The 72,089-nt window shown below is 37.6% G+C and overlaps 1 pseudogene; it reads left to right on the top strand.

Annotated features, from left to right (window-relative positions):
- Nucleotides 1-20,447: 20,447 nt before the first annotated feature.
- On the top strand, nucleotides 20,448-59,982 carry LOC149265108 (protein LEAD-SENSITIVE 1 pseudogene; annotated as a pseudogene).
- Nucleotides 59,983-72,089: the final 12,107 nt, after the last annotated feature.

Genomic DNA, 72,089 nt, shown 5'->3' with positions numbered 1-72,089 from the left:
GAATAAGAGGGCAAAACAATTGCAATAGATGTTGAGGTTGTTGATGCTCAACTTGAATATAACCTTTTGGTTGGTTGAAGATGGACTTATGCCATGGCAGAAGTAGTCTCATAATTTTTTAGGATGATTATGTTTCTTCACAAAGGAAGAATTGTGAAAGTAGATCAATTATCCTACTATACCTCAGACCCTAATTCCACTAGTAGTATCCCATTTGTTGGAAAATCAACCACTCTATATGAGGAATTTGGTGTTAGCATGCTCAAAGATTCATCTTTGATGAGAATTTTCACGTTTCCTCCACCCAAATTTTCCTCATAATGATGCCCATATTAACATGATTACATCAAATACTTTCGAATTAGGAGATCCCTGGAAAGTACTTATTTAGAATCGACAATGATCTTATGTGGTGATGAAATGACTCGTGGCCCTTTTGAGTTAGCCTATGAGGCAATTCAGTCTTTTTCCAACTCATCAACATTTGATAATGATCGATTGAATACAATTATTGACGAATATTCTCATTTGTCATGCTTAGAACAAATCGCTATGCCTGATCCTTTTAACACCGATTTTTTAACTAATGAAGGGATTATGGAAGTCATGACTTTGGACGAAATTCCATGGGACGATACTCATCATCATTCAAATTTCTTGCCATCCTTTTACAAAATTAACAATATTTTTTCATCTGTGTTTTCATCTGAGACCCTTAGTGACTCTGAATGTCCAATATCTTCCCTTTCTTCCAATTATGAACAGAATTTGGGAAACATATCAACAATGACACCTATAGATATCTCAGTGAAACTCGAAATAACTGAAAATATTCATATAGGATATTCTTGTTTATTAGAAGAGATTTCAACTTACAAAACCCTATTTTAGGAATTTCGTGACATTTTTTGCCTCATCCTTCGAAGAGATGCTAGGAATTGACCCTAGCATTGTGTGTACATGAAATAAAAACTTATTTGGATGCTAAGCCAATTAGACAACGATTACATCCTATACATCTGTGAAAGGCTGCCGCCATGAAAATTGAAGTTAAAAAATTGCTGAAATCAGGTTTTATTTACCCCATTCCTTTAACTGATTGGGTATCAAATATTGTACTCGTTGATAAAAAGAAAGGAACTATTTGAGTATGCATTGATTACCGAGATATCAATAAAGCTTGTCCTGAGGATAATTATCCAACTCTGCATATCGACAAAATTGTCGATGACTGTGCCGGAAAAGAAATTTTTTCATTTATGGATGGATTTTGTGGCTACAATCAAATAAACATACTCCCTGCTGATCAATATAAAACTACATTTATATGCCCATGGGGAACTTGTTCTTGTCACAAGCTCCCATTTGGCCTAAAAAATGTTGGCGCAACTTTTCAGCGAGCAACATCTTATGCTTTCCATGATATCAAGAATATTGTTCAACCTTATTTAGATGACCTACCGACTCATTCTATGAAATGGCAGGATCACCCATTGGACTTAAAAGAAATTTTCATTAGGTGCAGGCATTACAATATTCGCTTGAATCTGCACAAATGTTCTTTTTGTGTACAATCATGGCGGCTCCTAGGTTTCATCGTTTCAAAGGAATGCATTCATGTCAATCCCCTGATGGTGGAGGCAAGTTTGAATTTCCCTGCTCCTTCTCGCCTTACTCAACTCCAAAGTTTGCAATGGAAGGAAAACATTTTGCGTAGATTCATCCACAATTATGCTGAACTAACCTAGGGTTTTACTTGACTGTTGAAAAAAGGTATTCCATTTTTCTGGGACGAGCTTGCTGATAAAGCTTTTGATGAATTAAAACATGCACTAACCAATGCGTCGTTACTGCATCCACCCAATTATCGTCGAGATTACTTTTTGTACTTAGCTGCATCTGATGCCACCATTGGTATGGTGTTAGTCCAAGAGGATGATTTTAGCAGTGAACATGTGATTTACTATTTGAGTAGGAGTTTCACTAAAAATGATATTAAATATGCACGCGTGGAGGAGCTAGCCTTGGAAGTTGTGCAAGATGTTCAACGATTCGGTCACTATATACTTCTTCAAAAAAACAACTTTCCTTTCGAATTGTAACCCTATGGTGTACATTCTCATGAAACAATTGCTAGGGGGAAAATACTAAAAGTGGATAGTTGTTTTACAAGAGTTTGATTTGGAATTTGGAAAATCCAAATCAAAGAAATCCTTGATTTTCTTTGAGCTATTGTGTGACTTGCCCCATAATGATATAGAAACTGTAGCAGAAGATTCTTTTGTTGACAAATCTCTCTTTATTATTAGTACGTTAGATTTGTGGTATGGAGACATCATTGTATATCTCCAAACAAAAAAATTTAGGCCTGAGTTATCCAAAACTGATCATCGGCGAATTCAATACCAATCCCAACAATACAATATTGTTGGCAACACTCTTTACCGTAATGGTTCCGATTCTGTATTCTGACATTGTTTAACTTTTCAAGAAGCCGAAAAAACTTTAAATGATTGCCACTCTAGAGCATGTGGTGGTCACATGTCTGGGTATGCTACTACCCAAAAGATATTACGTGTTGGTTATTTTTGGTCGTCAATGTTTAAAGACTGCATTACTACAGTCCACAAATGCCATAATTTCCAAATCTATGATCACAAAAAGCGAGCACCTCCAACTCCTCTTCACCCTATCATTGTTGTTGGTCCTTTTGCCAAATGGGGCATCGAATTCATCATGTGTAACCCTCATTCAGTCAGGGGGCATGGATACATTATCCTTGTAGTCAATTACTTTACTTGATGACGACAAAACTGTATCCATTTTCATTTTCAATCATGTAATTGCTCGGTTCGGTGTCCCACAAGCTATTGTTACAGACATTGGTAGTCATTTTCATAACTTTATGATGGTCGAACTATCCAGACAACTCGGCCTTCGCCATGATAGCTCTACTCCGTATTATCCACAAGATAATGGTCATGTCGAAGCTTTCAATAAAGTTTTAACCAATATGATTAAATGGATAGTTGGTACACATAAAGGAAACTGTCATTCTATGCTCCTTTCAGCACTGTGGGCTGACCATACCACTGTAAAAACATCGACTAGTTTTACTCCTTTCCAACTTGTTTATGGTTTGGAATTCATATTACCTATTGTATGTGAAATCTCATCCTCAAGCTAGATATCAAAATATTACCTTCTACCTCTGTAGACAGAGAACACTTTGCAAATTTAACTCATTTAGATGAAAATCATTGTAATGCCGTATTGGCTAGCGAAGCTCGCCAGAAACGTGTCAAATCCCAATATGATCAAAAAGTGAATCCTCGTATATATTCAGAAGGTGACGTAGTCTTGGTTTATGATCAAGCTCATGACAAGTGAAGTGCATGGAAATTTGAGCCCATGTGGCATGGGACTTACATCATAAAATTTGTATTAGCTAAAGTTTCCAATGAGATGGTTGATTACGATGGTGTTCCTTTGGGAAAGCCTAGAAATGGTATTTACGTAAAGAAATATTTTGCATAAAATTTTGGTGAATATTTGTACATTTTTTAACATTTTTTGAGGTATGTGTGATAGTTAATGTTTTCACATTTTCTACTACTTCTCATGCTTATCTTGATTTTACACTTGATTTGCAGATTTCGATGTCCTCTCATACTTACATTGGCTTTGCTAATGCCGCTAGTCGTAGTACTCAGAATTGATCTTCCGCAACGTTGGTTATCTATTCACCCAATGATGAGATAGTATCTATTCATGGAATATGTCTCGGTCAAACAATGAACAACATAGCGGAATATAGTGCAGTCATTGAGCTATTAGCTTATGCCATCACATTTGGTATTCGACGTTTGATCGTTAGGTTATATTCACAGCTCATGGTATTACATTTAAATGGTATCTATATAGTAAGGAGTCGAGCTATGTTAAGAGTATTTTTATGAGACCCGTCTCTTGTAAACGAAATTTGATTACATCAAATATCGACACATTCCGAGATATTTAAACACATTAACAGATGCATTGGTGAATCATGTGTTTAATAGAAATTTGCTACATATGTAAATCAAAAACAATATTCATTCATACATTGATCGAGATAAACATAGGTAAAATGTAGTAGGTTTTTAAAATAGAGTTTGGGTGTGTCTAAAATGTTGGGTGTGGAGCCTGATTATCTTCTTTATTCATAGGTATCACCACATTGAACCCCAGTTCCTAAATTGTAGCAATGCCACCCATAAATGTGTGCCTCTAGGGGGGTCCAGGGGGGCGACAACGATTATTTGGACCCCCCCCCCCCAATGGGGGATTGGGGGAAGCGCCCCCAAAGCTAAAAATAGATGTAAAATTGCCTTGTAAAATGTTGTAATTTCATAGCCAATCTAGGCCATTCATTAGGTGAAGATATGATGGTAGAAGTTATGTTTAATTTAGGGTTTTTTCCCTAGAAGGAAACCCCTCGCTATATATGAGGGAATTGTATTGTGTCTATGTAGATCTATATTCTTAGTGAGAAAGAGAGAGGAGATTGTGTGAGAGGGAAGAGGGAATTACAGCGGATCTGTTGTAGGTTGTATCTCTTCAGTTTGTTGGATAATATAAAAGAAAGGACTGGCTGTTTCTCTATGGATGTAGCCCAAATTGGGTGAACCACGTATATCTGTGTCTCTCTTGTTTTATTTGTTTTATGTGTTTATATTTCTGCAATATATTTTATGTGTTCCATTTCTCTATAATATATAATTTTATAACATACAAAATATGCCATCTGAGGACACAAGGACTGGTGGCCTTTTATTTTCCAAATATGTTGACACCAAAAAGTCAAAAAGGGTCCTAGAAACTAGAACAACTAGGCCTGGTGATGCTCATGATAAGACACAATAGCACGAACAACTCGACACAACAAACATCTAAGAGGCCTTGGAATCCCAACTACATGCCTTTCATAGGCGCATGGAATGTCATCAGTCCCAGTCTCTGGGATGTTGGAAGTCAACCTCTTAAGGTTATGCTCCAACTTTTTTAGGATGTCCTTTGCCACTTTGGTTCATTATCACAGCTACTATAGGCTTCTTTCCTCGTCTATCATATCGTCTCAGCCTGATTGGTCGGGTTGGACCCACATTTGCACAAGAATTTCAGATAATTAATCTATGAAGGAAAAAAACACATAAATTTTTTAAAATATGTCAAAATGAGAAATTATTACCTAGATCACCCCATTGAGTTTCGACTTGAAGTGGGATATCAGGATCACCTCTGTAATCCATCTCGGCATATGGAAAGTCCTTGATCAGAACAATCTGTTGGTCCAACCAGTAAAAAAGCTCTATCATATACCTCACTACAGGCCCATCAACTCCAGGTGTGCCATTAATACAACCCACCTCATCATGTGTTGATCCCTTGAACCCCCTCATCTGCCAAAATCTGTTGTGGCCGAAGAATAGGAACCCTCTGTAGGGAAAAAGAAACAAGAATGGCACCATAACCAAAATTCTTCAGTTTTCATTCTTGCACCAAGTCAATTGGCTCTTCATATTCACCACCATTGCCTCGCACTAGTTGTATACTGTGGATTCCCAACATTACACAGCTATCAGCATCTATGCTCATGTGGCTAGATGAAGGGCAACAATTCCACACAGTTTGCAAACAGTAAAAGAAATGATCCTCAAGGGTAAAAGTTTGATGGAATGAATGTCAATTTGTCAATCCTTGGGTGGTGCACACCTGCAAAAGCACCATAGGTATCCATCGATAGTGTCTCCCCATCGTCTCGATCCAAATAGTGAAATATCAACTTCCTGATGAGACAACCCAATCAGGAAATAGATATCATCAGCATCAATGGTAAGGCAATAATCATCGATCACAAAACATTGTTCTTAGACATTCCAGGTCCTTACCAACCATGTCATTAGATCTACCTGAGATTTCATCCTAGGGATAAGCCAGTATTTCAGGAGGCCACAAGCCTTGAGAGCTTGAAAGGTGGCCAGATCCGCCAAAGCTGCCAAATCATTGGCTTCATGCCCTCTTTCCCTCCACTCCATTTTTGAGAAATCAGATGACCCGAAATGAACATTTTGATGCAGTTAGAAACATTTTTAAAACTCATTTCACATTTTTTATGACTATAAACTTGTTTAAAAATTAGCCCCCGATGTCTGCACGCCCACCCTTTTATGGACAAGGCACAACTGCGCGAATTTTTCCCACAAAATTCCACTCAGGCCATGATTTTCGATATTGAAAATTTTATAAGCCTGCATGGGCCCGATTGAAAAAAAACCCGCACAGGGCTGAGGGCACATTTTTGAACAAAATTTTTCCCCAAAAAATAAAACAAAAGCTTCAAATGAAAAACTAAATATATAAAAAAAAAACTAAGTTATTGAGAGATCTTCTACCTGGAAGAAACAGTGTGTGATTTCGTACACTAATTGGCTCGAAATCAGTCCTGGAAGTTTGATGTTAAAAACTCCTCTCTTTGCTCTGAATTGATGAAAATGAAAATGGTAAAAATAAAATACTTTTCCCCACTATTATAAATTTTTGAAGCTTAAAAAATATTATTTTTTATGTTTTTAACCTTTTTGGGAGGGAAAATGTCCATTTTAAGCAGTTATGATGAGTTATTGAGTTTAAATGTGCAAGATCATTTACGGAGTCAAGATGAATCATTGTTGACATTTTAGCAGACTTTTATCACTTTTCATGCTCTTAAAAAATTACGAAAAGTGAAAATCATGGAGTCCTCTTTTTAAACCCTTTTCATACTCTTTCAAAACGAAAAAATTTCCGAGTACTTGCTTTTTCAAACTCATAAAGGTAAATGAACAACCATCCACTCAGTATAAGTTTACCCCTTTTACGGAATGGGCCAGGATTATTTACGAAAAAGGTATACATTGACCAGATATGGTCAATAGAGTTCTCTCTTGTATTATTTTATCCTTTTTCGGGGCTGAGAAACTAAACTCACGAAAAAGACTCTCTAAAAATGAAAAACATCGAGCTTTACTTTCTCCGAGCTCATTAAAATTTTATGGTAAAAGAACTAAATAAGTTTCCTTTTTGTGTATTTTTCAAAACTGTTAAAAGAAAGTGACGTCGAGTTACCCCTTTACTGGACTCGTAAAAATTAAACAGTATAGGACTCGTTAAACATGACGAGACCAAACCACTCCTTCTTAGGGTTTGTTAAAATACTTCGATGGACTCATCCAAAGGATGCGCTTACAATCCAAGCATATCTTATCCTCCTCAAGCTTGTAAAAAATAAAGAGGTACTTAGCAGTAATGGTGGGGAAAAATTGGGGAAGGTGTCCATTTTACATTTTCAGTTTTAAAAGGTAGCATGTCACTCTTGAACATGGAACTCCGTCACATTAATGTCTGGGTTGGGAAATCCATTTGCCTTACACTTAATCAAACCTCATTGAAAGTCTTCATTGTTTGGGTATTATCGTTAAGTAAAATGTTGCCAAGTAATTTTCGTGTCATTATGGGTTCAAGAGAAGTTCAATCTCAGTTCAAAACCCTTTGCAAATTAGATGCCTTCATTTGCGTCGGTCACCCTTTTGCAAACTATTTTTAAAAATGTGTTATCATGTTTTGTGTCATAGTCTTTCTTACAACAGATCGCTTCCTATCAACTTCAGCTCATTATCTAGGAAGTTGATTTGTAAACCTTCAATTCCTTGAAGTTTTCATGCCTTAATGGCGGGTTTCTCGCTTTTGACGAAAGGTTCTCATCATTGGCCTTCAATTGAATGATTCTCATCATTGGCCTTCAATTGAATGATTTTATGAGTGTTTGACTTTAGATCACTTATTCACACTTCATAGATTGTACTGGGAGTACCTTGAGAGCCATTGTTATTATTGGTGGTTTCTCTCGTGCTTGTTAACAATTCACATTATGAACCAGTAATGAAGTGGTTTCTACCATGTTTGACTTTGAGACATTCAGTCACGTGGTTATAATCATACTGTGGATCGAGATATGGAGATCAAGACCCTGGATCTAGTTTCATCAATCCAGGTTGACAGGAATTTTATGTTTGTGATTATGTAGACGAGTGTCTATGTCCATGATGTGTCTATTATCTATATGATCTTATTTTTTCCATTTTTGTTCATTGAGTTCTCTTTAATCTAGGTATGGGAATGCCTACCTCAAAGATGATTTTTTGATATATATTTGCGTTATTTTACTTGAATGTTCCTTGCAGGTTTCCGACCATTACCTCTAAGCCCATCCTTGGAATGATAAAGCGCTTCAATCTTTAAACTTGTTTTTAAAAACTTTGCACTTTAGGGGGAAATTTGTTACATGTCAATTTGTCGCCATGACACTTGATCATTTCATGGATATTTTTACCATCCATCAACATGTTTGAACCTGTTATGAAACCAACGCACAAAAATATAGAAAAGATAGATCAATGCCATAGAAATAAGCCTCTTCGAGGGGGCAACCTCCTTTACATTACACACATGAACAATTCTTGGATGATGCAAATGACAAGACCTCCTATATATAGGAGTCTAAGGGGTCATAATATAATCAGAGCCGAGATAACAATAATAATGTAAGGGCAAAATAATAGCAATAGTGGGCTTCTATGGGGCACAATAGTAACAATATGGGGACTACATGGGTACAAAAATATAATAAAGGGGTTGTACTAATAACAATAAGGGGTTACACTAGTAGTATAGGGGCCTAACATGCCCCTCTCCTTCAAAAAGTGTTGTCCTCATTGCTTGAGTAGTTCTTGATGCTTCTGTATAAAATTCTTGTCCTCCCATGTGGAATCTTCAGTGGGTAAGTTCTTCCACTTGATTAGATACTCTGACATTGATCGATTTCGTAGCTGTCGGGTTATTGTTTCTGTGACTGCTCTAGGTTCCAATATGATTTTTCCTTCCTCTTCAAGTTCTTGCAATATTGTTTGAATTGGGATCTTCTACAAATTTTGAATGAGTGGCCATACTTATTCGCCTTCTTCCATTCATCCCTTGCCTCGTATATCCAATCTGGTTGGATAATAGAAATAACACAAAAAAATGCTTCCACATCCTCATCCTTTCTTGAGAGTGCATCTGCAACAAAATTTTGCTTCCCTTTTCTATAGATGATGTCAAAGTCATAACCCAACATATTTGTGACCAATTTTTTTTGTTTTTCTAAAGATAATATTTGTTCTAAAAAGTATTTAAGACTATCATGTTCCATTTTTACATTGAAGTGTCTTCCCATTGGGTAAGGTCGCCATTTCTTAAGTGCATGTATTATTGCCAACATTTCCTTCTCATAAATAGCTTGCTTGAGATGTAGCCGTAAAAATACCCAATCACCTACATCAAAACATTTTTCACTGCGATGTTGATCTACCCATTGTTTCATTCGATTATGCACCAAAGTGGTGTTATCCTTTAAAAGTTGGAGAACTTGTTGTTGATGCTCGATGTGATCTTTCACTACTTGAACCTTTTTCTTCTTGATATGTCCTTCTATATTTAGAGTTTGAGGAGTGGTAATTTCTTCCAATGCTTTACAAGATATGGTCAGATTCATTTCTTGATGCTCGATGTGATCTTTCACTTCTTGAATGTTTTTCTTTTTGATATGTCCTTCTATCTTGATAGTTTGAGGAGTGGTAATTCCAGCCAATGAATTGTAAGATATGGTTGGATTCATTTCTTCTTTCTCGATGTGATCTTTGACTTCTTGAAACATTTTCTTCTTGATATGTCCTTCTATCTTGAGAGTTTGAGGAGTGGTAATTCTCGCTAATGCTTTACAAGATATGGTCAGATTCATTTCTTATTTATCTAGGGTTGGTTCCTGGAATATATCCTCTTCTTTTGATGTTTATTGATCATTTTATTCCTCCTCTTCATAATCTATGTAAAATAATTTCTTCTCAACACACTTATGACCTTTAGTGCATTTTCTATCACAATTGTAACAAATCCCTTTTGCTCTTTTTTCTTCCAATTGTTGTGGTGTTAACCTTATAGGTTGTGGAAGGCTAGGGGCAACAACACTTCCTTCTTTATAGTTGTGAGTGGTAGGCTTCCTGGTTTCCATAATTTTGCTTTCCATTTTTCTTGCTAACCTGAATGCCTTGTCCAATGAATCAGGTTCCCAAAGGCAAACCTCATGTTGAATATTACCCTTTAAAGTCCTTATGAACACATCAATCCTATGCTCCTATGGAATATCTTTTACCCATATGTTCAATTTGGAAGTCCTCAATGTGCTCCATCATTGAACCCTTTTGTTTGAGACTTATCAATTGGCTAAAAAAAGTGTTGCTTTTTGTATCCTCATAATGTGTTGTCATTTCTTTCGTAAAAATTGCCTAAGTGACAATTTGTTTATGAGAGGAAAGCCATCGATACCATACAAACTGATTTGGTTCCAAATATAAAGTTGCAATACATACATTTTGTGTGTTTTTCACATTATGGAGATCGAAAAATTGCTCCATATGTAGTATCCACGTTGCGGGATCCTTGCCATCAAACTTACTCATATCGATTCTTTCAATATGGTGGGTCTTCAATCCAACATTAGAGTCTATGAAATCTTGATTAACATTTCTTTTGTTCTCATCATGAGTTTCCTTTACTACCCTTTCACCATTAGTGACCATTTCTTGTAGCAACTTATTCAAATTTATCTTCAATTCTTCCATCTTATCGTCCATGCCATTCATCTTAGGTTCCATCTTAGTGTCCATGCCATTCATCTTAGCTTCCATGCCATTCATATTGGCTTCATTTACCTTTAGTGAGAGTGAAATTTGTTGTACTTGGTCTTGTAATTTTGATATATCATGTTGCATTTCTTCCTCTTCTTCATGAGTCATGCTAGAGCTTTCAGGTTGCTTACTAGGTGTTTCCATTTTCTTTCTTCAGGGCATTAATTAATTCTAATAATTCTTCACTATTCCCTTTGCATTCCTTCAAACTAATTTTTCAAACCAATCTTATGCAAAATTAAAAAAATTACACACCTTTTTTCACTTTGTAGGAGCTTGATATTGAATCTGATGTATCTCTGTAATTTCAAATCATCTAGTTCTGAAATTTATGATTTGTAGTAGCCCTCTACGTCCTCTTTCCAATGCCACCAGTCTGATCGAATTTAGATTCTCCAAGAAAGAGTTATGCACAATCTCCCAAGATGACCTGATTATATACCTTTTCAGAAGAGCGAACTTGTATGAAGTGCCATGTGTCACTGTTTTGGTCTTCAAGTCTAAAAAATATACACATTAAACTACAGTCTGTCCTCTTTCTATAACTTCTTACAAAATTTCAATCTGATGCTCAAAACAAAAGTTATGACGATTTTCCCCAAGTCACCTGTTTGGAATGTAATTCGAGAGTCTGCAAAACTGCCAACTTTGTCAGATCATATCTCCGCAAATATAGCGTGAAAAGCTCTGAAATTTGGACCCGAGGTTTAGAATGATTTCATCCCAAATGGGTTTTTTTTAGCGTCTGAAACATCATAGAAAAAAAGGTATAGCGCATATGCCACGATGACCTATTTGGAGCAGTGAAACCCTAGAATCCAAAGCTCTGATACCAAATGTTATGAAACCAGCCCACAAAAAGATAGAAAAGATAGATCAACACCTTAGAAATAAGCCTCTTCGAGGGGGCAACCTCCTTTACATTACACACATGAACAATTCTTGGATGATACAAATGATAAGACCTCCTTTCTATATATAGGAGTCTATGGGGTCATAATATAATCAGAGCCGACATAACAATAATAATGTAAGGGCACAATAATAACAATAGTGGGCTTCTATGGGGCACAATAGTAACAATATGGGGACTACATGGGTACAAAAATATAATAAGGGGGTTGTAATAATAACAATAAGGGGTTACACTAGTAGTATAGGGGCCTAACAGAACCAACTCCCTCATAAGTCAAAAAACCCAAAATATGTTGAAGTACATGAGAAATTTGAGTCAAATAGTTGTCACACCTTGTTAAGTTCCACTTGCACCATTTTCTCTCGAGTTTCCCACACATGCGCTAAAATTGAATCTAAGAACAATGCAGAGTTGTGCTCTATCTACCATTATAAGCCCGCGTAGGTGAATTCTAGAAAGTAAAAATAAAATGACATTCTAGAAATATAGTTGGCTGAATATTTACCAACTGAAATCTTCCATGCGATGACTATTCGAACTATAACCCTCAAAAGATGCATCTCCATCCCTTTTCTCATGGTAACCTAAACCCTCAATAAAGGAGTCTCATCCTCCTCTCATGGATCTGAAACTTCCTCCTCATAGCCTATAAAATGACTAGAGGGTAGAGGGATTGAGGAGGTCATAATTGAGAGAAGACAAACTTATGTTGTTGGTTTGAGATTGGAAATATTGTCATCTAAGGAGGAGATTGAAGGAATTTGGGAGGGACCTCATGGCATCAAGGAGAAGGTTGTAAGGCTCCTCTTATTTTATGATTAATACAAATGAACACTTTCTCCCATTGATTTTGTCTTATGTGAATGATGAATGGTTTACAATTGTTTATAATATTTATTAAGGAAAATTCAATCCCTAATTTCATTGATCATTAGCTAAGTTGTTTGGATGATTATATCGCATGTGCTTTTGATCCTTTTATGGTCTATGTTTGTAGGTCTTATCAAGCATTGAAGAACTACATCCAGTCACAACAAGGGATATTCATCAGGCATTTCATGAAATAGGTAAGAGGCTCATCCATTAACTAGACTACTTATAATTCGAACAAGTTCAACTTAGGTAAAGAGTCAGTTAAATTGTCATGATTGTTTCTAGCTTCCATTCAGGATCTAGGGAGATCGCTCTTGTCCGCAAGAGGTATTTTCTTGTGTAACATCCTGAAGATATGCAACCCTCAATGGAATCATCTTGTCCTACTCATGTGTCATTATCATGCATGAACCAAGAAGGGGAAGATGGATTCAAAAATTCTATATAAATAAGCCATGGGAGAGACAAAATATGAGACATTATTCTACTGACCAAATTGTTATCAGAGAAAACCACCATTCCATTGTTGAAGCCAAAGAAGGGAAGATCACTAGCATGTTCACCATATTTCTTCTAAGCAATCCATCATCCTAGTGTGAAAAGAGGAATCCACGTTTGGAGATTCTTCATACTTGTTTGAGAGAGAGCAGAAACTTGCAAAGAGATTGAGGAAAATAAACCCCCTTGTTGAGGATTTTTGAGCACCACATCTCAAAGAATTATCTTCAAGTGTTTAAGATTCATCTATTGTATTAAACCTCTATTACCAGCAGTCAATAAAGGGAGCTTTTTCCATTATTTTGTTGACTTGTTTTCTCCATTGAGCATTGTTTGTGTATTTACCTATTTGTTTAGTTGATGTTTATGTATGCATTGTTTCCACTATTTACAATGTTGTGTTTATTTAAGTCTGTCCACTAACAACACCAATTCTTCCTGTGATCCTTTATAGGGAATAATAAACTGCTAAGGAGGTTTCTTTTGGTACACCATAGCCACAAAAACACTTCCACACTCACCACTCCCTTTTATACCATATCATGAATGTAGTGGTACTTGATCTCAATATGCTTTGTCTTATCATGAAACAGTAGATTGTCTATCATATTCATACAAATTTTATTATCATAGAACAACATAGTCGGTTCCAACATGTGGTCGAACAATCTAGAGAGTATCTTCATAATCCATACTCTCTCACACAACATGCCAAACAAGTTGTAATATGATCTGCTTCTACAGTACTAAGTGTGACAGAGGTCTTCTTTCATCTCGTCTAGGATATCATATCTGAACCCAAACTGAAACATAAATGAGATGTACTCTTATGGTCATCTGCACTCCCTTCATAGTTATATTCCATATATCCATGTAGTTTTATATCACCATTCAAAATATATCTCAAACAATAGTCAACAATACCACAAAAATATCTCAATATATGTTTTGTTGCAATCCAATGTTCATGTCCCAGTTCCATCTGGAACTCGATCAAGTTGTTTACAACAAATCAAATATATAGCCTAGTATTTATCAAATACATCAATGATCTAATCAACTTTTGATATTTATGGATCCACCAGGTTAGACCCAAAATACGTCATCTTTCTCAAGTTCATCACCAAAGGAGTTTCCATAGAATTGCACTCCATCATGCCAAACTTCTAAAGGATATTGATAACATATTTTCCTTGTCCAAGAAGGATTTCACCAAGGTTATACCATACTTCTATCCCCAAATAATAATGCATCAAGCCAATATCCTTCATGTCAAATTTAGAGGCCAAGTCCCTTTTACACTAAGGAATAAGATGCTTTACACCGATCAGGAACAAATCATCAACATATAGTAGAACTATCACCGACTCACCTTTTACAACCTTGATATAAATATTTGGATCAATGACACTGTCAGAGAAACTAAGTCTCATTAGATATCCATCAATTCTATAATACAAAGTTCTCAAATCTTGTTTGAGTCCATACAATGCCTTCTTTAATCTGCACATGTGAGATTCTATCTCATGAACCTCAAAACCTTGGGGTTGCTCCAGATACATGTCTTCCTCAATCACACTAGTGAGGAAAGTGGTATTCACATCCATTTGATGTAGCTTCCGTCCCATAAATGAATCAAGAGAGATAAGAGATCTAAATCATGGTGTACCTGGTGCAAAGTCTTCATTATAGTCTTCTCCCTCTTTCTAGTAGAATCCTCTAGCCAGGAATCTTGCCTTGTATTTTTAAATGCTCCCATATGTTGCATGTTTGATATTGTAAATCCACTTTGAGGTGACCACATAATTTCCTTCAGGTCTTGGAAAAATTTCCCAAACATTGTTCTTCATGATAGATTGACATTCCTCCATCATTACATCCTTCCACACTTGTGAAGTAGTCGATTCCTTGAAGTTGGAAGGTTCAGAGTCAATCAACTTAGTCATTAAAGCTACATAAGCATAATACCTCTTAGGTTTCTTAGATTCCCTGAAGGTCTTATGGAGTTGCATGTCCTTCTGCATGATTCTTGCAAAGTGGATTTTTGCCAGGATGGTTTTTTTGTCTTTTCGGGAACAAACATGGGATCCAACGGTTCACATGGTCTTTCTAGGATATATTCATGATCTTTAGGATGAACTAAGGATGAGGGAGGACCTTTAACCTCTTCTTTAGGAGCCATATGTGTCTTCTCTTCATCTTTAGTGTCCAAGTGTTCTTCTCTAGTTTTCCAAAAATTTGCATCTTCATCAAAATTCACGTCTCTACTTACTTCCACCTATTGTTTCCCTTGACCATAAACCCCATAGTATTTTAATGATTAACTGTACCCAACAAATATTCCATTCTTATCAGAAGGCTCTAACTTATTTCTCTTATCTTTGGGTACATGTATGAAAAGTGGACAACTAAAGATTCTCATATGTATGAACATTGAACAACCAAAGGTTCTTATATAATCAACCTGTGATTTCTAACCTATGAATGCTTCTTAGAGGTTATTATCTTCCAGAAGCCTATGGGGACTTATATTCAGGATGTAGACGATTATCTTGGCAACTATGCCCCATAAGAACATTGGTACATCTGGATCATGTATCATTTCCTTCATGCACTTTTCAATAGATTTTTTATTTCTTTTGACTACTCCATTTTGTTGAAGGTTATAGGGAAATATCAAATCCCTCTTAATTCCAACTTCTTTACATAAGGAAATCAGTTCCTTGTAGGTGTATTCTCCTCGATTGTATGATCTCGGGATATTGATTCTCTGCCTTGATTATTTCTCCACTTCATCTTTGAATTCTTAGAACATACCGAAAACTTCTTCTTTTGACTTCATCAGATAGATCCATGTATTGTAGGAGAAGTCATCATAAAGGATATATAGTATAGAGTGCCTCCTAGAGATTTCATCAGCATGGGACCACACACATTAGAGTGGACTAGATCCAAAATTTATTTGGACCTATTTTCACTACTTGGAAAGGGTTTCTTAAATTTCTTTCTAAGTGCACATCCCTTACACACACCTTTATGATCTATCTACAAACTCGATGCACTTGAAATAATCTGCTTCAAAGATGGCAAGACTCTATAATGAAGATATGTGCATCTTCTATGTTATTTCTCACTATGGTTAATATCATTATGTATTAAAGATTTGGAAGATTTCCCCAAGAGTCTATACAACCTTCCTTCACGAACCCCAACAACCCTAGCAGAGCTTATACTAGAGCCATTGTCCCACATAAGGACTTTCCCATCAATGAAGGCCACACTATATCCTCTATATTCTAAACATGAAATTGGAACCAAATTATTTTTCAAACATAGACCATAGAGTATGTTGCTCAAGTGATCATTTTCACCTATTTCTAGCTCAACGAATGTTGTCCCAATTCCTTTGACTACATAGTTGTTGTTGTCTCTACGTTCTACCTTTTGTGCTAATATTCTTTCCATCATACTTGTAAGATTATTAGGCTCCCCTGTCATATATCTTAAGCTCCACTATCAATTTGCCATGGTAGCATGTTGATTTCCTCTCTTCTTCCTATCATTGAACCTTTGATGACGTTGGGCTTTGAAGTGACCAAATTTGTTGCAACAAAAGCACTGAATTTGAGATATATATTTCTTCCTTTAAGGATCGAGTCTGCCATCAAAACCCTTTTTCTTCTTCTAACAACTAGACTTATTTCTTCCTCCAACTTTCGTTGAACGAGTTGCATAGGATTGAGAATCTTATTCTTCTTTTGGCTTTCTTTCTCTACATAAAAGTATTAATTCTTCTTGAGTACAAGCTGCCAATAATTCTTCCAATCTTGGAGCTTCCTTTTGGCTACTTATACCTACTACAAATGAATCCCATGAATGTGGTAGCCCATCAAGTGCTAAAGTCACAAGCTCTTTATTAGAGACAATTTCACCAATAGCTTGTAGTTGATCTCTTAGTTGAAAAATCCTCACAAAGTATGAAGCCAATGTATCATTCTTTGTCATTCTTATATCATGAAGCTCATTTCTCAAGCTCGTGACTTGGCTAATAATTTTGACAATATATAAATTATTTAGGGTATCATAAATCTTCTTTTAAGTGTCAAGCTTTCAAATCTATGGAATAAGATGATCCTTGATGGAGTCCATAGTAATCCTCATGGTGTTGATATCATCTTTCTTGTACTTCTGCTTCGCAAATTCATCTATAGGTTCAGTCACTCTGCCTTGCATAATTTTCAAAATATCTTCTTTTGCAAGAATTAAGTCAATTCTTGTCTTCCAAACCTTAAAGTTAGTTCCCGCCTTTAACTTTTTCTTTGATTTCATAATAGAGGCCAAGGATGCAACTTGAATATAGATCTAGGTTTTCTTCAAAGTGATCGCAATGGTTTTTCAAGGAGTGATCTATGTGCTCTTTCTTTTACAAAAGCTCTAATACCATGTTGATTTTTCAATACAATTAATTTAGTTATGAACTATGGTAATCACTTGTGAATATATATTATAGTTCTTTTATCTTCATCCAACAATCACACTTCAAAAAATCAATTAAGAACCATGAAAATAAAGTAGATATCACAATGTGTGTGAGAGAGATATATGTGAGTGATACATATGTATATAAAATGAAAAAGTTTAAGTGTATTTTATACCCAAGATACCCAAGAGACATGTCTCTTAAATTAAATCATGTCTCTTTGTAAATTAAAATCTAGTAAGTTTGTACATTTATATTTTTACTTAGATTTGTTAAAGTGTTGAAAATCATGTAAATAATGGTGGGAAATAACTCTTGGTAAGTATATTTATTTACATCTTGATCCTATTCCATACTTTATGCAAACACATGTTTAAATTATGGTGGGTGGTAAATGATAAATATGTTATCTACATGAGTGTGGGCTATTTTCAAGGACCCTAATTTTAGGTAGTTTTGTTGATTTCCTTTCTTTTATTTTTCCTTCTTCTAATTTAAAATTTAATTTTCTTTCGTGTTTTACATAATATTATAAACACGTCAAGGCTTATGAGGATAGACCATAGCTAACGTACACACAATATGCTTGGGTTACATGAATGGTTACAATTGCTTCCCATCCTTAGAAGGTGATTTCTTGTATTTCATTTAGGGTCTTCCAGTGACATTTCAAAAACATTAATGTGTTTTTGTAATCATATATTGCTTCTCCAAATTGACATTATTCCTTTGCAACACCAAACATATGAAAATTTAACAAACTGCAAAACAATTATTTCGGCATGTTTGAATATTCGTTGGATCATCATGTACCATCACAACTAATAGTGATGCATATTTCCTTAGCCAACTTTGGAAAGTGTTGTGGCAACATTTGGACTGCGAACTTTAGTACTCTACTACATTTCATCCCAAACATGGAAAAACTAATGTAATTAATCATTGATTGGTACAATGGGAGTCACACAACATATACCAAAAATGAGCAAAAGAATAAGGCCATTCACATAATGCAACATTGTTACAATAAAGTACTTCACACCATTATATTTCAGTCCTCTTTTGATGTTTGTTATGAGTACCAACCAATAGCCCACTTTGAATTTCCACTTTTCTTTTCTTTACCCACCTCTTGACAATAACTCAACACCCAACAATAAACCACTTCTAATCCACTTGCAATTCTAAAAAACACTCTAACAAAATAAAGATCTCAAATATCATCATCATAATGCATCTCCATTACAAATTAGTGATCATGTATCATTGTACATTCTAAAGTAAATTCACAAACTCCATCCACTTTGTTATAATCCTTATTCAATTTTGCAAAGCTACAAATAAATACTTTCAAACATAAGTTTCCTTCGAAGCTTTAAGCTACAAATAAATAATACTTTCAAACTTGAGTTTCCTTCGAAGCATTGTATTCATCAAGTAGACCATATATTTTATCTAAAACTTTATGAACCCTCCTAATATGAAGAAGCGTTCCCTATCTCCCACGAGGGCCATTGGGGAGAAGAGTTCCTGTCTCCTGTCTCCCATAGAGAGTAAAATGTGCCTTTTCTTTTAGCAACTCCACATGCCCATGCATGATAACTAACTTTGGTTTTTACTAAAATCTATAAGGCCATTTAGATGGCCAACATGTGCAAGTGAATTAGTGTCATGATCAGATATCATATCCATGTGAAATCGTGTTTTGTTAAGATTTCACATCACATGCAATCGATTTTTGCTAGGTGAATTAGCTTATAAGGAGTAAACACAAATTACGTGTTAAGATTTCATATCACATTCAATGGCCGAGTAAACACAAATTACTTGTTAAGCTTTCACATCACACGCTTTTGCTAGGTGAATTAGCTTATAAGGAGTAAACACAAATTACTTGTTAAGATTTCATATCACATTCAATGGCCGAGTAAACACAAATTACTTGTTAAGGTTTCACATCACATTCAATTCGCTGGGTGAATTAGTGTATAAGGAGTAAACAAAAATTACTCTAAAAGTAACAAAAATGTAAGTGTTAGAAGTAATGCTTCTAGGGTAGTTGTTATTAGGAATTATGAGGAATCAATTTTGTTTCTAATGTGTGAGTTATAATAATAATCTGTTTGTGTCGAAATTAGTAATTTGTGTCTTATATAGTGTATAAGGAGTAAACAAAAATTACTCTAAAAGTAACAAAAATGTAAGTGTTAGAAGTAATGCTTCTAGGGTAGTTGTTATTAGGAATTATGAGGAATCAATTTTGTTTCTAATGTGTGAGTTATAATAATAATCTGTTTGTGTCGAAATTAGTAATTTGTGTCTTATATATTTATACTTGTCATCATGAATAAAATTACGAAATAAAATTTATATGGTGTGTCATCCCTCCCTGCTCTCTCTTCTATTTTTTCTAATAGTAAGTGGAAGATAGCAACCTGCACGTTAACCATTCAAACTCGACTTCATTAACAATCACCAAGTTTATTTGTCTTCGCTAAAGATTTTGATGTGGTGAGCTCCTCTCGAGGAGACGAAGTTTCCAAACACCGTCAACCATCGCGTCGAAATTCCACGGAACGTACGAGTAATGATGTTGGTGCGGAGCAGAGCATATTATTTTCTCGAGGAGGCCGGGCAGAAGTTTGACTAATGAAAGTGCTCGGCAAATTCCCAACACAAGTGTCCATTCGATCATCATGTATCCGCGGTTCGGAAATTTCTCTGTTTACCAAGACGCGTACTCCAAGAAAGGCAAGCAGGTCATTCGTCCCATCTGCGCATGGCGTCGCTTGTCCAATCATAGTACGTATATGAATCATGCTTTAACCTACAGTTTCCTACATTTTATTGCAAATCGGAAAACGCAGCGCATTCTATTTCGACAGCGGGACTCCGAGGCAGGACTCCGAGGCAGGCTCCTCTGCATTGCGCCATCCATTGTGATTCAGTTCAGTTAATCAGAATGGGCTTTCTCTTCAACAAGGTGGACAGAAGCGATCTCAGAGCTGGGGACCATGTTTACTCATGGAGGGCAGGTTACACATATGCTCACCACGGTACAATTCCTCGCTTCAATATAACCTTTACATTCAATATAGTTACTGAGAAGGTATCAGATTTTTCTGCGTTGTAATGCATTTGTTCTGACTTGCTTCTGTGACATTTGTATGGATATGTATGGTGTGATACCCAAATTGTTTTCAGAATTCTCCTAGTTTTAAATTTTTAATGGCAATGAGGTTTTCTATCATTTTCTTTAAGTTGGGTTTTATGAAGATCTCATGGGTATAGTTGTGACCCGTTTGGATTTTTCGGTACGGGGAACCTAGGTTTTGGAAGAGGCAGCTGTTAAGTTATTTTTTTCCTTGAAATGTTTGGGTTATGGTTTGCTTCCCAGAATGATTCGAATTAGATCCGCACAATATGAAAGAGATCCGCTTGTTGGTGTGAAGGGTTATTATATGTAGTTTTGTAAATTTCAAGAATAATTTATCTGGACTGTAAATTTCAAAAAAAAAAGGAATAGAATAGGTATGGGTTATGTTGCCTTTTTATCCAAAAAATAGAATATAGTAGGTATGGGTTATGTTGCCTTTTTATCTGGATTGTAAATTTCAAGAATAGGTATGGGTTATGTTGCTTTTTTATCTGGATTGTAAATTTCAAGAATAATTCAGAATAGAGAATAGAATGGATAGAGGTTATTTTTTTTTTTTTCATTTTTATCTGCATTGTAAATTTCAAGAATAAAAGATTGAAAAATTCAAGAATAAGATAGATAGAAGTTAATTTTTTTCTAAATTCACTTTATCTGTTGGATTTCAAAATATGTCTTTTGGAAGCTAGTTAGGTTGGTATATGTCATTAATCATTGTATTTTAAATATAAATATAAGAAAGGTTATTATCAAAAATAAAAGTTATTTATTTAAAAAGATTTTTTTTTTCTTTTCTTGGAGAATATAAAGAGAAAAGAAACTGTTTTTGTTTAGCTGATATTTTTTTCTCAGATAAAGAAATAAGTTAATGGCCCAAGATCCAAAAGCATCTAACAGGAGTGAATGTTTGAATTTTTACATACTACCAGGGGTAATACTAGGTAGCCTAGTTTTCCTTGAATAAAACTGATAAATCAACTTGCATTTGCCCATAAAGGGTAATACCAGGTAGCATAGTTTTCCTTGAATAAAAGTGATAAATCAACCTGCATTTGCCAATAAAGAGTAATACTAGGTAGCCTAGTTTTCCTTGAATAAAAGTGATAAATCAGTCTGCATTTGCAGATGAGTAATACTAGGTAGCCTAGCTTTCCTTGAATAAAAGTGATAAATCAACCTGCATTTGCCAATAACAACTAATAATGACTTTGACAACTGAATTATAATAATTTTTTCTAAATATCAAAAAAATTAAGAGCCTTGACATTCCAGCTATCTCTTAGTTAAGCCAATCTTCTCTATATTGTTTTGTTTTTATATATTGTTCCTGTAACAGGGAAGAGGGATTCTTTGGCTGAAAATGAAGAGGAATGCTACATGCTACCGCATATGGCCTATAGATAGAAGCATAACAAAACAGCCTGGCTGAATCCAATTCCTTTGGATTTTTAGGATAAATAATGTTTCCATGTACATTGATTCTCCTCTGCCTATTGTGTATTTTTCTGTGAACTTGCATTTGCGAACTACTAAAATTAACTGTTTGCATTTTGGTGATTATGCTTAATATTTAATTGCCACTATGAAGATTTCTATGAACGCTAGTTGTAAAGATAGCTATCTTTATAGTGTGAAAAATTTCCTTCATATTTCATTGTTTTAATGGTAAATGCATATTGCAACACATTACAAGTGTTTTTCTTCATTAATGCGCTCTTTCCTCCATTGTTGGATGACTTCGAAAATGAAAAATCAGTGGCTCCTATTTCAGAGTTATTGTAAATAAATTGGAAATTGCTAAATCAGTTCAGTTATCCTAAAACACGTGGATATATTTTTATCTCCTGCAGGCTTAAGCTTAATTGCTTTTGCTGTTTGATGTTTTCCATCCTCTTGGTTGTTTGATGTTCGCAATTTCGTCCCTCATTAAGCAAATCACACTCCTTATAAGCAGTATGACCTCCTCGTGCATCGTACTGTTGCTGTTATAAGCAGTATGACCTCCTCATGCATCGTACTGTTGCTCTAGGTCAAAATTAGACACTACAGGTGTGTGTTTTTGAGATCAATCAAACCTTTGAATATAAGCCCCCGTGATCTTTGGTTGCATTTTATGTTTTCTCCAACTATTTTGGTAAGGTAATGGAATGTCGGGTGCTTTAATAAAAGTTGTGTATATTAGTTATCTTAAGATTTATTAATGTCTCAAAATGATTAGAAAGGTATGTTAATAGGATTATAAGAATAAATCCAATGTAAGTAAAGAGTGGAAGTATGCATCCAATGTAAGTAAAAAGTGGAAGTTTGGTGCAACTTTTATGGAATAGTATGTGGCATTTTTATTGATTTAGCAATATAATTTCATATAATTATTATAATTGTGCTAAGTTGATGTATTAATAGTTATTATTCAAATAATAGCTAATGTATAATTCTGGATATTAATATCTTACTTGACGTTAGAGTAAGAATATTATTTAATAACCCTTTAAGAGTTAACGAGTTCTATTTTTATAATGAAATGTTTTATATTTTTAAAACAAAACTTTTAAGTTAAAGGAATGTGTAATATATTTTTGCATTACGTGCAAAGATAAGGTTTGGCATCTTAAGGGTGTTTTTAATGACTATATAGAATAACATAAATAAGTGTTTTTTCTATTATTTTTATAAAAAACCATCAAATTTCTACAATGGAACTTCTAACTTATTTATATATTGTATTAGGTGTAGATGTAAAGTCGGTTAGATAAAGGGTGGATTTAATGATTATTCAATATAATTAAATAGGATCAAATGTAGCATATAACATACATCCTTAATTAAGAAAGTTTTTTAAAATATTGTTCAACCCTTGGCATTGTTTGGATGACTAGTGGCTAGAAGTGTGTTGGGATTGATGTTAACCAGATTAGCATTGAGGTAGGTGGCAACAAACATTGGTATTGATGTGCACTAGCCTAGTCAACTAGATTAGCATTGAGGTTGGTGAAAGAAACCGTTGGCATTGATGTCCACTAGTCTAGCTATGATGTCAACTAGGGCTAGCAATAATGTGCATGGTGTGCCAAGCTCAGGGGGGGAATCCCATGGCTATTGTAATCTTTTGTAAAGAGTCATCATAATAGCAAAACCATTGAAGAAGTCATGATGTGATGACTATAATTGTTGGGAGGCCCATGCTTTGAAAGCATTTGTTAATCAAAATATCAGCTCAGATGGTCCTAGATGTGGCACAATTGAATTGTGCTTATAAAGATCCTTCCAACAGTATACTGAAGTCTACAAATGACTTCCTAGATGAAAAGCTATCGACAGTCAAAGTTAGGACCTCCAAAGTCAAAGTTGCAGTGCCAAAAGTAGCTAAAGGACCCTTTAGTGGCATGCTGGTTTGGCATCTTTGCCAAATACAGTGGAGCAATTTAGCACAATGGCTAACAGAGGACCTCCTAGACGTCATCTAACAACATTGTAGTGGGGAGTGTTTTGTTTTGCCAATGGTGGAGCCCACTCTTCAACTAAGCCCAACAAATATGTCTTGAAAGTTTTTAAAGGGTCGCGAAGGTGAGTGTCGGGATGGAAGTGTCAGGCAGATGTGCACCTGAAAACAACGGGGAACATTATGATTGGCCAACGGTGGAGCCTTCCCTACATGTAGGCCCGACGAGAGCGCCCCAGAATGTTTATGCAAGGCAAAGAACGAAGAATTGGAATGACGCAAGACGAATTTGAATACCGTGCAAGTTTAGAGGAAGATTAAGCACCATAGACATCGGAAGAGGTCACGATGGGTCAGCAAGTGAAAGAGTTAAGGGCAAAAGGAGTGTCAAGATGGAAATAGGCCCAAACTGCCGAACTGGAGATCAATGATAGGGGTTCATCCTGACACCCCCCCTCAATACCACAAACATCTAACAACAGGTGTCGAGATGAGTGGCAACCACAGGTATTGACCAACGGTGGTTTTCCAAGCATTGGGCAACATGGTAAGTGGAGAAGAGACTAGACTCTTAAGAAATTTCTATAAAGGTTTTGATCACAAAACCAGGGTTTGGGGACCCTTTCTCTCTCCTCTCTGATAGCGGGACAGGTGGCAACAAATTACTGGTCAAAGGTGACATCAACATGAAGTCATTCTGTTGGTCAGAGCCTGAAAGCTTTTGTAGTAGCATACATAGGGAGTGTCACGCTGACTAGGTGTTAAGATGACATGGGCGTTGTCAAAGATAGCTAAGCTTGGGAGCCATGATATTGCACCATGGTGTTGTGGGAGGACCCCATCAGGACAACTCAACCTTGCAAGTTTTTTAATCAACGGTGCATGCATCGGTTGGACCCCACAAGACAAATAAGCCTACCTAGGGGAGTCCAAAAGTTTACAAGGGAGGCACAAACGATAGTGTCAGGTTTAAGAGCTATGGGCTAAGCTCCATCGCGAGGATACATGTAGCGGAAGACCAAGGGCACGAATAAGTTTATAAAAGGAATTAATCCCTTGTGAGCTTGGGAAGAAGTTTAGCACCTAGAGGCCTAGCTAGAGGTCATAACACCTAGTCCTGTGATGGAAAAGAAGGCTAGGCACCAACAAAGGAGCTTAAAGCATTTTGGCAGAATTGAAAAAGTGTGTAATATAATTTAAAAAGGGGCCACAAAGGTTATGTTTTGCAGCGGTGGAATTAAAATGGTTTTGGTCATTTAATAAAGTGTTTGGGAGCTTGGATGGATGGGTTGACAACTTTAGGAGAAGTCCTCCATTTCTAACAGGGTTTCCAAATATTGCATTGCACCATATTCATGCATTCGTGAAGTTTGGACGAATCAGAAGCTCACTTGGGAAGTTCCCCCATATTTGTTTGTTACACCAAATTGGCCATTTTCCATGTATGGATATCGAAGATTCAATGGGTCGACAACTAAACCTTTGGAAATTGGTGGCAGTGGTGCTTGTCAAGAAACATCAAGTCAAGGCAACAAGGACCATGATTGTGTAGAATAATCAACTGAGCCTATCTTGAATGGAAACAATCCACCTCTAAGCTTCCTTACACACCATGGAGAATTAAATTGAAAAGATTGTTGGGTGCAAAAGAATTGATTGACGACATAGAAGAACATTATGTGCCCATTATGTGAGTTAATGAAGGTAAAATGACTGAGTAATATGAAAATATAGCAAGACAACAATTCATGATTCAGTTATGAGTTTGAATAGGTAATCATGTCTTATGAAGTATGGGAAGTCATGTTGAAGTACGCTCGGATAGTGTGGATGGCAGAGTGATGGTTGACAAAGATAACATTGTTTCTTGTTTTGTAGTTGAACAAAACCAAGTATTGTAGTAGTGTGATTGGGGAAGGAAGCATTTTTGAGTGAGCTATGTGGAGAGCTTCGTGGGTGACTGCTACTAAGAAGAGGACAAGTGTTCCTAGGATACAAAGAAAGGTCGAGAGTTCCTATGCTAAAGAGAGACGCTGAGAGTGCTTAGGCTATAGAGATAGGTTGAGAGTGCCTATGCTGAAGAGAGAGGTTGAAAGTTTTTGAAGAAGAGGTCCAATTGTAGATAACATAGTGTTGAGTATGCTACAAAACTGTTGGAGGCCAAAGAGGAAAATGTATGCTATTATTGAATGAGCAAAATGATTAGATTGAGCATAGAGCAAAGTTTTGTGTGGGTTGTGTAAGGTGAAGGCTATAGGGGAGAACAAAGAGCTGGAAATGAGCAGAGTGGATGTCATTTATAGTGTATTTATTTCCATACCGAGTGCAGTTTGAAGCCTACTTACAAGGATTTGGTGCTTCCATCTCAGTGAGTATCTGAAGAAAGATTGGGGGTTGGGGCCTCCTGCAAGTTGGTGCTTGCATAAATCCAATGATTTGCAAGTTGATGATTATAATAAATTCATGAAGTTGGTGCTTCTGGTAAGTTGATCAGGTTTCTACAAAAGAAGCAAGTTGGTGCTTCCTGCTAGTGGGAGCTATCAAATAATCAAAGGGAGTTGGTGCCTCCTGTGAGTGGCGGCTCACAAAAAAATTGATGTAATAGAGTAGGAGCTTATTTTTACATCAAATAACAAACAAGATTTGGTGGTTTTTCCCCCATAATGGTTTGCACATTAAAGCTTTGTGTCTCTTGTGTATGTTTCTCATGGTGTGTGTGTGTTCATGTGTTGATTTATGTTGCCACATATGATATGTTTTTGTTTCCTTACATTATGGTTTCCAAATTTGAATAGAATTATAAATTAGCATAAAATTTTAAATTAGCATTAATACTAGTTCACACCCCCTCTCAATTTTAACATTGTTTCAAACAATTTGTATCATATCCTGGTTCCTTCAGGAAAAACTTAACTAGTTGAAGGTAGATCAAAAGGAAACAATGACTAATCAAGTTTGGCTATCACCAGAGCAAGTTCGATTTCGAAATGGATCAGATTATGAGATCTAAAGGATTAGAATGGAAGCCTATTTAATGGTCATCAATGAAGATGTTTGGTTGTCTAAAGAATATGGAGAGAAGAATAAGTTTAGTGCAAAATCCAAGGAGATTATCATGAAAGGGTTATCAAAGTCAGATGTTCATAAAGTGAGACAAAAAAGGAAAAATGGGACAAGTCATATTGTCTATATGGAGGAGATAGCAATGTGGCTCAAGAGAAGGTCGAAGAACCTTGTTGCTCAAGTAGTCAACCAAAACATGCAAACGATGGTGCTGGAAATGATAAATAGAAGAGGACAAGGAAGACGACGAACAAACCATCCCATAAAAGAGATGCTAAGGATATTAGAGTTCTTGCTCTTAATGCACAACCTACTAGTCATCACTCTAAAGTTGATGATGATGATGAATTAGAAGAAAGGTAATGTTGCTCAAAAGGTATTCTATTGCTCTATGATAAACTAAAATGATAGGCCATTTATCTTCTATATGTTCATGTCAAGGTTTTGAATATAGAAATGCATCTAGAAGTGATGTAGATAGACCTACCTTAGTAGCAATAGCAAATGAGGGATCCTCAAAAGAAGAAGAGAGTATATCCCATGAAGAGGATAGGAGTAGCCATGGTAGTGATGAATATGGAATATTTCTCAGACCTGTGGAAGATTCCATGTACATAGAGAGGAATTTAGATCTTTGTGGTGGATCTGCTAGCACCTCTAATAACAAAGAAAAATATCTGAATGAAAGGATGTACTTCAGGAAGAATCTCATCTCTTGTCTAAAAGAGATCAATGAGATATCCAAATCCAACCCCAGGAAAAAGGAGCAACTGCAAGAATATGAGCTGGAGAATGAGAAGTTGAGAAAAAAAAATGTTGACCTAAATGCTCAACAAGGAGAGGTTAATATATTGAATGAAATGTTAGTGAATTCGTTGCTTGAAAAGGAAGCCTTATATGAGAGACTACGAGATGAAGTAGTCTCATTGAGACATGTCCTAAAAAGGAAAAATAAAGAGTTGTCTCAATATTAGAAGCTTGAAAGGAGAAGGAAGGCCTTGGATAAGATGTTTGCTAAGTAGAGATCCCCTCTCATCAAGGCTAGTTTGGGCCACAAGGAAGAATCAAGCTCCAATAGAACAAAGGAAGCTGAAGGTCCCAACAATAATAAAGGAAAATAATTTTTGGAAACCAACAACAACAAGAGAAGTAAAGACAACAACATAATGTTAAGCAACAACATTGAGGAGAATAGAGGAAGGGAGCTACACAACAAAAAGGAAGAATGTAAGGTAGCTATCGAGACAAACATGGAAGACACATGAAGAACCAACTGAGGTCCTTTCCCCCTCAAGGAATAAGCACTGAAAGTAAAGGTATATTAAGTCCTCAAAATCCCTTTTATGGCTATTGTTTTTCTTGCAACAATTTTGGGCATAGAGCCAAATATTGTAGAAGGTTTGCAAGAAAACAAAATGTGTTGGGGAGAAGTGACCCAAGAAGGCATAGGATGACTAGAAATAAGCATGGTGGCAACAATAGTGGGTTTGAAAAGAATGTTGTCAAACACAAAAATCATTTTCCCCCATTCCTAGGCCATGTAGAATGCTACAATTGTGAGAATATTGGGCACAAGATAGTGAGTTGCAAATATGAGAAGAAGAAGGATACTTCTCAGAATATACATGAAAATGGAGCAGCTCAGTCCTTGAGAAGCAAAATTGAGGATGGATCAAATGATCACTAGTACATCTTCAATGCTATGTGTAAAAAGATCAAGTTGAAAAAGGAGAAATAAATCAAAAGAAAAACAGGAAGAAAGATCCTCTTACCCTCATAATAGACCCCTCTATAAGGAAGAAAGGTAGCAAGAAGATATGGAAAAAGAAAGAGGAAAGAAGGGAGGAGTGCCCTTCCAATCAACACAACCTAGATGAAAACCAATGCAAGTTGAAAAAGGAACTCAAAGATAATGCTCTTGTTAGGACTTTACCATTGAAGCATTGGAAGGAGGAGAAAAATCTACTCAAGGGGAGTAGATCCTCTATTTCTCTTGATTAAAAGAAGAGAATGGTCTCAAGTGAGGCCAAATAATTCAAATGTAGGCATAGTAAATCTTATACAGAGTGATGCATCTGAGAATTGGAGGTATGACCAAGTCCCCTTGTTGATTATAGTAATGAATTTGTTTATCTCAAACATAACAAAATTGCAAGAGAAGGGGAATGTAGTTTGTTTGGTTTTATGGGGAGTTCACAACACTTTAAGTTTTGAGAAGAAGATGAGTTACAACAAGAGAGTGGAATGAAAATAGGCCCATAGTTAATTCAAGTCCACAGAATTAGTCCCCATGCAGAAGCAAGGAAGTATATGCAAGGGATCAAAGAGCACTGACTTAGGGGAAGCTAATTTAGTAAGTAGGAGAAGGAAAACATTTTCAACCTCAGGAAGAAATATTGCATAGGAAATTAAAGGTTTTCATCTTGGGTGAAATACCCTTACTTAAGCAACAATCCATATGTGTAGCAATATGTTCTCAAGGGGAGCAAATGACTATTAAGATGCTCAGGAGAAGTGAGCACAATCTCTGAAGCAACAAAAACAAAAACAATGAAAAACAAGCTCAATGCATCACTGATGGCTGGTATTTTCATTAAACAACAATACCATGAGAAATTTCAATTGGTATAAGTTTCTTTTAATTGAAAAAAAAGATATATTTGTAGAAAGAGTACTCAACCAATAGCCATAAGGTAATGAGAATTGGATGGGTATTTAAAGAAGAGCCAATATATGTTCAGGGGGAGCATATCACATATGTCTAGTTTATAAAGCAGGATTAGCTACAAGAAAGGCATAATGGATTTTCTTTTCTAGCGTTTAGCTTTGCAATTGCCTATACCCATGATGAGTGTAGCTGATATTGGACGGAAGAATTGACAAGCCTCATAAGAGATATCATCCCTGGAGAAGAGAAGTTTGCAAAGAAGAATTCACATTAGCAACTTGACCTTCAGTCAATGATTGTAAGGGGGTGAAGAAGCAACTTGTAGCTCTCTGCCATTGATGTCAAAGGGGGAGAGTAAGTTGTAATGGGCCATGCAGAGGAGAGAAAGCCAGTAAGTTGTGATGGCCCATGTCGAGGAGAGAAAGCGATTAGTGGCTCATGCAAGGAGAAGTGTGGAAGAAACATGAGGATTTGCCATCAATGTGGAGAAGTGTTAAGGTGTTTCCATAAATGCCACGGGAAGATTATTGGATATTTGGCATTTTCTAGATTTCTAGTCACTGCAAAGGGTGTTGGTATTGATGTCAACCAAATTAGCATTGAGGTAGGTGACAATAGGCATTGGCATTAATGTCCACTAGTCTAGTCAACCTAATTAACATTGAGCTTGGTTGCAACAGACATTGACATTGATGTCCACTAGCCTAGCTGTGATGGAAACTGGGACTAGCATTTAATTGCATGATGTGTCGAGCTTAGGGGACGTCCCATGGTTGTTGTAGTCTCTTGAAGAGAATCATCACAATAGTATACTTATTGAAGAAGCCCTTATATGATGACTATGATGGTTGGGAGGTCCATGCTTGGATGGAATTTCTAAATCAAGACATCATCTCAGATGTCCTCGGTTGTGGCACAATTGGATTATGCTCAGAAAGAGCTTTATAATGGTATATTGAAGTCTGCAAATGGCATCCTAGAGTGAAATTTACCGACAGTTAAAGTCATGATCTCCAAAGTCAAAGTTACAGTGACAAAAGTAGCTAAAGGACCATTTAACGACATGTTAGTTTAGAGGATTTTCCAAATATGATGGAGCTCTTTAGCATAGCAACTAACCAAGCACTGGGCGAACATGATCTAACAGTGCTACAGTGAGGAGTGTTTTGTTTGGCTGATAGTGTAGCCTGATCTACATCTAAGCCCGACAGACAGGTCCCATAATTTTTTAAATGGTCACAAAGGTGAGCATCGGGATGGAAGTGTTAAGTGGACATGGACCTAGTAGTAGCGGGGAACGTTTTGATTGGACAACAGTGGAGCCCTCCCTACACGTAGGCTTGATAAGAGTGCCCGAGAAGTTTTACGTAGGGCAAAGGACAAAGAACCAAGACAACACAAGAAGATTTTAAATACCATGCAAGTTCGAAGGGAAATCAGGCACCACGCACATCAGAGGAGGTCCCAATGGGTCAACAAGCAGAAGAGTTAATGGGAAGATGAGTGTCGAGATTGCAGTATGCTCATGCCATCGATATGGAGATCAATGGTGGAGGTTCATCCTGACACCACCCTCTCAACACCACAAACATTTAGCAAGGGGTTTTGAGATGGGTGGCAATTGACGGTATTGACCAACGATGCTTTTCCAAGCACCGAGAAACGTGGCAAGCAGAGAAGAGGTCAAACCCTTAATAAATTTTTATAAATGTTTTTCTCACAAAACCAAGGTCTAGGGACCCTTTCTTTTTCGTCTCTTATAGCGAGATAGGCGGCAGTGCATTATTGGTTAGAGGTGACGACAACATGACACCATCCCGTTGGTTAGAGCCCAGAAGGTTTTGTAGCAACACATAGAGGGTTTGTCGGGCTTACTAGGTGTCAGGATGATCTAGGCAGTGTCAGAGATAACTCAGCTTGGGAGCAATGTTATTGGACCATGGTGTTGCAAGAGGACCCCACCGAGACAGCTTATCCCTAGAGGTTTTTTATTGGCTGGTGAATTCGTCGTTTGGACCCCATAAGACAGTTAAGCCTTCCTAGAGGAGCCCGAATGTTTACAAGGGAGGGAAAAACGATAGTGCTAGTTTCAGGGCTACGGGTTAAGTGTCAGTGTCAAGCTACATGTAATGGAAGGCCAAGGGCGAAGATAATCTTATAAAAGGAATTAAGACCTCATAGGCTAGGGAAGAAGTTTAGCACCTAGAGGCTTAGCTGGAGGTCACAACACCTATTCCTATGATGGAAAAATAGGCTAGGCATCAACAAATAAGGAGCTAAAATAATTTTGGCAGAATTGAAAAATTGTGTAATTTAATTTAAAAAGGGGAAGTAGAGGTAATATGTTTTGCAGTGATGGAATTAAAAAGGATTTGGGCCTTTAATAAAGTTCTTGGACACTTGGATGGATGGGTTGAAAGCTTTGGGAGAAGTCCTCGATTTTTGGCAGGGGTGCCAAATGTGGCATTGTGCCATATTCACGCATCCGTGGAGTTTGAACAAGATGGTATCTCAATTGGTAGGTTCCTCCATATTTGGTTTTTACACCAAACTGGTCATTCACTATGTATGGATATTTAAGCTTAAACGGGTCAGAATCTAGATCTTTGGAAACTAGTGGTAGTGGAAATTGTTAAGAAACACTAAGTCAAGGTAGAAAGGACCATGATTGTGTAGAATAATCAATGGTTCTTGTCTTGAAAGGAAAAAAGCCACCTATGAGCTTCTTTGCATGCCATGGAGAATTAAATTGAAAATATTGTTGGGTGCATAAGAATTGATTGTCGGCATGGAAGAACATTTTTTGCCCATTTTGTGAGTTAATGAAGATGTATTGGTTGTGTAAGAGGACAATACAACACGATAAAAGTCCATGCTTCAGTTATAAGTTTTAATAGGCAATCCTATATTATGAAGTACAAGAAGCCATGCTGGAGTCCTCTTATGGGTAGTGTGGATGGCAAAGTGTTGGTTGAGAAAGATAACATTATTCTTGTGTTACAGTGGAATAAAACCAAGGATTACAGTAATGAGATTGGGGGAAGGAAACATTATTGAGTGAGCTATGTGAAGAGCTCTATGGGTGAGCGCTGCTGAGAAGAGGTCAAGTGTGCCTGCGTTATAGAGAGAGGTCAAGAGTGCCTATGCTGAAGAGAGAGGCCGAGAGTGGCTAGGTTATAGAGAGAGGTTGAGAGTACCTATGTTGAAGAGAGAGGCTAAGAGTGCATGAGGACGAGGTCCAACAACAGAGAACAAAGTGTTGAGCATGCTACAAAATTGTTTACAATTAAAGAGCTAAATGTATGTTGTGGTTGAATAAACAGAATGAGCAGCGTGAGAAGAGATGGAAGTGTTTTGTAGGTTGTGTAATGTGAAGGCTACAGGGGAGAACAAACAATTGAATATAGGCAGTGGATACCATTTACAATGTATTTATTTCCATATTGAGTGTGGGTTGGAGCCTACATACTGGGAGTTGGTGCTTCCATATCAGTGGGTATCTGATAAAAGCTTAGGGGTTGGGTCCTTTTGCAAGTTGGTGCTTGCGAAAAATCCATGAAGTTGATGCTTCAGTTGGTGATTCTGGTAAGTTTGTCAGGTGTCTACAAAAAAAAGGGAGTTAGTGCTTCCTGCTAGTGGGTGTTAGTAAACAATCAAAGGGAGTTTGTGTTTCCTATGAGTGGTGGCTCAAAAACAATTTAATGTACTAGAGTAAGAGCTTTTTTTTACATCAAATAACAAACTAGAATTGGTGGTTTTTCTCCCATAAGGGTTTCCACTTTAAACCTTTGTGTCTCATGTTTATATTTCTCATGGTGTTTGTGTTTATGTGTTGATTTATGTTGATTCACATGATATGTTGTTGATTTCTCATGATGGTTGGCATGTTTGAATAGAAGTATAAATTAGAACAAAAATTTAAGTTAGCCTTAATACTAATTCACCCGACCCCTCCCCTCTCCCCCCGCAACCCCCCCACAACTCAATATTAACATTGTTTCAAACATATATTGATAATCAACATAAATGAGATAAAAAAATAAAATATGTTGGCTTCCCCTACCTTTTAATTGAAAGCAATGTTGACTTTTATTTGAAGTAAATTATTTGAAATATGTTTAGAAGTATATTGTAATTCAATCATTCATAACTTTAAACATGCCATATAGGGTGTATGTACTACAAAAGGTGATAATTTAACGAGTGGTTGGTCTTATTTTATAGAAGCTTGGATCCTTTATCCTTTCAATGTTCAAAGTGGTTGTATTATTCCATTTCATGTAACAATAATGCCTAATACAATGTCACCTAGTTTTTTCAATGATGCCTTTGTGTAAGACCTGGATTTTTCAGCATGTATAAGCATCACTAAAACGTTAATAAGGAATTAAAATGAAAAAATGATCTAGAGTGGTACTAGGATTAGTGAGATATCAATAAGTCTTAGTGGTGAACGACTTTTTCATGCACATTAAACTATATAAAGTGGAAAGTAGTTAATCACAACTTGTAGGAGCTAAAGGAAGATAACAAGCACATCTAAGAAAAGCATTAGGCATAGCAACTAAAAAAGAGATCAAGGATATCTAGTATGAAAGATTCCTTGAAAACTTGGTTGACTTGAGTAAAGAGACTAGCAAGAAGTCCCTTAGAGACCCTATCATTACATAGTCACATTAGCACTAGTGAAGTCTTTTTCTAATTGAATTTTTTTTAATCTTCTTGGAAACAGTAACTATGTTACTTTTAGTTGTATTTAAGGTCAATCAATCCTTTTGTGAATTTAATCTCTTCTAATCTTTGGTTGTAGTACCATTGCATTGATCTTTGGTTGTAGCACTCTTGCAGAGCCTTTTTGAAGTTTTCTATGGGTACTAACCATAGCCGCCTTTTATTTTCCAATTTTCTTGCCTGTTCCTAACTCTCAACAATAGCACAACACCCAACGGTATGCCACTTCCTTTTTTCACCTAATTACCCAAACTTGCTGCAATTTTAAAGTTTTTTAATGGGTGCTAACCATAGACACCTTTTAGTTTCCAATTTTCTTCCCTTCTCCAAACTCTCAATAATAGCACAACACCCAGAAATATGCCACTTCCTTTTTTCACCTAAATACCCAAACTCATTGCAATTTTAAGTAGCACTCTCAAAAAATAAAAAGCATGTGAAGGGACTCAAATATCACCATCTCAATGTATCTCCATCCTAAATAATTGATGAAGTATTGTTGTACCTTTAGAAGTAGTGTTTTTAGGGGAAATCCTCACTAGTTCCTCACTAGTTCCATTCACTTCAATATAATCTCTACATATTTTTGCAAAAGTTATGAAAAAGTGTTGATAAGCTCGAGTTTCCTTCACAACTTTGTATTAATTTAGTAGTTAATGTATCCTAGCAAAAGATTTATGAACCTTCTTAATGTGAAGTAAGAGTTCCCTATCTTCTAGCTGGCGGGAAATGTGCCTAATTTTCATTCTTTGCTTCTACATGATATATTGTTGGCCATCAACAATGTCATGGCATCATTACCACTTACCTAGTTGGCTTGGAGGATGAACTTCCAGCTTAGGAAAAGTGGTTTGTGAAAGATGAATTCCTTATTTGTGTTTCCATTTGGATTCACAAGGATAATGAGCATTCAAACATAGACAAATTGATATAAAATTTAAAAGAGATTTTTTTTTTTATAAGGATAATGAACATTTGCATAAAGAATAAATGACAAAATAATTAAAAAAATAAATTAAAATATATTAATTAGATTTCTGTAAATTTATTTATAAAAATAAATATTAATTAATGTTTATATATATATATATATATATATATATATATATATTTATTTATTTATTGGTGAATTCATTTTTATGGGTTATATTTTTGGGCTAAATAAAACACTGAACTTTCAAAATTTTATTCTTTTATCAAATTAAAGCCTTCAAAATTCATTTCAAAATTCATATAAACTTATATATATGAACTTCATCCTTTCAATTTTGTATTTACATTCCTTAATACAATTTCTCTTACACTACTTCCTGCCATTTATTTTTCATGCTAAAATTCAACGTTTTGTATCAAAGATATTAAGTTTTTTGTATGAACAATTTTTATACATGGCAAAACATACATCATTTCACACAATATGAGCATTTTTGGGATGTGGATCCATGGTGTGAAAAGGGGATTAAGAAATTCAAGAAGAGTTTTCCACATTTGTCATTTTATTTACTGTCCACAAAAAGTTGCTTTCTTTGAGACATGGCCATCCATTATAACTCATGAAGTCACTTTTTAAGTTGCTTTCTTTGAGACATGGCCATCCATTATAACTCATGAAGTCACTTTTTCTTGGTTGTATGCTTTTGGGGTTTCAAATAACAATTCATGAGCGGGCCCGTTAATGTCTATCTCATATTTCATATCCACCTGAACTCATTTCTTGTTCAATTTCATATCCACATGCAATAGTTTTTTGTCAGGTAAATTAGCCTAAAACGAGGAAAATTAATTAGTCTACTAGCAACCAACATGCCACAAAAAATTAAGTGGAGGATAGTGGCCTGCACCTATTCAAACTGGACTTCACAACAAACAGCTTTAAACATTTTACAGTAAAAATGTAAGCGGGAGGATAACATTCATCCCCTTAACTATTCAAACTATATTTCATCATTAAGGAAAATCATCTGTTAAATTCGCTTCCTAAACAATTATCATTATGGTTGATTTCCGTTGAAGAAAGATTTTGATACTCTCATCGAATTTTCCATTCATATACGATTGCACTTTGATTTTTAATTAGCGATTATGCGTACAGGGATTCTGATTTTGGAAGAGACAACAAGGTTGCATTTCTTTCCTGTTAAGGTTTTTTTTCTTTAGAATGTTTGGGTTATGGTTTGCTTCTCGTAATCTTTATGTTTGCTTTCTACATCAATCTTACTTCCACTGGAAATCTATTTGCCATTTCTGTTTAGGTATCCGACTGACTTTATCATCTTGTGAGCTTTCAACTTTGATGCAGATTCGCTATATTTAAAAAAGTTATAGATAACAGTAAATTGCATGTTAAAATATTTGCAGTTTCTAAAAAAAACTCTGAATTTGATATTAAAGTATGGTACAGAATGATAAGTTTTTTTTTGAAAATTGATAAATTTCATATTAATTAAACTATCACATGAAGTAATAAATTCTATTTCTAAAAATGGTAACAAAGCTAGTTTAGCAACTAATCTTAACTATTTATTTTTGACTTCTTTCCATATACGGTGAGAAATTTGGAATGGTACATTTATATGTTGGAACGACTTCCTAAATATATTTGTTGGAAAGGTATAGGAGACAAAACACAATTTCACACACAAAACACAGGAACTGCAGCTTTTCTATTGATCACACAAAACTTAATTCTTACAATGAACCTGGTGAAGGGTATTTAAACTTTTTCGACTAACGACTTACCTAAAATATCTTAACATGCACACACACATAACTCATTGAACTCACACTTTAAATATGGACTACACTTAACTCTTTATCCATCACTCAACTTGACTCAACACTGAGTTCACTGACTCTCTAATTTTAGTCAACTCATGTAGGGGTAATTACAATTTCTAACACTCCCCCTTAATTATGATATGAATCAACATTACTTAACTATGCCATATATTTGTTGGAAAGGTATAGGAGACAAAACACAAATTCACACACAAAACGCATGAGTTGCAGCTCTTGTATTGATCACACAAAACTTAATTCTTACAATGAACCTGGTGAAGGGTATTTAAACTTTTTCGACTAGCGACTCGCCTAAAATATCTTAACATGCACACACACTTAATTCAGTGAACTCACACTTTAAATATGGATTTCACTTAACCCATTATCCATCACTCAACTTGACTCAACACTGAGTTAACTGACTCTCTAATTTTAGTCAACTCCTCAACTCCTCATGCGGGAGTAACTAAAATTTCTAACACTCCCCCTTAATTATGACTATATGACTCAACATTACTTAACTATCCCTGATAGGCTTACAATAGAAATTGATTCAATTATCAGTGTAATATGTCTGCTGGTCTATGTCTCAGCTAAGCTTATAATGGGTCAAGAGTTTCACAATTTTGCATTTTCCTTTTATCTTCTTTTGAATTTTAAATCCTCGAAATTGCTTCATTCTCTGTTGCGGGTGTTCATTGTAGGCTCTGTATTTATTTCCCTGTTGTTGCTGTAAGTTTTCTTTCACTTTTCTTGAATTTTTGCCGAAACACAATCTCATCTTGTCTACTACACCTTCCTCTTCAAATATTCATTCAACCATGGACTGCTGCCACAACATTGCATCTTCAAACTGTCTTCTTTGAAATATGGACTACACTTAACTCTTTATCCATCGCTCAACTTGACTCAACACTGAGTTAACTGACTCTCTAATTTTAGTCAACTCCTCATGCGGGAGTAATTACAATTTCTAACGCTCCCCTTTAATTATGACTATATGACTCAACATTACTTAACTATGCCTGATAGGCTTACAATAGAAACTGGTTCAGTTATCACTGTAATATGTCTGTTGGTCTATGTCTTAGCTAAGCTTATAATGGGTCAAGACTTTCACAATTTTGCATTTTCCTTTTATCTTCTTCTGAATTTTAAATCCTCGAAATTGCTTCATTCTCAGTTGTGGGTGTTCGTTGTAGGCTCCATATTTCTTTACTTGTTGTTGCTGTAAGTTTTCTTTCACTTTTCTTGAATTTTTTCCGAAACACAATCTCATCTTGTCTACTACACCTTCCTCTTCAAATATTCATTCAACCATGGACTGCTGCCACAACATTGCATCTTCAAACTATCTTCTTTGCTATGCTTTTTGCACTTCATATTCATGACTCTCTTTTTGCCATATTTCTTGATATCATAATATTATCTCTTCTTGACTTGATTGTTGAAAAATGATTTCAATGCATTCATATTTATCTTTCATATCATTCTTTTCACTTTCATCATCAGGTACTGTTGCCTTCTTCATGTAATTTACACACTCAAGATCAATATTCACCATTTCATTCAATTCTTTTATTCCATCTATTGTTTTAAGACTCGCATCAATTTGTTCTATTGGTTTCTGAATCCATTCTTCAATGAGCTTCAAATTTGCATCAAATTTATTAACAACTTTTTTTTCAACCTTTTCGTCCATGCTATTATGAATACCTGTATATTCAAAAACAATGTTAAAAACATCTTTATCAAGCTCTTCGGTGAGAGCTTCCTTCTCCCCCTTCTTTTCAACTACGTGGAGGTTGTCTTCCATTGTTATGTTGTAATTGGATATTCTCATCAAAAAATCTTCAATCACTTTATCCTTTTCTTGATTGTTAGTTGTTGCTAGATCACACACTGCTTCATGAGTGATCCAGGTGGATATTGGTGGCCACCTGCCAGGTCCACCTGGACCCCCACCATTGTCTTTCTCAGCATTTTCAGTTTCCTTAATTGTAGCACAGTTTACTATTTTTAGCAGTTTTTCGGGTCCTGAACTTCCGGAGCCGTTTTGAGGCCCTAAACGACGTTTTTTTTGGAATTCTGGGGCGACCAAGCCCTATGTTACCTCCCAAAGTGGTAGTACTCGGATAGATCTTTCTAACGAGCTATCGTACGCGTCAAACGGAGATCGTATGCCAAAGTTACGACCCCGGGAAATTGATGTACCAATTTACCCAAACGGGGCCCACAATTTGGCGTTTCATCTTCTAGGGTTAGGTTTCGGTATGTGAAGGGTTTTCCATTGTTTCTCAACAATAAATAGGCCTTCGAGCCTCATTGTAATACAGTTCAGAACAGTTCAGAGGCATGTAGCCATCACATCTCTTCTCAGAGATAAGCTACCATCGCCCTAGCTAGTTTATTCCCATTCCTGTTTGTAAGCATATGTCAGTATTTTCCATTAATGAAATGAAGTATTATTTCCGCTGCATCTTTGTGTATATGGTTATCTCTGTAATTCGTTGCGTTCCTATTTAAATCTGGATCAGTGGTATCAGAGCGGTCTGCTTTTTCTCTGTTTTTCTTTGCATGTCCCCAACAAGGTCGGGATATAAGGAGTTAGGGCTTGAACTGGTTGAACCTTTGCAAGACCAGCCTCACAAATCTCGACGGCCTCCCATGGCGGACGAGAAGAAAGACGAGGGGGCAGGAGATCCCATCAAAATCTTGCTCGAAGAAGCGCTCGAGCGACAACGAAACGCGATGATGGACAGCTTTGCGCAGATCCTTCAGCGGCTACCCAGAAGCGGCGCATCAGCTTCCAGCAGCTCCTCTGGAAACGCCACACCCTTTAAGGTACAAGTTAATTTTGAAATCCCCATATTCGAGGGTTAGATAGACGCCGATGCCGTAGATAAATGGTTAAATCTGCTAGAGGGTTATTTTTCTGTTCATGAATTTTCGAGTCGGGAAAAGATTGTTTTTGCTATTCTCAAAGCAGCCCCCCACGTCAAGGACTGGTGGGAAACCTACTGCGAGCAGAAGGATGAAAGTACTCGCTCACTATTTTCAGCCGCACCCACCTGGGATTCGTTCCGGGATGCCATCAAGGAGCAGTACTACCCTGTCGGAAGCTATGAGGATGAATACATAAAGTGGACCACGCTGCGGCAGGGAAGGGACCAAGATGTGCCGGAGTTCACTAATCTTTTCCATACCCTTCGCACAAAGTTGGGTATCAAGGATTCGGAGCAACATTTGATACTCAAATACCGTGGCTTCCTGCACAAGTACATCCAGGAAGAAATACAGTTCCTAAACATCCCCTCGCTCGGCGCAGCATACCGGTATGCCGTCAAAGTCGAGCAGAAGTTTAAACAAAAGAAGCGAGACTTTGGATCTGCGAATCCAAAGTAGGGGAAAGGTGCCCCTAAACCACAGAACAAAGGACAAAGCCAAGGCGGGACAGCCAAAGGCAACCAGCTGAAGCTGCAAGCAAAGAGCAACGCCGCGAAGCCGAGAAAGGACACTGGAAAATGGTGCGAGTTCCATAAGAGCTCCACTCACAACACAAGTGAGTGTCGGGCCAAACAGTCACTGGTGGCTGAGCTAAAGGTTTCAGAATCAGATGCATGTTTCGACTCTGAGTCAGAACCCGATAAGGGGTATGAAAAAGGGAAGCAGATCATTGATGCAGATCCCAGCGCCACTGTTGCTACCGCAAAGATCCAGAAAAATGAACCCGAAGATCCAGAGGAGGAGGAGCGTCTCTTCCACTCCCAGATGTGGGTCAAGGGCTCCCCGATACAGTTCATTGTTGATAGCGGGAGTCAAAAGAACCTCATTTCGGCAGAGGTCGTGAAGCGGTTGGGCTTACCGACCACAGCACATCCACAACCATACACCATTGGGTGGCTTTACCAAGGGCGAGATCTTCGCGTGAGCCAGCAGTGTCGCCTTCCATACAACATCAAGCCCTTCACGGATGAGGTATTGTGTGACATTGCTCCCCTTGAAGTTTGTGATGTATTACTAGGACAACCATACTTGTGGAAGCGACATGCTGTGTATGAATCAAGGCCCCGTGCTGTTATTATTACATTGGGAAATAAGTTGTTCAGGATACCAGAGGTACCACCACCTGCCGCCATCTCTTTGATTACTGCAAAACAATGCAGTAAGATCATTTCCAAAACCAGGAAATTTGTTTTCCTGATGATACGCCCTCAAGGGAAGAAGAAGACAGTGGCCGCGGCCTCCAAACGAGGTCCCTCTGCACGGCAACTACAAATGGACAAGATTGTGGAGGAGTACAAAGACATCTTCACCTCCCCGGCAGGGGTTCCTCTGCACTGTCAAGTCAAGCACTCCATTGATCTGACCCCAGGTGCGCCGCTACCCAATGGACCAATTTATCGGCGCTCCGTTCTGGAGAACAATGAAATCAAGAGGCAGATTCAGGAGCTCCTACAGAAAGGTCACATCCGTCCGAGTTCTTCGCCCTGTGGGAGCCCGATAGTGTTGGTACAGAAGAAGGATGGGACGTGGAGACTCTGTATTGACTATCGGGCGCTGAACAAGATCACTGTCCGTAATAGGTACCCGATCCCGCGGATTGATGACCTCCTAGACCAACTAAAGGGGGCGAAATATTTCAGCAAGATCGATTTGAAGTCAGGATATCACCAGGTACCAATTGAACCCTCAGATGTGTGGAAGACTGCCTTCAAATCCAAGGAGGGCCTCTTCGAATGGTTGGTCATGCCTTTCGGATTGACGAATGCTCCTGCAACCTTTATGAGGCTAATGGATGACATCTTGCGGCCATTCACCAACTCCTTTGTAGTAGTATACTTGGATGACATTCTGATCTTCAGCCAGAGTTGGGAAGAGCACCTCCACCACATCCGACAGGTTCTCCAAACACTGCGGCAACACAAGCTATGTGCCAATTTGGAGAAATGCACTTTTGGCATGACCGAGGTCCAGTATCTGGGATACATCATTGATGAACAGGGGGTGCATGTCGATCCAGCCAAGGTCCAAGTCATTCGGGATTGGCCCTCTCCAACCACTCTAACAGAGCTCCGCAGCTTTCTAGGTCTTGCCAACTTCTACCGCAGGTTTGTGTTGGGATTTTCTCATATTTCTTGGCCCTTGAGTCAAGTCACCAAGGGCGGGGCGAAAGCAAAATTCTTTTGGTCTGAATCTCAACAGAAGGCATTCAGGGAGTTGAAGGATCGCCTCTGCACGGCACCAGTGCTCGCGTTACCAGATTTACAACAACCATTTGAGGTCGAGACAGATGCCTCTGACTATGCTATTGGGGCAGTCCTTACTCAACATGGACATCCAGTGGCATATCACAGTGAAACACTTTCAGACACAGTCCGGAAGTACCCCACTTATGATAAAGAGATGTATTCCATTGTACAGGCCTGCCGACAATGGAAGCATTACATTTTGGGGAAGGAAACGGTCATCCACACAGACCACCGACCTCTGCAATTCATACAGACCCAAGGGAAATTGCAGAATGATCGCCATCAGAAGTGGTCTACATACCTGCAACAGTTTCACTTGAATATCAAGTATAAAAAGGGTAGCACCAATAATGTTGCAGATTGCCTCAGTCGACCACCGATCATGGCGCTAACCACCGTGCTCAACTCTTGCGGGCACGAGACTTCTGATTGGCCACTTCTCTACAAAAGCGACCCAGAATTCGGCCACACATACCAGACACTCTTGGAGGGTCGGCAGGTTGCAGATTTTCACCTCCAGGATGCCCTATTATGCCACCTCGGTCACCTTTGTGTTCCTTCAAGCGAGCGTGCCAAGATGATTTGGGAAGCACACTACAGTCGGGCTGCTGGGCATTTCGGGGTCGAGAAAACAGTGGCAGTACTGCAAAACTATTTCTATTGGCCGAATCTTCGACAGGATGTTGGGAAGTACATCCGATCATGTACTGCCTGTGCCATTGCCAAACCGACCATTAAGAAGCAAGGCCTCTATACCCCGTTGCCTACCCCTAGTCGACCTTGGGAATCCATCTCCATGGATTACATGTCAGGCCTTCCTTCCACTAAGCATGGAAATGACTGTGTTTTTGTGGTCGTCGACAGGTTCTCAAAGATGGCCATTATGATGGCCTGCAAGAAGAATATCACAGCAGAAGCCACTGCTAAACTCTTCTTTGAACGAGTGTGGGTGCACTTTGGGATCCCACAGTCTATCATCTCAGATCGGGACAGTCGGTTTCTCAGCACATTTTGGTCCAGTCTCTGGTCAATGCTGGACACCAAACTCACGAAGTCCACAGCCTTCCATCCTCAAACTGATGGCCAGACAGAGGTTGTCAACAGGATGATTGTGCACATTCTGCGCATGTATAACTCAAAGCATCCACGCACATGGGACGAGAGCCTCCCCTGTGTTCAGCACAGCTACAACCGAGCTCTTCACAGCTCCACTGGCCATAGCCCTTTTCAGGTGGGTTTAGGATTCCAGCCACTATGCCCCATTGATGTGGCCATGCCACTTGCAGCTACTCACATGAATTCAGCTCATGTCCAGTCCGAAACAGATAAGGCCACCAGCTTCATTGAGCGCATCCAACATATTCGCCAGCAGGTCCATGAAATTCTTGAGAAATCAAATGCCAAGTACAAGCAGCGACATGATCAACACCGGGTGCCACACAAGTTTCAGGTGGGCGACAAAGTCTGGTTGCATTTGCAAAAGGAACGCCTTACTGGAGCCTATCAGAAATTGAGACCACTTCGATATGGTCCTTACACCATTACTAAGGCTATGGGAGACAATGCATTTGAGCTCAGCATTCCCCCATTCCTTGGCCTGCACCCAGTGTTCAATGTGGACCGCCTTCGGCCATACTTTCCACCATTGCTAGACACATCCGACATTGCAGAACAGCTCAAACCCACAGAATTAAATCTCGATTGCATGGAACAAGCTGCAACTGATCGGATCATGGACGCACAGATCAATAACACTCGCCAACAACATATCCAACTGTATGGAGTTGTCAAAGCAGGCCAACTCCTTCAGCAGGGCAAGTGGCTCACCAGGGAACAAGTTCAGCAGAGGTTTCCTCATCTCATGGAGGAGCTCAACGCAATGGGGACCATTGCTTCCTAAGGGGGGAGGAATGATCCAGGTGGATATTGGTGGCCACCTGCCAGGTCCACCTGGACCCCCACCATTGTCTTTCTCAGCATTTTCAGTTTCCTTAATTGTAGCACAGTTTACTATTTTTAGCAGTTTTTCGGGTCCTGAACTTCCGGAGCCGTTTTGAGGCCCTAAACGACGTTTTTTTGGAATTCTAGGGCGATCAAGCCTTATGTTTCCTCCCAAATTGGTAGTACTCGGATAGATCTTTCTAACGAGCTATCGTACGCGTCAAACGGAGATCGTATGCCAAAGTTACGACCCCGGGAAATTGATGTACCAATTTACCCAAACGGGGCCCACAATTTGGCGTTTCATCTTCTAGGGTTAGGTTTCGGTATGTGAAGGGTTTTCCATTGTTTCTCAACAATAAATAGGCCTTCGAGCCTCATTGTAATACAGTTCAGAACAGTTCAGAGGCATGTAGCCATCACATCTCTTCTCAGAGATAAGCTACCATCGCCCTAGCTAGTTTATTGCCATTCCTGTTTGTAAGCATATGTCAGTATTTTCCATTAATGAAATGAAGTATTATTTCCGCTGCATCTTTGTGTATATGGTTATCTCTGTAATTCGTTGCGTTCCTGTTTAAATCTGGATCAATGAGCAGTTCCAACTTCTTCATATATTGTTGCTACAATTGCAGCTTCAACCTTCAATCCTTCATAAAACATAGCGCTTGCTATATTTCCATAATAAATCACTATTTCAAAAAATAAACCACACATATCATCAACATAATGTTCATCCACACTATGGTGGGATATCCAAGCATGCATGTGCTCATTGTCAATTTCATTGATAATCTGAACTTCACCAAATCCATCAACTATGGTTGTTTGCACCAATTCATATCTCACTTTTCATTCATCATCCACATGTGTTTCAGCACAGTGGGATTCACCATCATCTGCATCATCCACATTAGAATGGATTCCTTCAGCATTTATATGCTCTTTCTCTTCTTCACATATAGAGGCTTCTGCTTCTCTCTCTGCAATCTTTGTTGCATTTTCTTCATCTATATGCCTGCATGCATAATGGGTTTCAATTTTATGGCCTTGACAACTATCATCCACTTTTGAGTGGAATTCTCCAAGCTCTATTTTCCTCTCAGAGTCTTGCTCATCTATTATCAGATCTGTGGCTCACTTCTTTGCTTGTGACATAACTTCTTGTTGCATGTCACTCCCCCTTGCACCAAATTCTTCTTCATCTTTTCCTAGACTTCTCAGTTCCTCGGCTGAGGCCTGAACCTTTCTAAGTACGACAATAATATCTGCCTCTTCTTTTCGATTCCTTTTCTTAGTCTTCTTCAGTTGCACTTTACAACCCATGACTGTTGTCATTCCGTTTCTTATAGTTGTTGATTGCATGAGGTTGTCTTCCATATCGCCCCCGAAAAAGAATATAATTTTCAATATGCGTCCCCGTAAGGAACAATCTTCAACCAAAAACTTGTCATGCTTGACAAAAACCCAAATAATTTTGTAGATTCGTAGAGTTTTGCAAAGCCCTAAACTCTCTTCTCAATAAAACCCTTTTTTGTTTAAAAAAATAACACTTTAGAAATTTTCTTTTCAATACCAACTTTCCATTTTTCTTTAATGAGGAAAAACAACTTTATAATAGTATCGAAAAATATATTTTTGAAAACATATTTATAAACTTTTGCAAACCATACACTTTATTTAATATATAAAAACAACCGTTTTTTTTAATAGAGCCCTTTTATAACTCTTTACCAACCTTTATAAGCTCCCAATCACTTTTCAATATATCAAAAACAAACTCTTTATTTTTAACAAAACAAATATAACCTCGTATAACCTAACCAAATCTGTAAGGAAATAAAGTATGTAATATTAATATAAGGGGGGCTATCTCTATCTCTCTCATAATCGCTAAATTCAAGCATCCCAACCAATTAGCCAACCAACATCCCAACAAGAAAGAAAGGGCTAATTTTTTCCTCCCTAAAGTTTTTTCCATCTCTCTAACCTACCGAAGGAGATAAAGGGGCTAGAACTAGATAACATAGGTAATATCTCCATCCATCCATCCGTCCTTCTGATCCTTCCTTTTGTCCTTGTTTTCCCATGTAATATTAATATAAGGGGGGCTATCTCTATCTCTATCATAATCCCTAAATTCAAGCATCCCAACCAGTCAGCCAACCAACATCCTAGCAAGAAAGAAAGGGCTAATTTTTTCCTCCCTTAAGTTTTTTCCATCTCTCTAACCTACCGAAGGAGATAAAGGGGCTATAACTAGATAACATACGTAATATCTCCATTCGTCCATCCATCCTTCTGATCCTTCTTTCTATCCTTGTTTTCCCATCTCTAAGCAGTGTATTCGTTGGTTGGTTCATTCTAAGGCAGCGCCTGGTTTTCCAAAGGCTGTATACATTTCAAAGTTCTAGACATAAAGACATAAATAGAGAGCTACTCCCTCCTTCCTCCTATGCCCTTTCTATACGTAATATCCTAATCAATGAAAAGGGGATATATGATTGTTCAATAGCTTAGAGGGTAACCCGATAAAGTGTATTTGGCCTGTATCCCATAAATTCCTAGCTAAAAAAGCATGTTCGTGAGATAAGTCCCCATCCATCCATGAGGCAATAAGAGGCTTCAAAATGTTTCTATGAGACTGAAAAGATTTGGCATAAAAGGTATCCGGGAAAAAAGGTTAAGAGGACTAAAAATGTTATTCAAATGAGGCTTATAAATAAGAGGCTTAAAAGTGCCCAACCAGCAGTTGTGTTGGATCACCTAAAAGTGCAAGTACCCCCACTTTATTAATATGAAATGCATTTTAAGGCTCATTGTGTGACCCCCTAGATAGAAGGCGCATTCATAGAGATTATTATTTGGAATTCCCATCCAAGTTTGAGTCCAAACTAGCATAAATAGGGTTCCTAGCCCTAGGTCGGATTTACATTACAAAAGGGTCCATTCCTTCTCTCGGTCTGGAGTAACCATGGAATGGTTGGATAAGGAGTTAGGGGAATGGGTACACCTCATGCTGGGGACTACCACCTAATTCGTCCCCTCTTTTCACTCCTTCTGGCCAGTAGGATCAACAAAAGATTCAATTCCCAATCTAGTCCAATATGTTCGATCAATCTTGTGAGTTGGTAACATATCTTAATTGAGAATCTCATCCGTTAAAAACATGGCTAAACCTCAATCTTCTGGTGGGGAACACGGTAAACCTAATAAAACCCATTCAGTGTTGGATCAGGACCTTGTATTTTCTCTTGGCCAACCATTTATGTGGTATTTCTCTATCTTTTGGCCATTGAAGGGGGGGCCCTTTCTCTTGTCTGTTTTCAACTTGGCTCAACCTCCCTAATATGAATGTCTCTATCTATTCCCTCCTTCGTGAGGTATGGTCTATTTTCGGGTGGACTTGGCTAATGGGTGAGTTTGAGGAATGGGTGCAACCACCCCACTTGATTTTAGAGTGATAGGCCACCCCACTTGTTTTAGGGATGGGCACTCACCTCAAGTATGCCCCCACCTAAAATATAGGTCCACCCTTTCACTAGCAAATTGACCATTTACACATTGCATTCTCTATCATCCCAAGGCATATGCTACCACGTTTTCATTCTCACCGCTTGTTTAGATCTACTTGAATTATTGGGTGGTGGGGAAGTGGGTGTCATTTCTGAACTAGTATCGGTGCTAAAGCGTAATCACATATATATAGAACAACAAATATAATACATTAATGCCTCCCTTTACCGAGCGTTATTTCTTCCCCTCACGAAATTGAGTATTTTAGATTGGCATTATATATTAGATTATCCACTAATCTCTTTCGTGATTAATTTGGCACCTAAATTGAATTGGTGCATCTCATTTCTTTTGGTAACTAAATATTTAATAAAGAGAGGACACAACGAAAATGAGAGATCTCTTGGTATACGAACGAGATTATACAATATTTTGGTACGATCGATGATTCGAGCAGAGATTCCTTATGATGCTAAATCGTAATTACATATATCAATAATGACTAGGATAAATGGTTAGCAAAGAGTCACTGTTTAGCACTCCCCTCTTAGGAAAAGTAAGGAAATCTAGAGTGATTCCAACAACCCTTCATTATGCTCTTTGAGGAGCCCCAAACTTATATTATGCTATTCCTGGTTAGGAAGTAGATATCACAAGTGTTGGTAGCGAACTCTCGACCACTATATCTATAAGGATAGGAACAAAAGACAGTTTTGGGTGGAAGTTTATCCCAACCAACACTTCGCTATGCTCTTGAGCAAGATACAAATATATCGAAAATAGATACCATTCGATCGCTAACCAGCGAAATAAATATGGAACCATACCTGTAAGGACCTACTGTCCGGGTCATCTTCACCGTGTGAACCACGTACGAGGAGCATGTGCGAAATGGGGTTGAACAAGCCTTGGACGAGTTCATATAGGTGTTAGGCAAGTGTTGAGGGGCGGTCTCATGAGTTGGGTGGGCCGACCCTTCTCCTGGGTGAGACATCATAACATGAACGAGTCGGCTGGGCATTTGGCGTGGGTCGACCGGGTGACACAACCCGCCACCCGCTCAGATACATAGGCAAACGGTTTGTGGAGGCAAACGGTTTGTGGAGGCAAACCATCATTCACAACATGATTTATCTACAAGATGGGTTGGAGTGCGAAGTTGGACGCAGTTTGAGAAGTGCGAAGGCACAGGGATATGTTCCCACACTTCGGGCAAAGCGTTCAGGCAGTGACTTGTTTGGCGAAACTCGGGTGAGGTCATTGTGCAAAATACTCGGGGAGGTCATTCGAGCGAACCGGGTGAGGTCGTTCGGGCGGACTTGAGTGAAGTTGTCGGGTGACCCGGGTGAAGTCGTTCGGGTGGACCAAGTGAGGTCGTTTGGGCAGACTCAGGTGAAGTCGTCGGGCAACCCGGGTGAAGTCGTTCGGGTGGACTCAGGAGAAGTCATCGGGCGACCTGGGTGAAGTCGTGTGGCGACTCGGGTGAAGTTGTTCTGGCGAATGAGTTCGGGTGAAGGCATTCAGGCGAACCTGTGTGAGTCATGAGAAGGCAACTCAGGTGAGTCGTGCGAAGGAAACTCTGGTGAGTCATGCGAAGGTACGGGTGGATGTGCAGACGGACGGCCGGGCGAGGGCGTGTCGTGCACACCAAAATGAAGACATGGTTGAAACGTGTGGAAGGGCAACCCGGGTAGGCCGTGCCGTGCACTACGAGACAGTGGAAATGGTGAAGTATTGAACCGAAGGTCGTGAACGAGAGTCGGGAAGACGGTACTGTGTGCGGCCAAACGAATGGAGGTCAGGTAGGGTAACACGATTTGGGCGTTTAATGCCCAAACGGAGAGTGAGTCGGGTGAAGATGTGCAACGAGGTGAATGAAGTGTTGGTGAATCGTGCAACGACCGTGCAGAGGTGCCAACACGCTGGGCAATCAAGTTTGCCGAAAGTTGGAAATTTGGCTAAGTGTAAATTTGGGGTTTCCCAAGATTTAGCTTATACTTTGTAAAAGTGGAAAATTATGTATATTGATATCGAGCAGACTCATATTGCAGGGAGTTGCCCCTCCCTTTATAATGTTGTGTTTTTCTCTTGTACAATGTTAATAGAGTTCAGGCTTCTGTGATCCATATCAATTTAGAGGGAGATTCTTCGGCGAAAATCACATGGAAAATCATTTGTCGACGCGTTTCGAACCAACAAGTGTGGTTCATCATCAAGACAAGTTGAAGAAACAGATCCAGCTAAGCAAGTTAAATAGGCAGAGCAAAGACTCCTGACCAACGGCTAGTTTGACTCAAGGATCGGGGTCAAAAATATTTTATTAGCTTAGTTAGTAAGAATTAGGATCAAAATATAAATTGAAGGGTAATTTAGTTTACAAATTTTAATAAAAATTAGAAAATTAGTTAAATACTGGACCCTAAAAGCAATATATATATAAAATAATATTATTTAAAATATTAAAATTATAAAATAATAAAAGATCTAACAAGGCCAAAAGGGGGAGGTTAGTTAAAAATATTCAAAATAAAACAAGTAAATAGATAAATAAAAATAAATTAAAAATTATAAAAATTATAAAATACTAAGAAGCGTCAAAACGAGGATAGGTTAGTTAGGAAATAAATAAATGGATAAATGAAAATTAAATTAGAAATGAAAAAGTAAATAAATAAATAAATTAGTTAAAAAACATAAAAATAATAATAGTAAATAAAATAATAAAGATAAAAAATAAAAATAAAATAATCAAATCAAAATTAAAAGCCTATAAATATTATTAAAAATTATGGAAAAATTAATGGAAGAAAACCACAGAGGTTAGAAAAATAAGTCAAAAATGGTAATAAGGTAACGAATAAATAAGAATAAAATAAATAGGTTAGTTAGAAAAATTAGTTAAAAAGTCTGAATAAATAAATAAAATAAAGACAAAACAAATAAAATATAAGAGGGTAGGTTAGTTAAATAAATAAATAAATTCAGAATAAAAATAATAAAATTAGTTAAAAGGATTCAAAAATAAAGGTAAAAATAGAATGAATTAATAAAAGTAAATCCATAAAACATAAAACAGTTAAAATAATAATAATAATAATAGTAAATAAAATAATAAAGATAAAAATAAAAATAAAATAGTCAAATCAAACGTAAAAGCCTATAAATATTATTAAAAATTATCGAAAAATTAATGGAAGAAAACCACAGAGGTTAGAAGAAATAAGTCAAAAATGGTAACAATGTAATGAATAAATGAAAAAAGAATAAAATAAATAGCCTAGTTAGAAAAATTAGTAAAAAAGTCGGAATAAATAAATAAAATAAAGGAAAAACAAATAAACAAAATATAAGAGGGTAGGTTAGTTAAAAAAGTAATAACTGAACAAATAAAATAAGAATAAAAATAATAAAAATTAGTTAAAAGGACTCAAAAAATAAAGGTGATAATAGAATGAATCAATAAAAGTAAATCCATAAAACATAAATCAGTTAAAATAAAAAGGTTAATACTAGATAAATAATAAAAATAATAATAAAAAGTAAATAGATAAAAAGAAAGAAATAAACCCTAAAGAAGAGGGCGGAAACCAACTAGGAAGAGAGAGCAGGGACCCAACATCTACTGACTTTCCAGCCATCGTCTCTATTAAGATTGCAAGGTCTTTTTTCAATTTTGAGCGCTTCCCTAAATTTACGATGATGGAAATGCGAAACCCTAGCAATAACACTACCCTCCTCAATGCAAACATGATGATTGGTTTTCTCAGCATGTTCAGCTAAAGCGGAGGACTTGGCTCTCCTATGCTTAAGGTCCACAACGTGCTCACTAATCCTTTGATTAATAGAGCGACCAGTCTCTCCAATATAGGGGGTCCCACAGGAACAAGGGATCAAATAAACCCCTTTCATATCTTTAGGGTCGATACGATCCTTTACAGATCTTAGGGACCCACGAATGGTGTTCAGGGGCCTGAAGGTCACAGGGATACTATGCTTCCGGAGAATCCTCCCAATCCTATCAGTAGTCCCCTGAACATACGGAAGAAGGACACCTGGGATTCGTTCCCTCGGTTCCCTTTTATTCAAAGAATTCTTGGAAGCCTTAAGGAAAGCCCTCTGACCCAAGTATCTACTATAGCCATTCTCAACAAAGACACCAAGCAGATGAGATTTTTCCTCCTCAAAGCTCTATTTGTCTGATATTCTAAGGGCCCGAGTAGCAAGGGTATTGAGGACACCCATCTTTTGAGCCGGGAAATGGTGGGAATTGGCATGAAGATACTGCTCCGTATGAGTTTTCTTACGAAAAACTCGATGGGCAAGGGAGCCATCACTATTCTTAGAAATAAGAATATCAAGGAAAGGAAGGCATCCATCAACTTCTTGCTCCTTAGTGAACTTAATGGCTGAGGATTGGTTGTTGAGATGATCAAAGAAGAGATCAAGCTCAACCTGCCCATGAGGCCATATGACATTGGTGTCGTCCACATACCTTCTCCACAGCTTAGGCAAGAGCCGAGAAGAGCTAAGAGCCTTGGATTCAAAATCTTCCATAAATAGATTAGCAACAACAGGGTTTTAATTTATAGGTTTTTAATTTTGATTTGATTATTTTATTTCTATTTTTTATCTTTATTATTTTATTTACTATTATTATTTTTATGTTTTTTAACTAATTTATTTATTTATTTACTTTTTCATTTCTAATTTAATTTTCATTTATCCATTTATTTATTTCCTAACTAACCTATCCTCGTTTTGAGGCTTCTTAGTATTTTATAATTTTTAATTTATTTTTATTTATCTATTTACTTGTTTTATTTTGAATATTTTTAACTAACCTCCCCCTTTTGACCTTGTTAGATCTTTTATTATTTTATAATTTTAATATTTTAAGTAATATTATTTTATATATATTGCTTTTAGGGTCCATTATTTAACTAATTTTCTAATTTTTATTAAAATTTGTAAACTAAATTACCCTTCAATTTATGTTTTGATCCTAATTCTTACTAACTAAGCTAATAAAATATTTTTGACCCCGATCCTTGAGTCAAACTAGCCATTGGTCAGGAGTCTCTGCTCTGCCTATTTAACTTGCTTAGCTGGATCTATTTCTTCAACTTTTCCTGATGATGAACCACACTTGTTGGTTTGAAATGCGTCGACAAATGATTTTCCATGTGATTTTCGCCGAAGAATCTCTCTCTAAATTGTATAATGTTGTTATGATAAATATTTATGGGTTTTCATCTATATAAAGGATAAAGATAATACTTGGTAACGAAAAATAAACTAAGTATGAATGTTAGGAGTAGTCCATGAACATAAGTATTGGTGAAAAGAAAGTGATCGGTGGTGCCGCACCTCGCTATAGTGTGGTTGGAAGATTACTGCCAGTGTAGGGGCGTGACAAGTGGTATCAGGGCTGGTGGACTGAATTAAGGAGCTGATTCTACGAAGGCCGAAGACTTGAAAGGGAGTTCAAGTTTTGCAGGTGATAGGCGGAATATCAGGGTGATTCAGGTGAATGGTGAAACAGGTTTAGTAGAGGTGTCGCTTAGTGCTTGGGCCAAGTTGAACAACAAGATATGACAAGTTTGGAAGAATGTGAAGGAAAACTCTTGCTTACCTTATACAGGTTGAAGCAGATGAAAGAAGAGAACCCCCGGATTTGAAAGGAACTTGAAGTCTTAGAAAATAATGTTGAAGACGAATTTTTTCAACTTGGTTGAACAATGGAGCAGGATGAAGTTGCAGATTGTGCTGACAAGGAAGAGGAAGCCTTGATGTTTGAGGATGTTGTAAATATGACCATGATAGAGGATGAACTTGAGATTGATCAAGTTGGACCAGGATCGTGCAGTTTGCACACATGGATGGATGAGGATACTCACATGGAGGAGCCTCATGATGATGAAGTAAGTATTGATACTTGTGTTTCACTTGAGCATTTGGTAGATGAATCATATGCAGGGAAGGGAAAAATCAGTTTTCCGATGCTAGGAAGGATCTTACCATGGATGTCTATGATGAGACCTTGTATGGAGAAGCAAGGATTTTTTACTGTTGCGGGACTTGTTGGGGTTGTCTATGACCTTATGGTAGAAGGTACAAGGTCCTGTGACAAGGGAGAAACATGATAATGATTGCAAAAGAATGGGTCATGCTTTAGCCACATGGGGAATTGGCTAAGTGTCCGGCATGACTCACAGACAGATTGGAGGAGGGCACAAACTTGAGGTATGATGATACTTGGGTGGACTTCTCATGGCCAAGACCAAGAGAAAGTCTTGGTAGAACCTTTAGTGGGGGAGCTATGATAGAGCGACCCATGTGATGGTTGAGTGACCGAGTTCACTAGACCGAAGATTGCAGACTTGGATGGGGATGCCCAATTGTTGTGATGGGTCTACTTAGTTGGACTACATAGGCAACTTAGTCATGGACATCAGGTTGGTGACATGGAGATGTTTCACTTATGAACTGATGGAGATGTTGTGCACTCTTGTACAACAAGGCTATGGACTTGGATGGAATTGTGAGAAGACTATGGAGCATTTTTACGACATGGAGAGCTGAGGCATCTTGCAGAGACCTTTGGGCTGAGACTTGTATGCTTGCTGAGATGCTGGTTGGAGATGACTCATAGAGCTCATGATGACATGAGGTTGTGACTTTTGAGGGCTTCATATATGGTGGACTTAGAGGATCTGATGCATTGAGGAGCTGAGGTCAGATACTTTGATGCAGGATGGGCTGCATACTTTCGAGTACATATATGGGTGTGGCTTGGAAGAGTGACTTGATGTGGAGGATCGATATGAGACACTTTGGAGTGATGGAGTTACAACGATGATGATGCTTTGGTGGCAACACTTGGGCATGGGTTGAGCTGAAACTTAACCACTTTGACACATGGGAGCTGATTGATCTATGATCATTGGCAGCACATGGATAGGTGTATACTTGTTTCTATGATAGACTTGAGGAATGGCACATTACATATATGATGGAGGTAGCTTTATGGACCTGGATGTGGCATATCGAGAGTCAGAGTTTGATGAGATGATTTCTTCACCTTTAGGAGATGGATGTTTTGCAGATGGATGATGATGTTGGGATAGATGCGACTGATTTCATGCAGCACATTGACACCAAACATCATGGACAACATGTTGTAGATGAGATGGAACTACTTCATGGCCCTGAGCATGGCTTACACTTATATGGAGATGAATTCTTAATCGATTTGATGATGTGACAGGATGTTCTGAGAAACGACTGATGATGGCATGAGGATGGACATTCTTATGATTTGGACATGATAGTTGGATTAGCTACCCAACTAGTTTGAGTCATGAGGGCGCGCAGCGTGTAGAGATGTGTTAGCATTGTGTTGGAGTATCATGGCAACAGTTCACATGATGACAATACATGATGAGGTCGACACGAAATGTTGCAGTGAGCATGTAGCTTGAGATGGAGGGGCCAACCTTCTATGATGGAGAGCAGCATGTGGAGATTGTGACAAGGTAGTTGATGATCATGGATTGGGATGATTTTCTGATGTATGACACACCAGTAGGGTGTATGCCTTGGTATGGATATCTGACGGATGGTTTTCGGGACGAGATATTGTCAAGGATGACAATGATTTTAGGTGGGGGAGGATGTAAGGACCAGCGGGCTGGGTCATCTTCACCGTGCAAAGTGCATGCGAGGAGCATGTGCAAAATGTACTTGAACAAACCTTAGACGAGTTCATATAGGTGTTGGGTGAGCGTTTAGGGGGTGGTCCCACGAGTTGGGTGGGCCGACCCTCCTCCTGGGCAAGACATTGTAACATGAACGAGTCGGCTGGGCATTTGGCGTGGGTCGGCTGAGTGACACAACCTGCCACCCGCTCATATACATAGGCGAACAGTTTGTGGAGGCAAACCATCATTCACAACACAGTTTATCTACAAGCTAGGTTGGAGTGCGAAGTTGGATGCAGGTTGGGAAGTGCGAAGGCAAAGGGAGATGTGCCCGCACTTCGGGTAAAGTGTTCAGGTAGCGAGTCATTTGGAAAAACTTGGGTGAGGTCGTCCGGTAGGAAACTCGGGTGAGGACGTCGAGTAGAAAACTCTGGTGAGGTCGTTCGGGCGAACCGGATGAGGTCGTTTGGGTAGACTCGGGTGAAGTCGTTGGGCGACCCGGGTGAAGTCGTTCGGGTGGACCAGGTGAAGTTGTTCGGGTGGACAGGGTGAGGTCGTTCGGGCAGACTCATGTGAAGTCGTCGGGCGACCCGAGTGAAGTCGTTTGGGCGAACTTGGGTGAAGTCGTTGGGTAACCTGGGTGAAGTCGTGTGGCAACTCGGGTGAAGTCGTTCGGGTGAAGGCGTTCGGGCGAACCCGGGTGAGTTGTGCGAATGCAACTCGGGTGAGTCATGCAAAGACAACTCGGGTGAGTCGTGATATGGGTGAGGGCACGCCGTGCATGTTGAAACGAAGACACGGTTGAAACGTTCGGATGGGCAACCCGAGTAGGGCGCACCGTGCACTACGAGATGGTGGAAACGGTGAAGTAATAAACCAAAGGTTGTGAACGAGAGTCGAGCAGACAGTACTGCGTGCGGCCCACCGAACGGAGGTCGGGCAGACAGTACTACGTGCGGCCCACTGAATGGAGGTCAGGCAGGGTAACATGATTTGGGTGTTTGCTGACCAAACGGAGAGCGAGTTGGGTGAAGACGTGCAACGAGGTGAATGAAGGGTTGGTGAGTTATGCGACGACTGTGTGGAGGTGCCGACGAGATGGGCAACCAAGTTTGCCGAAAATTGGAAATTTGACTAGGTGTAAATTTGGGATTTCCCAAGATTTAACTTATACTTGGTAAAAGTGGAATATTATATATATTGATATCAGGCAGACTCATATTGCAGGGAGTTGCCTCTCTCTTTATACTGTTGTGCATTTCTCTTGTATAACGTTGTATTGATGAATATGTATGGATTTTCATCTGTATAAAGGATAAAGATAATACTTGATAACGAAAAATAAATTAAGAATGAATGTTAGGTGTAGTCCATGAACATAAGTATTGGTGAAACGAAAGTGTTCGGTGGTGCCACACCTCGCTATAGTGCGATTGCAAGATTACTGCCAGTGTAGGGGCGTGACAATACCGGTGCTAGAAGGATAGAAAATTAAGTCAAGGATCGGTCGGGTGAAAATTAGTGAGAAACAAAGAAGACATTCACAAGGATAGGGGAAAAAGATAAAGCTAGGATTTCTAATCTTTCTGGCTGGTCCAATCAACCCTGGCTGGAAGAATAAATGAAACAAATGGGCTCACTCTTGCGATATGACTTACCGCTTCGACCTTGCCGCTTGCCCTCTAGTGTGATACATGTTCGTATCGATTTTGCTACTAGAGTCCTCTGATCGATCTTTCCCCCTCTTGGTATCTTATCTCGAACTTCTCTTGAACTTCCTGCCTGAGAGGACGCATATTATTGTTGCATGCTTTCGAGCTTATATCTCTCTACCTGATAGGCTCGCTCCTATCTCGATCGCTAAACAAAATACCTAGGCAGGTTAGAACCGAAAGGCCACAGTCAGTCCCACCTGATCTTTCTCAATTTCCTGTCGAACCCCACGCTTAGCAAAATAACCCGATGAAGAAGCATGGCGTGAGAGCTGGCTGGTTTCACCTACCAGGCGAGAACGTTGAGGTACTCGCTAGGGTATGGCTGGACCTTACAACCCGATAATACCATGCGTCAAACCAACAGACGCAAGATATGATGTTTGTTATCCAAGTGGCTATGATAATGAAATATTGATTGAGTTAAAGTTGCCACAGGAAAAGATTATGTTTCCCATTTTACCTACAGACGAGATATTGTGATTGAGGTTGAGAAGTTGCCACCAGATGAGAGATAAAGAAGCCATATTCCCCACCAGAATAGATTGAGACAAGCTGTTACCATACGTTATATCAATATGCTAACCAAGTTGGCACCATATGCGAAAGATACAGAATTCACAAAACCTCACCACTAAATCTAAGGAATGAAGAAATTACATTTTTTTGGGCTTACATTCCATTATTTTATATCTCAATATAAATCTATATAAAATTGAAGTATTGTAATTATTACCAACATTAATTTCTTTTATTTTTCTTATTTTTAATTTTCTAATTTAAAATATTGTCTTACTATTTTTAAAATATAACCGTCACATTGGATTTTAGAGTGTCTATGCAGACAATGAATTTTTTTGAAAATATAGCGGTTATTAATTAAAATATTTTGAAATTTTGAAAAAATAATATGTTTATGTTTGTAATATATTTAAGTTTATAAAATTACCAGAATTATTTTTTTGTCTTGACTAGCTTTAAGAAGAAAATAAACATTGAAAAGATAAAGAATTAATTTTCTTCAATGTAAAACTTGAAGTTGGTCAATTTCCAAAATATTTTGGGACGAAAGAGTCTGTCACCTTAGCCATACTAAAAGGGTTAAACATGAAAAATACTTTCTCCAATTGTGAGGCTCTTACTCACATCAGCTCACATGGGCTCCTATCAACCATCAGCGCACATCAGCTCCAATCAACCAAGACAGACCTTTGTCACACTATGTCCAACCTTCTTGACTTATTAAGTCATCAAAACTATAGTGATCTAAAAATGCTTCTCCCCTTCCTTTTCATAATAAAAATAAAATATTAAAAAGTATCAATTACACTTGCTATCATATTAGTATAAATTGAATTAATCATCATTATTCTCATTATTCTCAATTTTTCTTTAGAAAAATATTTTAGATATATATAAATTGGATTTGTCTCCATTGAATTTTATTTCGTAACAATGTGTTGTTTATCTATTTTGCAATCAATGTAAATGGATTTTGTATGATTTCTCCAATTTATCTAATCTCACACATAATATGCTTGCTGGGTTCCTCCACAGGGATTTATGTTGGGGATAATCACGTGGTCCATTTTACAAGAGGGTCAGACCAAGAACTCTCAGTCGGGGCGAGTTTAATTAATTCATTTGCCTCTAGTTCAATACCAAAACAACATCTGAGTTGTACGAGTCCAACCGACAACTGTGGCTTACAAAATGGAAATAATGGAGTAATACGTTCTTGTTTGGATTGCTTTCTTGAGGGAGGAGATGTGCATCGATTTGAGTATGGTGTTAGTGTAGCTGTATTTTTGGTACAAGCGCGTGGAGGAATGTGCACACTTGCACGATCGAATCCCCCAGAAATAGTGATTCACCGTGCAGAGTACCTGCTTCAAAATGGGTTTGCAAACTACGATGTAGTATCGATGAACTGTGAGGACTTCGCAATATACTGCAAGACAGGATTCATTGTTGGAAGTCATGACTCGGGAAGTGGGCAAGTAGCAGCACTGCGTGCTGTAATGCGTGCTGGTTATTGTTTCACTTCAAAGTACGCGTGTAGAGTTATGTTTGCTGCTGAACCAATAGGCATGGCCTTCTGGACGGTTCTAAATTTTGCTATAGGGAGATATAAAGGAGATATTGGTGTTCGCGTTGATAAAATTGAGTTACCGGTGGAGTCTTTGGCGGTATATTTTGATTCTTCAATTGGTGGTATGCCTCCAGTGGCTGGTAGTTCCATATCTAGGGACAGGAGCTCCATTAACGGCATAGAATTGTTGGAATGTTAATTCCAACTGCAGGTTGCAGACGCCGAGAGTTGGACAGCGACGGCAGGGAAGTCTTCAGCCGGATTCCGCCATCAACTCAGCCAGCACGCAACCCCGAAACCGCTCAACAAAACCACCAGGGCATATCGGACCGCCTTTGATCATAAAGTGGTTTCCGTATAATTGAGCCCGATAAAATATAGTGCAGACACGTGGCTCTCAGCATACGTAAGCAGAAGTCACTTTTCGGGTGCTATCGTTCAGCAGGAAGAGGCTTCCCGATATTCTCCTCCACCGTCCGATCTGCTCCATCGATCTCCACCGTCGATTGTTCGAAGTTGCATTCGAGCCAGCATTTAATACTTGCGTGGAGTAATTTGAAGTCTTATTTACCGCCGTAAAACATTCAATGCATAGTTATGTGGTTCGTAAGTGTTTGGTAAAACATTGAATATTAACTACACTAGCGGTATGGGCACATATTATGTGTGTTGTTTTTTTTAAAAAGGAGCGTTGACCATATGTATTCAAAAACCCACGGTAGTAGAATGTTTTTGTATTAAGTTTTTTTTATAACAAGCCATAAAACATATGCTTGTGTTGTGGTATTGTTGCACACGGGAGAGAGGTATGCGCAGCAGCGAAAGTCATGGTATTGCACAGCAGTGCATATGAAAAAAACAGGGGAGAAGCACATGTATGTGTTTCATTTTTTTTTATATAACGAGCCAAATGAATAATGCTCGAAGTTGTAATATTTTACATCAGCACATGTTGTGAAATGAGAAAGGCGTAGCAGCGAAAGAGGGGGAGCAGCAAGAATGTTTTTTGTTTTGACCAGAGTGAAGCAAGGTAAATATTGCACAGCAGTGCGGGGAGTATATGCATATAATTGTTATTTGTGGAGCTGCATATAATTTTTTTTTTCAGCAGTATGTGTTAAAAATATTTTTCACAACAGTGAATGAAAAAGGGGTTTTACAGCAGTAAACCCAGCACAGTAAATTCTCAGGTGGAGACAGAGTTTTGTTTATGTTGAATGTAATTTTATTTTGGTGAATCCCTCTCAGCAAAGAGGATGAAGTTTGTAACAGCCATTTTATTTTAATGAATAGAAATCCTTTTATGGTAGTGTAATACTCTGCTCTCAGTCATTTTTTTTAAGCTTCCCTCTGAACAAAAGATCCTGTAACAGCAGAACAGAGCATTGCCTCTGTGTGAGTTTTATTTGTGTGTTTTTGGGATTTTACCAGAAAAATCCCCAACAGTGGTATCAGAGCTGGTCCAGGCTCTTTGATAGTGACAGAGCAGATTCAGGCTCTTTGAAGTGTCAAAGAAGCTGAAGGAAAGACTCTTGTTGTAGCAGCAGTAAAACTTCTCCAGCAGTGTGAAGTCTCAGGCAAAAGAACCCAGGTATTCCTCGAAGTTGTTTTCTGTGTTGCTGTTGAAGAAACAGTGAGTCATTTTAAAAACACAGTCAAGTATTTTGGAGCATAGTTAAGAATGGAAAGGTCAAGGAAGAAAGTGTCCAAATCCCCTAAGGTTGTGTCTCCCTCTTCAATTAAAATAGAAGACAATCTATTTGAAAGCATTCTATTTGAGGCTTCAAAGTTTAATGGAAATTTTGATATGTGGGAAATAAAAATGAGGGTTGTCTTACAGTCTCAAGGGATTGAAATCTGGGAATCAGTGATTGATGATAGCAAGAAGGATAAAGAATCCAAGGAGTACAATGCAAAGGCAACAAAGACTATCTTGGATGGACTACCTGATTCTGTAAAAAAGAATCTAGGAAAATATTCATCAGCAAAGGGTATATGGGACAGACTTCATGACCTTCACGCAAAGGGAGCACTGACCGTGACCATCAGTGAAGAAGAAAATTCTGAACCCATCATAGAAGCTGAATGTGAGAAGGTTGACCTCATCAAGCTTCAAGTAAAAGAAAGAGATGAAGAGCTTGCCAAGCTCAAGAAGGAACTTGATGAAAGCAAAAGGAAGCATCATGAAGAAGTCATGTCCATGACAAATCAGTTGAATAGAGCAAAGAAGCAGGAAGACGCCTTGTCAAGTCAACTTGAACAAAGGCACAAGAGAGTGAACAAGCTTGTAGAAGAGATTGGACAGTACGAGGTAAAGGTCTCCTCCCTTAAGTCTGAACTACAAGAAGCCAGGAAGCAGGCACAAGAAGCTGAGAAGAAAATGGAGAGCAGTCAAGCAGAAATCTCCAAAATGAAGTCAAATATTATCTCCCTCAAAATAGTAGCAGCTGAAGCTACTCGTAGCAAGGAAGAAACTGAAGAACATCTTACAAAGAAGAATAATGAGTGTGAAAGATTGGAAGAAGAAATTGTTCTCCTCAAGAAAAAGGTTGAAGGGATGAACAAATTCATGAAGAGCTCTCAAGCCTTGGATGACATGCTCAGCTATCACAGATCTCCATCTGATAAATCAGGACTCGGGTATGTAGGTGAACCCTCAAACAAGAATGAAAATGCTTTAAGCAAAGGAGATGTGAAGAAGCCAGAAAGAAATGGTGATGCTCCTAGTTCCAGCAAAGGCAAGGAGAAAAATGAAGGCTGCAATAGAAGAAATCCTACTCCAAGTAGAAAACCATCTCCAAGAAGAAATGTAGCTGATGTGAAAGAGGCAAGATGCAATGGTTATCATCAAAGGATCTCAAGGCAGCAAGGCTTCAGAAGTACATCAAGGAAACCTCCATCTCCCAGGTACCAAAGTTCATTTTTTGGTTATTGTTACTCTTGTTCAAACTTTGGTCATATGGGAAAAGACTGTAGAGCATTTCATAGAGATAGATGTTATGGTGTCAGACAACCTCCAAGAAATAATTTTACAAGAAGAAATCATGAATTCTTATTCATGAACAATGTTGAATGTTTCAAGTATCATAACATTGGGCATATGGCACGTGACTGTAACTTAAGATGGGCTCCTATGCAAGCTAGACCCACACAAAAGAAGAAAGTTACACAAGTATGGAGAAAGAAGGAAATACAATCTGAAAGCCCCTTTAGCTCCCTAGTTGATCTAAGTTTCTTTTGAGAAAACTTTGCTGAAAGAAGATGATGCATACAGTTAAGGGGAGCTTGTAATTTTTTTTATCATAATTGCTTAATTGTTTTAACAGTCATTCTTTGATGAAGATCTTCTTATAGGGGAGAGATATGGAATTAAATCTGCCATAAAAGCAGAGAAAAAAAGTCTGTAGGGCATGGACACTACTTGGAGGATGTATTGCAGCGCAGCATAGCACAAATGAATTTTTTTGTTGTTAATTCCTCTGAAATGTAATATGCAGCAGTGTTGAAAAATGAATTTTTTTATCACATATGCAATGCAATATGCACAGAAGTGCGGAGAAGAAAAAGGGGCAGCGTTGAAATGAGAAGTGCAGCAGCGTGATAAGAAAAATGAGAAGCACTAGAACGCACAACAGTGTGTGAGTGAAAATGAAGATGAATTAGATGTGAATTATATGCATTGTATATGCATTGTAATGCAAAGCAAGGAGACCCGCACAACAGTGCGAAGCCAAAACATAGAACAGGGGCAGCGTGGAAACTTTTGTGTGTGGAGCACATGGATTAGAATGAACAGCAGTTTGAAATTTTTTTTGTGGAGCACATGCATTGAAATGCATAGCAATGGAATGTAGTTTTTTTTGTAATGTGAGAAGATATACTCACAGCAGAGTGAGTGTAATACACAGTAGATGGAAATGTTTTGTATTGGCAATGAAAATGCAAAGCAATGAGAGGAAAATGAGAGGAGGGCAAAACGCAGCAGAGCGTAAATTCCCAGTGTTTGAGAATGCAATGAAATTTTTCACACAGCAGTGTGAATATGAAAAATGCAGCAGCATGAAGATTTTTTTTGTTAAAAAAAACGAAAACGAAATGTAATGGGCAGCAGCACATGTAAAAGAATTTTTTCTTTACAGCAGCAAATGTAAGTGCAGTGAGTGTGTTGTTTGCATCTGAAATGCAAGTGAGACACATCAGAAGTACGATTGTAATCAATGAAGGGGAGCAGGCAGCAACATGAAGTTTTGGTTGTTGTTCATTATGAAAACAACAGGAAGGGAATGCACAGTAGCGCAAGTGAAATGTAATGCAGAGTAAAGAGTTAGTGTATGGGCACAACAGTGTGATGAAATGAAATACGCACAACAGTGCAAATTGCAGAGGCAACGCAACAGCGAGTAAAAACTCAGGGGAGACAGACTCTATGGTTATGGGTATGGACAACAGTGAATAAGAAAAAGGCAGCAGTGTGATGGCAAGAAGGAGAAGCACAGTAGTGCAAAGAAAATGAAACCAGAGCTAAGAGAGAATGAAGAAATGTGTTTTTACACAGCAGTGAAAAGGGCAATCATGAAGAGCAAGAGAGGTGCAGAAGCGCAATATTGAAGGAGATTTTTTTTGTGTGTAAGGAATTACATTTACAACAGTAAATGTAAGTAATTTTTTTATTACAGAAGTATATGTAATACTCTGTTTTTACAGTAGTAAATGTAAATGAGATTTTTACACACCAGCAATGTAAAATCTCATGAGGAAAACAGAGTAATATTTTCGGTTGTTTTGGAACTGCATCTAAAGCAGTGTCTGGTTGTAATCCCTCTGTGAGAGGAAGTGAAGTTCTTGGTGAATCCCTCTGTTAAAGAGGAAGGTGCTTTTCAGCACAGTGTCATGGTGAATCCCTCAGTCAAGAGGAAGATGCTTTTCAGCATAGTGTGGTGAATCCCTCTGTCAAGAGGAAGGTGCTCTTCAGCACAATCTCAGGTGAATCCCTCTGTCAAGAGGAAGATGCTTGTTAGCATATACTGGTGAATCCCTCTGTCATGAGGAAGGTGCTTTTCAGCACAGTCTCAAGTGAATCCCTCTATTAAGAGGAAGACTATTTTGTTGATTGTGGAACTGCATCAGAAGCAGTTGGTGAATCCCTCTATGTGAGGAAGATGTCTTTGTAACAGCAGTGTTGGGGAATCCCTCTATGAGAGGGAGTGTTTGGGTATAACTAAATGCCCAGCAGTTGAAATTAAAGGGGAGTGTCGGAATGTTAATTCCAACTGAAGGTTGCAGATGCCGAGAGTTGGACAGTGATGGCAGGGAAGTCTTCAGCCAGATTCTGCCATCAACTCAGCCAACACGCAACTCCGAAACCGCTCAACAAAACCACCAGGGCATATCAGACCGCCTTTGATCATAAAGTGGTTTCCGTATAATTGAGCCCGATAAAATATAGTGCAGACACGTGGCTCTCAGCATACGTAAGCAGAAGTCACTTTTCGGGTGCTATTGTTCAGCAGGAAGAGGCCTCCCGATATTCTCCTCCACCATCTGATCTGCTCCATCGATCTCCGTTGTCGATTGTTCGAAGTTGCATTCGAGCCAGCATTTAATACTTGTGTGGAGTAATTTTTAGTTTTATTTACCGCCGTAAAACATTCAATGCATAGTTATGTGGTTCGTAAGTGTTTGGTAAAACATTGAATATTAACTACACTAGCGGTATGGGCACATATTATGTGTGTTGTTTTTTTAAAAAAGGAGCGTTGACCATATGTATTCAAAAACCCATGGTAGTAGAATGTTTTTGTATTAAGTTTTTTTTATAACAAGCCATAAAACATATGCTTTTGTTGTGGTATTGTTGCACACGAGAGAGAGGTATGCGCAGCAGCGAAAGTCATGGTATTGCACAGCAGTGCATATGAAAAAAACAGGGGAGAAGCACATATATGTGTTTCATTTTTTTTGAAATAACGAGCCAAATGAATAATGCTCGAAGTTGTAATATTTTACATCAGCACATGTTGTGAAATGAGAAAGGCGTAGCAGCGAAAGAGGGGGAGCAGCAAGAATGTTTTTTGTTTTGACCAGAGTGAAGCAAGGTAAATATTGCACAACAGTGCGGGGAATATATGCATATAATTGTTATTTGCGGAGCTGCATATAATTTTTTTTTTCAGCAGTATGTGTTAAAAATATTTTTCACAGCAGTGAATGAAAAAGGGGTTTGACAGCAGTAAACCCAGCACAGTAAATTCTCAGGTGGAGACAGAGTTTTGTTTATGTTGAATGTAATTTTATTTTGGTGAATCCCTCTCAGCAAAGAGGATGAATTTTGTAACAGGCATTTTATTTTAATGAATAGAAATCCTTTTATGGTGGTGTAATACTCTGCTCTCAGTCATTTTTTTTAAGCTTCCCTGTGCACAAAAGATCCTTTGACAGCAGAACAGAGCATTGCCTCTGTGTGAGTTTTATTTGTGTGTTTTTGGGATTTTATCAGAAAAATCCCCAACAAGAATCTCTCAATAGTGCAACGCCTATGGACAGGAGCTCCATTAACGGCACATAATCTCTCAATAGTGCAACGCCTATGGACAGGAGCTCCATTAACAGCACAGAATCTATCAATAACATGATGTTTTATACTTGACTCATCCTCCATGAAAGTAAAATTTTCAAGTGGTAACAGTCTTCAAGTAGAAGGATAAATTGTGTTGGGATTTAAACAAATTGAAGGTTTTATTTGGTCATGTAGTGGGTTCTGGATTGGTTTGTGTCTCAGAAGTTTCAGGTCATAAATGGTGACATAATTGTGTGTAATGGATTGAATCTTAAGTTGTGGGTGCTAGATGGGTTTGTGTGATACTAAAATTTAAATGTGTGTAATTGATTTCAGAGGACTAGATTTTCAATACATGACTGGAGTGCTTTATAATTTGTGGAAGTAATATATCGAATGTCATTCAGCGCAATCTAAATATATGCACATGTTGCCCTTGGAGTGTTATATGAATTCATATATATGGTTTCATATGTATTTGTTTCTTTTTAATGTGTTGGATTAATTAATGTAAATAGTTTAATGATATATTTATCTTTGTTCTTAATCTGCCATCTCAATTACTTGATATGGCCTTTCAAAAATTAGGATTATGGTTTAATATATATATTTGTTTGCTTTCAATGTTTTGGATTGATTATTGTTTATATTCAAAAATTAGGATTATGGTTTAATATATATATTTGTTTGCTTTCAATGTTTTGGATTGATTATTGTTTATATTTCAATGTATTGGATTGATTATTGTTTATCTTTAATGTATTGAATTGATTTTTTGGTTGGAGAAATGTATATAATTTTTCAAAATTTTGGAATTTAAAATAAATATTTATTTGGACTTATAAAACAAGTATTTATTTAAAATATTTATGTTAATTCACATCTAAATAAAGGTTACAAAATTTAAAGTGTTTTGATTAATAAAATATTAATAGTAAAATATAAATTTTATTAAATATATTTTGGTTGGTTATTTAAAAAAGAAATGGTTGAATATAATATTACCTATTTTATAATGTGAAATTGAGTATAATTATTTTATTGCTAAATATTCAAAAATAACAATGATAATTATAGTTAGATATATTTTTATCCCCATTGGGGTCATATGGTGATATAAATGGGGTCAGGGTTTAACTTACTTTCCTTTCGCCATTTCATGTGCATGTCATCCATTCAAGTCACATTTATGGGGCCTCACCTCCCAAGGAGGGAGGTCTAGGCCCCTTGGTAAGATTGTGGTATATGCATCCACGACATCTATGAAATTTCTAGCATGCCCTTTGTCCCTGGCTAATGGCTTGAGCATTCCTTACTCCTCCATTGCTTCCTTCTACTCTGGTCTTCACCCACAATGCATCTGGACTCTCACTTGGTTGCTTTGATGGGTTGGCTTTTGCCTTTGACTTCCCCTCTCACTTGGTTGCTTTGATGGGTTGGCTCTTGCCTTTGACTTCCCCCCCTCCACTGTTAGCATTTTCAAAGGGAGAAGGTATGGTCTCAAGTTCAATGTCAATGCAAGTTGACCAACAAATTGTTATAGCATATCTCTTTCGTTGTCACCTCATGTAGCTCCCCTCCCATCTCAAAGTCAGTACATGTGACATCTACATGCCTCTAACGTCCATGATGCATCAAAGATCTTGTTGTCAACATGGAAGTGGTAATCGTGGAGATTTAGGGGGATAAAGGGCAAAACTTCGAGAAGAAGCATTAGCCTATAAATTCCATGCCAGCACACCCCCAAATATACATGAGAAAACTTGTCTTGTGGAGGAAGAAATTTGTCATTAAATGTAGGTCACTCTTGATTCAAATGTCATGGCTCCCATTGCACCTTGGGTTCCCAATATATTTTAGATGGACCCAAAGAATTCATGCTTGATGTGGAAGGCTGACTAGCCAGGTTGGAGATGGGTTTTTCACCTAACTCTCCAATTCCTCCACCATGCAATCTTAAGGAATGACTTATCAACCTAGATACTTCATTTTCATATGCATGCTCTGATTCCTTGCAATTTCATCTACGTTCTTGCTACTCTAGCTAGCCCTTAAGGTTATAGTCATGTTTTTCTTTAACTGTATGTTTAGTTTAATTTTCCTGCTCAGTCAAACTTTGAAGTTTAATAAGGCGACTCATTTTGTCTCTTGGTGTTGGTTTCCCCTATAGGTGGGGCAACAATGATTTTGGGTCTTTTTCAATCTCGGACACTCAATTTTTTTTTTTTATTTCTTGCCTTTTTTTGTCTCTAATTATTGGCTTCCCCCACTAGGTTGGGCAACAAATCTTATGGGTCTTTTTTAATCCTAGACACTCAATTAATTTTTTTACTTCTTGTCTCTTTGCTTTACTGTCTATGGTGTGGTTTCCAAGGTGGAAACCCAAAGACATTAATTTTGTAGCATCTTGTGTAACACTTAGTAAATTTTGTTAGTTCTTTACACTTTTCTTTTTAAATGTCTTTGGTGTGGTTTCCAAGGTGGAAAGCCAAAGTAATATTGTATTATCTTATGTAAATATTTGGTATTCGCAATGCAAAGAGGATGCCAATATATACGATACCAAAAACTGTGAAGTCATTCTAGGATTTCCTAGCCAATTAAAGTTTTCAATTACAAACTTTAGAAACCAAATATCTTTTACAAAATCTATGACTAAGGTTCTTCATGATTTACCTAGGGTTTCACATTATTGGATAGCAACTACCAATCTTAGATTTGTTAGACCCTAAGATGACTCAAATCTTAATCATACATATCTTATAAATACATACCTTTGCCTTTGTTTTTTTCATTGAGCTTGTTTCCCTTTGCAAATTGAAGACAAGTTGTTGGATAACCAAAACATAACAGATAAAGGCAATAATTAACTGAGATAGATGAGGCCTTGGCGCCAAAGATGCCAGAGATATTCCTCATAACCTTTTCATGATTTACATTGCTTGCATTTAAACTTTTATCCTTCTAATTGTTTGTTTCGTGGTGTTTTTTGCTTATTTATATAAGTACACATGTCCTATTCACTATTGATTAGAATTGGACTTCATGAAGGTGACTATAAGAGGTATTCTTTGTCAGCATATCTTTACTGCTACAAAACTTGAAGTTTCCTATCACCGAACAAAGGAGATAGTTCCTTCTCAAAGACTATATCTTTTTCTTTTATGATCATGGAGATTTTTGTTAGGCCTGTTCCTACATGTCATGATTAGAAAAATTGTCCTCAATGGGTATAGTGATTTTTTTAATGTCATCCGAAGAATTCCAACTGTAGACATCCTTCTTGCTTGGTTGTGTGGTGTACATGTCTTAATATACTGACTGCTTTCATCAAAACTTCTTTGTAGAGATCTTCAAGAGAGACACTGTAGTTTTTCTTGGCTCACCGACTTGTATGGGTTTGAGTTGTCTATACAAATTTTATCTTCTAAGGTGACTGTAGCGAGACAATAGGCCTAATGAGCCTTCACTCTCAATCTCTTTTATGCTTAGGAATAATGTGGGAAACCTTGGTTCCTATGAATGAATCCTTTTAATATATATTATGCTTAGAAGGTGGTCTTATGGTGACTAGTGTCACTTCTTATAGTCTTCAAAATAGTACTGTGTATATATATGCCTAGAACAAAGAGTCTTTACCACCAAATTTGATGTGACATACTACTATAATATCAATGAAATACTTGATGATATGAAGGAAAGTGATAGATCAGTTTAGAAGTACTAACCTTGAGTCTCTTTTATGCACATAATGGGTTTCGGTCATCTTGAAACAACACAAAACTTGAATTTCCGAAACAACACATAATTCAGATCTTTTGGAATGATTTCAGAGCATGTCAAGTGTCCTCAGAGCTTCAATCTGTAGCCTAGGAAGTTCGGTCTAGAGAGAGTTGTTTTTCCACCTATTTGGATTCTTCTAATGGAGATTATACTAGGACCTTCATTGTTCTACCTTAGGTTACCAAATTATCATTTCAGTCCTCTAGAACAGAAAATATCTTTGTTATGTGTGCTACTGTATGTGCCCAGAATAATTGAGCATTTAGCCTATATAATTCTAGTTCCCCATCCAAAATAAAGCTCATGGAGGTCTCATCTATATGTAAAATATATAAGTATAGCAATCTAACCCCTCATAAAAAATTATATTTTCTAATTTCCTAAAATTAGTCATTATTAACCACCTATGTGGCATCATTTTCTTTTTTCAATGTCATTTTTTAACAAAGGATTACTCAACATCCTTATTTGTCACCTTTTGGATATTTCCAAACAAATATTCTTCTTGATTACCAAATTAAATAATAATATATTAATTTTCACTCCAAAAGTGGGTAATTTTTAAGTGAATTGTCAACAAGTCAACTTACATTTTGTACTAGTTTAGGTAGAATTTGGAAGGATTATTTTTGGGGAGTAAGAATTGCACACCACTAGCACATGTCCTATATCATAACTATGAAATAAGGACTCCATCCCCTTACTCCCATTTCCCAAGGTTGAGGTAATCAACTCACATATTTTACAAAGTGGGACTATTTCACTTGTTGTCCCATTACATTACTTGTCAATGTTGTCACTGTCAATGTCACAGTCAAACGAGTTAAGTCAAAGAAAGAAACTCATCATAGTACTTTTCATGGTAAGGCATCAATTTTAGGTCTATCAATTCATATTCGTATAGCTCAATATTCTATATTACAACATAGTCCAAAGGTGTTGTAGCTTCATGCACTATGGTTGTCACATTAACACAAGACCATGTCAATGTACCACTATCCAAGACGTTGTCATGTGTGCATATCTATACTCAGAAACTACTTTTACAACTCATAAGGTCATTATGTTAAGTTAGCAGTTGTCTTCAAGTCACTGTTTCTATGTCAAGTTTAATATATCAAGGCCAAACAAGCTTTATATTGAGGTCATATGGAATTGTATAAATAATCAATGCCAAGACTGTATGCAAAATTTCATCACAAAACCAAAACAAACTTTATATTGAGGTCATATGTATTTGGTATAGAAGCCAAGATTCTCAGAGAATACATACCATACAAACTCTATAAATAGTCAACGCCAAGGTTGTATATAGATATATGTATATATTAAACACATATCTCTATCTAATATTCGACTTCACAGACCACTCATCGAATATTTGACTCCCATCAGTAAGAGTACTCGTTGGATAATCGATAGACAAAAGTGTCAGTTGTTTCACACTCTTGTCGAACAGAACTGTCGTCCATCGCATATCCGGCACATGGCCATCAACATGCGAGCGTCAGAGCAAGAAAACTCTTGCACACAATTTATCTATATTGTCGATTACCTAATGCCTAAATGTTGATATTTCCCATTGGACAGAATGACATATGTGTCGAATATCCAACTATAGACTAGTGTGAGACCTGCTGGATATTTTACATTTGATCCATTAGATATTTGATGATTTGTAGCATTGCCAAACCGACTTCGAAAATGCTAGTTTTTTAATGACCATTTCAACCTTTTCTTGTGTCGGATAATTGACATATGTATCGTTGAATATCCGACAGTTATTGAATTATCAAATATTCAATATAATTTAATGAACATTAATACTCTTAGATAGGTGACACTAATAAGTCACATATCTGACTAATAACTGTAGGATTTTAGCCCCATTTGTACTTGTGTTTGTTAGATTTAATTAAAAGATAGATTTGCAAGAGAGGCATAATCGAAGCACTATGGAGCAAAAAAATACTTTGGAATAGTAGATAAACTATTCAGAAGATCTTAATTTGAAAGGTATGGTGATTCACTCAAAACCCTACATGTAAAAAATTTAAATTTTACTGTTGATTTTACTAAAAAAAAAAATATACAATTTCTATTAGATTTAAGAAAAATTCAGAAGAATA

This window comes from Pinus tabuliformis, chromosome 6 (assembly GCF_031772625.1).
Source record: "Pinus tabuliformis cultivar Carrire ecotype Pingquan chromosome 6, CPIR1, whole genome shotgun sequence".
In the NCBI taxonomy this organism is placed as follows: Eukaryota; Viridiplantae; Streptophyta; class Pinopsida; order Pinales; family Pinaceae; genus Pinus; species Pinus tabuliformis.
Note: the sequence above shows the minus strand (reverse complement) of the source record. Positions and strands in the feature narration are given on the sequence as shown.